At 33.6% G+C, this 62,997-nt stretch overlaps 2 protein-coding genes across 5 annotated transcripts; both read left to right on the top strand.

Annotated features, from left to right (window-relative positions):
* The first annotated feature begins 328 nt into the window (after positions 1-328).
* On the top strand, positions 329-43,436 carry LOC127873006 (galectin-1-like). Of its 4 annotated transcripts, none has more exons than XM_052416542.1 (4): positions 329-581; positions 13,567-13,649; positions 14,121-14,340; positions 14,793-15,175. In XM_052416542.1, the coding sequence occupies exons 1-4, from the start codon at positions 558-560 to the stop codon at positions 14,904-14,906; spliced, it is 441 nt and encodes a 146-aa protein (XP_052272502.1). In that variant the 5' UTR covers positions 329-557; the 3' UTR covers positions 14,907-15,175. The 4 variants fall into 4 exon arrangements, with proteins under 4 accessions (XP_052272502.1, XP_052272503.1, XP_052272500.1 ...); XM_052416540.1 differs by lacking the exons at positions 13,567-13,649; positions 14,121-14,340; positions 14,793-15,175 and adding exons at positions 2,948-3,030; positions 3,314-3,533; positions 3,983-4,326 and having other exon boundaries at positions 379-581; XM_052416541.1 differs by lacking the exon at positions 329-581 and adding an exon at positions 9,122-9,293.
* Positions 18,215-25,259, top strand: LOC127873007 (galectin-1-like). Its single transcript, XM_052416545.1, has 4 exons — positions 18,215-18,439; positions 23,830-23,912; positions 24,221-24,440; positions 24,877-25,259. The coding sequence occupies exons 1-4, from the start codon at positions 18,416-18,418 to the stop codon at positions 24,988-24,990; spliced, it is 441 nt and encodes a 146-aa protein (XP_052272505.1). The 5' UTR covers positions 18,215-18,415; the 3' UTR covers positions 24,991-25,259.
* Positions 43,437-62,997: the final 19,561 nt, after the last annotated feature.

Raw genomic sequence — 62,997 nt, forward strand, 5'->3', positions numbered from 1 at the left:
ACAGTTATCATTTGCCTTGACTTTCTGTGCAACACTTGCGAGTGCAATGACTATATCGATATTTAAGACTTATTGTCCCATTGATGACGTCATTTAACTTTGTAGTGCGGGCTGTGGTTATTAAAAAAAAATAACCGTTTTTTTGTGATTGATGACTTTAAACTAGAATAAAATATATGCGTTCTTGGTATAAAATTGTTTGTTTTGTTGAACCTGATTAATGTTGATAAAAATTGTTGACTTTATTGCAAATCCCACATAACTCGAAACATTGACTGATATAAGAACTTCCTGTTGACCATGATATAAAAAAATATACCAGGCAACGTTATATCAGGCAGATATCAATGCGGTGGTATGATAAAAAGTTGATATCATATTGCTTCCGTATGCACGTACATCCTGTGTAAGGCGTGCGTACGTAATTTTTATTTAAACCTTATACACGAGCCTGTATGAAACCCGGAACACGATCAACTATAAATAAAGCAGAATCATCAACACTGGTGTCAGTGTATCATAAATCAGACAACGTGTCATTCTATTGAGCTCGGAAAATGGTCCGCCGCATTAAACAGCCTGTAAGTAGACAGTTTCGATTTTTTTTTTAAATTCTTTGCTTAAAAATTGTTTAAGAAATGTTTAATACGAAGTAGAAGTATTATATAGGTTCGGTGCTTTTTATTGATTGATTAACCTGTTCGTAGAAAATAACTGTTGTGTTTAACCCATGTATGCCTTATGGACTCTCCCATCCTTCTAAAGTGGATCAATTTATTTCCAAAATTAGGGATGTTTAGTATGTCTATTTCTATATTTAGAATATTTCTTACAGAAAATCTTTTAAGCAAACATCGCAGACCCTGATCTGGGTCTACGCTGTTTGACAAGGCCTTTTTTCTAGACGCTAGGCATAAATGGGTTAAACATATGAACTCACAGGGAAACTTTTTTGACCTTTTTTATATAGAATTCCACAGATTCGTTGGTCAGGGTCAGCCAAAAAGATCATACTATAATCATATGTTTTGAAGACCAGTGGCAAACAAAAAAGGTCATATGAGATTGTATAATATCAGATAGGTTTGGGTTTCATGTTTAATCAAACCCCGCCCGCCTTATCGCGATCTAGTTCTGATGCTATACAAAAAATGATTAACATTTAAACAGTGCCAATTCCGACATATCTTTTCATGAATCGGTTCCTTCAATTATTTAAAAAAAAATAATTTCTGACACGATTCCTTCATACACTTTTCAACATATTTCACACGGTAACATATTCAGGACATGACAACATACTGTTCGTTGCAATTGTTGCAGACCCCTCAACATAACTTTACTTGAGATGCGTGTTTTACGGATAACTAAGGATTCTTGAGTCTCATTTCAACGAATAGTACATGTATTCACCAGATAATCTGTTTTAAGAAAATCTTCTGCGAGCGACTCTCCCCCCAAATGTTAAGGGGCACTTGGAGATATGTATGTTTTACTTTTTTTATAGCGGACAAAAGTCGTATAACTTGCGTTAAATGTATTTTCGCAGTTATTACCGTTTTGAATTTCTTTTTTTGTTTTTACTTATATATAAAGCAACCTATAAACTAAATGATGCTAACATATATCTGTCCGACACAGTTATCTTTCGCAATGATTGTGCAACTTCTATTGGCATTGTGTTTTGTGCTTAAAGGATGCAAATAGAAATTGCATCGTGCGTAATTTCGCCCTATGTCTTTCTGTATGTCATTCCGATTGCCATTCTGTCCGTTTGTTTGATGGAGCAAAATCATGCAAGTATTGACGAGATTAACGTGAAGCTTCATGTCACCATAGAGGGCTTAAAGGGGAAATCCAGAGAACACGGACCGTGACACTTTTGAGAATTTTTTTTATTTTATTGCGCGGAGACCCCCATAGGATTAAAAGTGTTTAAGTAAACATGTACCTGGGCATTGAGATTACGTGTACAGTATAAGACCCACGCATATCTTGTAAGTATTAAGTGTGTGTAGGGACTACCATAGGTTTAAACGTATTTAAATAAAACATTGTACAGTTTACACGGATATCGAGATTAAGTGTAACGTATACCGTATAAGAACCGCAAATATCTTGTAGATGTAATAAGAGTATGCCTGTAAGACCGTCACTGATTTGTTTATAGTCCGTTTCGTGCGTGGGGCATAACTCCGTTAGTATTGAAGGTTGAATAACTATAATTCCTTGTACAATTATCGTACAGGTTATTTCCCTTAGTTTTTTTTCTCATGAACACAGAATCGTATCGAAAGTATTGAATATGTATTCTTTTTTGGATATAACTCTCTTTGTATTAAAGAAAACCTTGCAAAAATTCATGTTATGAGAATGAACATTAAGAAAGAGTGCAAAGTACAAATATCTTGACTCTATTTTTCAGTATTTCAAAGTTGTTTTTTAAATGTTTATTTAATGGTTTACACTAGATAAATAACACTTGCCTGTTTTTATAACATGTATTTTGAATGTCAAGTTCGATCTTTTTGCTCAAAACAATACTGTGAGGATGTTGGCTCTTAGAGTGACCGCATTTAAAAAAAGTTTCGACAGCGTAATACATGCTTAACAAAGGAGATTAATGATTTCCTTACCTTTTGTGGCAGACACAAACAACACTATGTTTAACACAAATGCTTAAGTTATAATTTATATAATATCTGGTACATTTTATATATTTTTTTAAAGAAGCTCTTTGTTTAAAGAAAAGTAATTTTTTCCGCTCCAGTTTCTTTAAAACGAAAGAAACAGAGGGTCCTGGATGCATCTATTATTTAAAGGACATATCGACTTCTAATATGCTTTTATAATTTCCCCAATACTTTAAAAGCGACACCACATGGATCAATTGGAATACGATCCTGATTGCTTCCTTTCTTATGGTTTATTTTATTTCGATTTACAGCCAGTTCCGTTCGTGCACTTCATGGACACTGAGTCGATCCAGGTGATTACAATCAAGGGGAGAGCACCACACGGTGCATCCAGGTAGGGCTGGTTTGAAATTCAAACATATATGTGTACATGTCCGATCCGACGCTCAAAGCCCACGCCATGAAAAGACTTGAAATTGTTCTGGACCTGAAAACACAGGAAACACCTGAAAATCTTTTCATCGCCAAGTGTATGTGTAGTTAAATTTTCTCAACGAAAGAGTCGGATAAATTATAATATAATATATACGTTATATAACTATTTTTATGAAAAGAACTTATCACCAAGTTCACCACTTGTTACTTTTATTTAACGTTTTATACATTAACTGTTGCAGATTCTCCGTATACCTTCAACGCGGGGCGGACGCAGAACCGCACGAGATTGCGTTCGTGTTCGATGCGCGGTTTAACTTCGGCAATGACCACAACAAAATAGTGACCAACTCTAAGAAAGGGGGTGCCTGGGGGAAGGAGGAACACAGACATCTTGCATTCCCATTTTATCACGACCAAGATTTCAAAATCAAAATCACGGTGGATGATGACTCCTTTAAAGTAAGAAAACCTCGGTTTGTGATTTTATCTTGGAGCGAAAAACTCTACATTTGTAAAATACAAAAGATTTTTAAAGAACATGCGCTATAATGTTCAAAACATGTTGTGTTTTCAATACTGAATTATTTATAAGTGATGGCCAACTGTAAAGATAAAATGTCGATTTTTCCAAACTCTCCATCTTATACGTCATATATTAATGTTTACCTGTAAAAGTTCCGTTCTTTCGTAGACAGACTTTCTGTTCTTTTGTTTTGAAAACGCACACACATATACTTGTCTAATCTCTCATATCATTGAAATTAATATCATTTTTAATATATTTCAAAAAAATTCCGAAATAATGATCTTGAAAACAACAACATCAGCGTGGCATAACAAACAACAAACGCTAACCCTATTTTATTAATTACCGGTCAGTAAGTCACTTTATATTCATTTCGTTACAGATGAAGGTCAACGGTCAAACGTTCCTGGAGTATGAACAGAAGCTGTCCATGAAATCAATCAACTGCATTCGGATACAAAATGACATCCTCATTCACGAAGTCAAGCTTATGTAGATTATACCTTGATTTCGTGGTCCAAATGGCGACCTATTAAGAAGGTCTTTGCATGTGTTTTTTCACACAGTCAAGTAGATGTATCGCAAAGATATCAGTGGAGCAACACAGAAGGGTCGTCATAAAATTCAGTTTATTTAATTATCCTTATAAATATACTTATCTGTTGAATTGCGTCGATAATCACCATCCTGTAAATCTAAGACAGTATGTACATGTGTAACCAATTTGTTAGTATATCCATAAATAAACATAAATTTGAATACTTGCGTTTGTTTTTAATGGAAGTAATTTTAAATGCTATTTATTCTGTATAAAGAAATCCAACATTGTTAACAGCGTTTTCAACACGATATTACAATTAAACGTTGCAAACTTCAAATTTAATGCTGTTAATTGTATTAAATAGTTCAACACACTAGAACAAATTTAACAGTAACTTCAAAATGTAAGACCTCATTCATAAAATAATTTCACAGAATAAAAAAATTAGTATGTTGATTTTTTTTTTACATATATCGGCGTAATGAACGAGGAAATAAATAACCTCTTTTGGTGTCATACATCAAATGTTGTTTGTACTTCAATTAAAATCACAATGGCCAAGTGCCTGCTTATACAGATATGTTTACTCGTATTTGTTCAAGGGCCAAACATTGTCTATTTGTCATATGAACAAATCTTTGTAAATGAGTAGGGATTTCCCAAGAGTGTATATGTTCTTTTTATCCGTAAAATTCTCGACTGCTCTAAAAAGAAATATGATGAAATTCAAATTCCTTAGATTTCTATAACTACTTCTTCTGATCTTTAATTCGTGTAAATGATTCATCAACGTTTCATCAGCTAAATTGGTTTCGGTAACACTCGATTAAGCAAGTACACTTTCATGATATATTAAGGACAGTTGATTTGTAAATGTGTTTATTGTTCAAATGTATTTTAACCATTTGTTTTTCCCGTTTCGTTGTAATAAAAATACTTATATCTACAAATGTGCCAAGTTTGTTGCTTTTATCAAAAAGTGAGCAATTCCACCGAATACAAGCACCATATGATCCCACTTAAGAAAACATAGCCTATGGGCTTATTTCCACTGGCGAGTAAATTAGCGCTAATCCCTTTGTGTATCAGGGGAAATAAAACACATCTGCGCATTCGTATTGCGAGGAAGTGTACTGTGGGCCCTTTCATGTGAGAATAATTTGCAGTAGGCCCATTATTAAAAAATCATAACTCGACAGCCAGCTGGGGGGCTGGGCCCCTGGGCCCAGTGCCTGGGTACGGGCCTGCTGTATATACTAGAGCTATAACGATTCGGTTCGATGCATCGAAAAACCGGTTCAACGTCTCCGATTCGATTTCGATACCAATACGGCCAATTTCGATTCGATTCACTGCAATCCCGATTGATCCGCATTTTAAACCTTACTTTCCAAATCTGTCGTCTAAACTTTCTTGTCATTATAACGGTCGATCAGATCTCCGCCCTCAATAACTTTTATTCATAAAATACCGGATTATTACGCTGGTGGAAAATGTATCGGCATGTTTTGTTTATTTACAGCGCGCGCTTTCAGTGTATAAGCTCCGCCCATAATTATTGCAGAATAACCCATAGACGATTTTCTTCTTTGCTTATATTAAATTTGGCACGTGCCGTGTTAGAATTGCATACACATGTATATATATATATTATTTTGTATAAACGTATACGTTTTTCGGATTTTTCTTTTTTCATTTATGTGGTACAACGACAGTCGGTTAACCGGTTTACCGCCCGAATATCGAAACAGGTTAACCGGTTACGGATTTGCTAAGGTTTGTCATCCCTTTTGTAATACGTCTAGTGAATGGTCAGTAGCCAATATGGCATCCAATGAATGAATGAATACAATGCTGAGCATTTCATCAGCCAGTAAAATGGCTTCTTAAACCACGCTGAAAGACGCATCGTTAAAATTAAAATCAAAAGTATGGGGACATTTTGGGCTTCGCGAAGGTTCTGATGCAAAGGCAACTTGCAAGACGTGTTTCGTTGACGTAAGTTGAAATCAGTCAGTTGGTTTGTTTACTTAACTGTGTGCATTCTGTTAAGAAGTCAACTGGAAGTTGTTTATATACTTACATGTTTGTTTTTGTTTAGTTTTCTGTTAAACACATGTGATACAGGGTGCATTTTATGTTATTTAAGAATAACTCAACACAACAGGAAGTTTTGTTCAATATATTTGATACTTATAAAACAATGTGCGTTTTTAAATTTTATTTGAAAAATTAAACACTTTAATTGTACAACATAATAACTTAATCAGTTAATAACAAATACCAAACATATTAATTCATGCACTCGACAAACCAAACATGAAATAGTTTGCAAAATAAGCTGCAAATAATTTAATTTGAATCGAAAATAATCGAATCGGTACCATTTGGTATCGAAATCGAATCGAATCAATTGATGAGTGAATCGTTACAGCTCTAGTATATACCAGGTGCGAAACATCGAGCACCAGACGCCGCCTCACGCAACCCAACTGGAGAAGCAAAGCCATCGTACTAATTGATAACGTTTCTGCAGTCTGTTTGGACAATGAATCTTACCTCTACTCTTCAGCCGTCACCTCGGTTGAAAACTTAAAATGTTTAACGTGGGGCAAAGTGCGCATTGCTACATCAAGTGACGAGAACATGCGCCAATTTTAGAGATCATCGAGGCGGATGTCCCAAATACTCGTTCTGATCCCCCACCTTCCCTACAGAGCTTCTATGTGATTAGAGACCAATTATCTACGGTTGACGGTGTCGTTATTTAAAAAATATCGACTGGTAATTCCCCATGCTCTGAGACAGACTATATTAGCATTGCTTCATTCTGCACACCAATGTGTCACATCGATGACATCTAGGGCGGAGCAATCAGTATTCTGGTCAGGAATCACAGCCGACCTAAGTGATATGAGGAAGAAGTGTACACACTGCAATAGAATGGCACCAACTATTGGTAACACACTGGTCTACCATTCCAGAGGTCCCCGGTTCAATTCCTGGCCGGTGCACTGGACATTTCAGAAATGCTTCAAGTTTTTCCAACCCAACTAGAGATGTACTGGTATGAAACCCAGGTAATTCTCGCGTGGATCGATGCTATACACTGAGCACGTAAAAGAACCAAGGGATCTATTCGCAAAGAGCTAGACCAAAGGTATCGCACCCGGATTCCTTGCATCTCAATACTTTCTCTTCTGCTTGCTGTCTCGTCAGCAAAAAAACAACAACAAAGGACACCATTGAAAATAAGTGCTTGGCACTTTCAAGGGTTATCCTTGACCGCAAGGTCAAAAGAAATACATTCATCTGAATTCTCATCAAAATTCTCCACCGACACTATTGGTGGACGCTGAATACCCTTTTCAATGCATATGTGCTGACTTCTTTCATCATATTTCATAATAACTATCTTGTGATTATCGACAGACATTCAAATCGTAGAAATATCTACAAATGGATACACAGGTCTTATTGACAGTTTGAGAAAAACGTGTGTCACTTTCGGGATACCAGATGAACTGGCGTCAGATGGTGGCCCGGAATTTACCTCTTTGTGAACTCGGGATTTCTTAAAAACTTGGGGAGTACACCATAGACTGTCATCTGTGGCAAACCCTCACAGTAATTGTAGAGCGGAGGTTGGTGTTAAAACAGTCAAACGGATGCTCACTGAAAACACTGGACCAAATGGCGAGCTCAACACTGATGCTTATCAACGCGCTATCCTACAGTACCGGAACACCACCGACCGTGATACAAAACTTTCACTAGCTATGTGTGTTTCCGGTCGTGCCGTAAAGGACGTTATACCCATTCTCACAGGCCGCTACTTACCTCATGAAACATGCAAGGCACTTTTCACCTGCGAGAAGCTGCTCTTAACACAGACATATGAAGGTCGAGGAACGCCTATCTGAACATTCCCGGCGCTTGGCGCCACTTAAAATTGGCGACCTTGTTAGGATTCAAAATCAGACTGGCCGTTACCTATTAAAATGGGACAAACAAGACAGTTCATCGAAGTTCGTTAATTGACCAATATGCATTACGAGTAAACGGCTCCCTACGCAACAGGAAGTTCTTGCACAGTTATACACCTGTGTATTCACCCCAGCTCGACAGATGATTTCTACTGATATGCAGGGCGTATACATACCCGCCCATCAGTCAAATACTTCTATGTCGCTTCGTCAGCAAAACCCTGCCCCTTTACACGTATCTATGGACATTGGTCATACTGAACCCCTAGCTGAAAATGCCAGGCTTCCATATGACATGGCTATTGATCCTCAGGACACCCCGTGTGACAATACATCTCCCTGCGACCGCTCCTATTCCAGTGGCTCCAAAATCACCCACAGTAGCGCCGCCTCAATCAGTGCCTCAACAACGTGTACCATCAACAGCGGAACCATCTACAGCTGTGAATCCAACTCACACACCTCCCCGACGTTCGTCAAGATCGCGTTAACCTTCAATTTGGTTTAAGGATTATGTGCAGTTAATAACGGGGCATAATAATCCCCATAGTATGGGTCAATAACGGGGCATAATAATCCCCATAGTATGGGTCAGTTTGACCTACCATGAGTGGTCACATGTCTTGTTTTTCATAATCTATAAACATATGTATTCAACTAAAATTTACGTTTTAAGTGTACAAATATATCTCAGTTTGCAGGTAGCAAAACACTTTGTCATATGTTCAATTGAAATCAGTGATTTTGATTCTATTAATTTTAAACTCACAACTTAACCAACACTAAAGGACTATACCAATGACTCAAGAGGGGAAAGAGGAATATGACTATATTACTATCTGTATAATGTATTGCTCATTATAATCTCATTCTGTTTTCATTTCATTCTTATCATGTTTCAGTCAAATTGCCAATTAAGTACAATACATGTATATTACTTAGCGATACTAAGCGATAGCTAAGACGAACGCAAGGAAAGCTATGACGTGCACATCCGATAGCTCTTTGTGCGTATTCGAAAGCTATAAAGTGGATATTATATTTCTGCCATTATGATATGAACTGTAAATAAAGCAGATTCATCAACACTGGTTTCAGTGTATCATAAAAAGGACATCGTGTTACTATATTGAACTCGGAAAATGGTCCGCCACATCAAACAGCCTGTAAGTAGACAGTCTCGATTTTTTTTAATTCTTTGCTAAAACATTGCTAACGAAATGTTTAATACGAAGTAGAAGTATTATATAGGATAGGGGCTGTTTATTGATTTATTAACCTGTTCGTAGAAAATAACTGTTGTGTGTAAAATATGAATCCCACAGGGAAACGTTATTAACCTTTTTGATATTTACTTCCACAGATTCGTTGGTCAGGGTCAGACAAAACGATCATATTATAATCACATGTTTTTAACCCTTTGCATGCTGGGAAATTTGTCGTCTGCTAAAATGTCGTCTGCAGAATTTCTAAAATTAGCATTTTCTTCGATTTTTTTCAAAGAATACTATCAGAATAGCAAACAGTTTGGATCCTGATGAGACGCCACGTTCTGTGGCGTCTCATCTGGATCCAAACTGTTTGCAAAGGCCTATAAAATTCAGCTCCAGCGCTTTAAGGGTTAAGACCAGTGGCAAACAAAAAAGGTCATATGAGATTGTATAATGTCACATAGGTTTAGGTTTAATGTATTCATGTTTAATCAAACCCCGCCCGCCTTATCGCGATCAAGTGCCGATATACAAAAATGGTTTACATTTAAACAGTGCAATTCAGACATATCTTGCTTGTCATGAATTGGTTCCTTCAACTTTTTTAAGAATTACATTTTTCTGACACGATTCCGTCATACACTTTTCAACATATCTCACACCGTAACATATTCGGTTGTGTTTGTTACGTTAAGGTTCATGTAGAGGCTTCATTTTGAAAAATGTGGGACCCCTAGCATTGAACTCAAATTTGACTAAAGGAAGAGTGCCACATGGAAAATGTATACATATATGCTTTAAAGGATGTTTTTCCTTCAAACTGCTACCAGTTTTGTACATCAACGTATCATAACATCCACAAAATCAATCAAAATACAAAGCGATTTTAACACTAAAATATACATTATTTTCAAAAATCTGAATCATGTTTATTCCACGTATTTCGGCGGAAAATTATATAACTAGTGAATAATATCGACATTGACGAGGGCAAGTTACGCTTAAATAGTAAAAAAAGTTTACATATCTAGAAATATCAAAACTCGAACACATGTCATTTCATCACCATGGGGGCAGCCATTTTTCAATTAATAAAATAAAAAGAAACATGCTAAAAACTCACTCATCGCCTAATTGACATTCCAGACGGTTGATGATGACAAATGCATTGGATTGTAATCTTTCCGTTGATGTTTGCAAACTGCACGATCAGACCTCATAAACACTCAAAAGAATAACTATGTAAGAAGCATTTCACCAATGTTTAAAATCGTTGTCGAATCACACGACATATATTATTGCGCATAAAATAGTACGCTTACAGACTGATAGAAAGATCGATACGTAACTCTGTTCAATTCATCACGGTATACTATTCTATCGATAATATATAATAAAACATCGCTTTAACAATCTTAAAGTAGAAATAATTCTTTAAATGGAGTTTTTAATAACGAAAGTGAAAACAACGGAAGTTGAATGGATATTCTGTGAGATGCACTTCGGCTCCAGAAAAACAATACAAATAAACTAAAAAAGACGTGTGGGGGACAATTTTCAGCTGGAAAATGTTTGTTATAAGGTAAGTGATGATATCTCTACGTGGTCATTTCTATTATTTAGTGCGATCTCTTGCTGATTAATGTTAATAGTTGTTTTACTAGTTGCCACCCAACTGTCAAACTAAGTATGTGTTTTCTAAGGTATGTGTATACACATACCCGGTTTTCTCACCACTGCACGTGGTTTCGACCGATTTGTTTTGCACGTTTTTCTACGGATCACATCGATGGCCACGCTTTCAAAATGGGTAGAAGGAATCGAAATATAAAATCAATCGTTTTGCCAATTTCTTTATATTCCTTTACAATTTTATATGTCGTCTGCAATCTATTTCGATTTGAGATGGTTTAAAATTTGCAATTTGGTTGAGAGGTAAATAACAAAATTGTTAAGCCTTTGAAATAGAATTGTGACTCTTATTATCCACCATACCTGGAATTTTAAAAAGTAGTTACGTTTAAGTTATTTTTAGAACTTTGTTTAGGATATTTATCCAAAAAATGCAGTTGAATAAAAACTCATTTGTTGTTTTATGACAATACTTTTCTGTGTAATGTTGCTAACTTGACCTTGTATATGTATATAGCTTTGTATTTATTCAACTTAAGGTAGTGCATATCCTTCCTAACTTTAGATTGAGATTTTGTAAATTAGTTTAAAAATGTATTGGTTTTAAACCAATATATGAATAAAGCACACAAATATTGACTGTCAAAAATGTGTTTATGTTATTCTATCTGTCTTTAGCTTTAAAATGATATATAGTTTGACCATATTGTACCACATTCAACGAAGAAAAACCAAAGCGAAGTTTTAATGAATTTTATCCCCCCCATGAACCTTAAATATTTAACCCATTCATGCCTAGTGTCCTGAAAAAAGGACATTGCAAACAGCGTAGACCCAGATGAGACGCCGCATAATGCGGCGTCTCATCTGGGTCTGCGCTGTTTGCTTAAAGGATTTTCTTTATGAAATATTCTAAATATAAAAATAAATATACTTGACACCCCTAATTTTGGAAATAAATTGATCCAATTTAGAAGGATGGGAGAGTCCACTTGGCATAAATGGGTTAAAATAGTTTGAGGACTGTTTTACATTAAGATCGATAACAAAATTATTAAACAATTAAAATGTTAAGGGGCACTTGGAGATACGTATGTTTTACTTTTTATATAGCGGACAAAATGCGTATCACTTGCGTTAAATGTATTAACGCAGCTATTCCCGTTTTGAATTTCGTTTTTGTTTTATGTATATATAAAGCAACCTTTAAACTATATGATGTTAATGTTTGCGGGGATCTTTCGCAATGATTGTGCAACTACTATTGGCATTGTGATTTGTTCCTCCGGGATGCAAATAGAAATTGCATCGTCCGTAATTTCGCCCTCCGTCTGTCCGTATGTCATTCCGATCGCCATTCTGTCCTCTTGATTTATGGAGCAAATCCATACACGAATTGAAGAGACTCGCGTGAAGCATCTTTTCACCATAGAGGGCAGAAAGGGGAAATCCATAGAGGGCCTAAAGGGGGAAATCCAGAGAACACGGACAGTTGCTCTTTAATAGGATTTACAGAGTATTGCCCTTTAATTGATTAAATTTCATATTATTGCACAGAGTCTCCCTTAGGATTTAAAGTGTTTAAGTATGTACTTGGACATTGAGATTAAGTGTTCTGTATTGGACCCACAAATATCGTGTAAGTGTTAATATAAAGTTTATGATGGGACTGCCAGAGGGTTAAAAGTATTTAAATACAACATTGTACAGTTTACACGGATAATGAGATTAAGTGTAACGTATAATGTATAAGAACCGTAAAAGTCTTGTAGATGTAATAAGAGTATGTCAGTCAGACCGTCACTTATTTTTTAGCGTCCATTTCGTGCGCGGAGCATAACTCTGTTATTATGGGAGGTTGAATAACTTTAATTCCTTGTACAATTATCGTACATATTATTTCCCTTAGTTTATTGTTTATGAACAAAGAATCATATCGAAAGTAATGAATATTTATTCTTTTAAGATATAATTCTCTTTGTATTTGTATGAGGATGAACATTAAGAAACAGTTCAAAGTACAAATATCTTAACTCTATTTTTCAGTAATGCACAGTTGTTGTTTAAATGTTTATCTACTAGTTTACAATACATAAATTACACTTGCCTGTTTGTGTATGCATGTCTTTCAATGCGGAGTTCGATCTTTTTGCTAATAACAACACTGTGAGGATGTTGGCTCTTAGAGTGACATCATTTGTTTTAAGTTTTGACAGTGTAATACATGCTAAACAAAGGAGAATAATGATTTCCATACCTGTTGTGGCAGATACAAACAACACTATGTTTAACTGAAACTTACATGATTAATGCTTAAGTTATAATTTATATAATATCTGGTACGTTTATATATATTTGAACGCAGCACTTTGTTTTAAGTAACGTTAATTTTCCGCTCCAATAAAAATACGTTTTTTTTTCAAATTTCAAACGAAATAAACATGGATCATGGCTGCATCTTATTTAAAGGACATATCGACGTCTTTTATGCTTTCATAGTTTCTCAAATACTTTAAAAGCGACGCCCCACATGATTCAATTGGCATACGGTCCATATAGCTTCCTTTCTTATGGTTTATTTTATTTCGATTTATAGTCAGTTCCGTTCGTGCACTTCATAGACACTGAGTCGATTCAGGTGATCACAATCAAGGGGAGAGCACCTAGCGGTGCATCCAGGTAGGGCATGTTTAACCCATTTATGCCTAGTGGACTCTTCCCATCCTTCTAAACTGGATCAATTTAATTCCAAAATTAGGGATGTCTTGTATATTTATTTCTATATTTAGAATATTTCTTACAGAAATGCCTTAAAGCAAACAGCGCAGACCCTGATGAGACGCCGCATCATGCGGTGTCATCTGGGTCTACGCTGTTTGCCAAGGCCTTTTTCGAGACGCTAGGCATAAATGGGCTAAAATTCAAATTATAAATGCGAAAATGTCCGAAAACGGTAAGAGTCCGACGCTCCATGCATATGCAATGAAAAGACTTGAAATTGTTCTAGACCTGAAAACACAACGTTTTACCGCCAATTTTATTTGTTGTTAAATGATCTTAAAAAGTGTCGGATAACTTATAATAAACTATAAACGTCATTTAAAATTATTGGTTACTATTATTTAACGTTTCATACATTAACTGTTGCAGATTCTCCGTATACCTTCAGCACGGGGCGGAAGCAGAACCGCACGAGATTGCGTTCGTGTTCGATGCGCGGTTTAACTTCAGCGGGGACCACAACAAAGTAGTGACCAACTCTAAGAAAGGGGGCGCCTGGGGTACGGAGGAACACAGAAATCTTCCATTCCCATTTCATCCAGACCAGGATTTCAAAATCAAAATCACGGTGGATGATGACTCCTTTAAAGTAAGAAAACCTCGGTTTGTGGTTTTATCTTGAAGAACAAAAACTCTACATTTGTAAAATACAGAAGAATTACCAAGAACATAAGCTATAATGTTCAAAACGTGTTAGTTTTGTTTTTCAATAATTAATAATTTATAAGTGATTTTAAACTGTAAAGATATAATGTCGAGTTTTCCAAACTCCCCATATTATACGTCATAAAATAGTGTTTAAGCGTTCAATTATTTCGTAAACAAATTTTCTGTTCTTTTGTTTTGAAAACGCACACATACTTGTCTAACTTATCATATTATTGACGTCTGCGAAATTAATATCAATTTTAATAAATTTCAACACAATTCCGAAATAATGTCTTTAAAACATCCATCAGCGTGGCATAACAAACAACACACGTTAACCCCTATTTAAGTAATTTCCGGTCAGTAAGTAACTCTAGATTCTTTCCGTCACAGATGAAGGTCAACGGTCAAAAGTTCCTGGAGTATGAACAGAAGCTCTCCATGAAATCAATCAACTGCATTCGGATACAGAATGACATCATCATTCACGAAGTCGAGCTTGGGTAGATTATACCTAAATTTCGTGGTTCCAAATGGCGGCATATTAAGAAGGTCTTTGCAAGTGTTTTTTTTGCACACAGTCCAGTAGATGCGTGACAAAAATATGAGTGAAGCAAGACAAAATGGTCGTCATAAAATTCAGCTTATTTCATTAAAACGATGAATATACTTATCTGTTGAATTACGTCAATAAACAACGTCTTGTAAATCTAAGGTATTATGTTGAACGTGTGCAGCCAACTTGTTATTCTATGATTAAAGAATTAAAAATTGTAGTACTTGCGTTTGTTTTAACTGCAAGCAAGTTTAAATGCTGGCTGTACTGTATAAAGAAATCCAACAGTGTAAACAGCGTTTTCCACACAATATTACAATTCAAATTTCCCAACTTTAAACTTCATCCTCAGTATGTTAATAAATAGTTCAACACACTAGATTAAAAGAACAGTGATTGAAACATATGCGACCTAATTAATAAAATAATTTAACAGAATAGACAAGAAAAGCCGACAATGTGCCGTTGTAAGTTTATTAGCAACCAGCTTAAGTGCTTTTTCATACATGTATGCATAATCTTGATTGTCCATACTTCAATATAAAAATCTACATTTGTATGTGACCTGCAGTAAAATATTACCATAACATTAGCATGTTGAAAACATAAATACATACACAGGCGTAATGAACGAGGAAATTAATAATATTTTGGTATCATACATTAAATGTTGTTTGCACTTCAATTAAAATCACAATCACCAAGTGCCCGCTGATACACAGGTACGTGAAACAATGTTGGTCCTTATATGTATAAACTAGGAGAATATGTATTATGTTTTATCTTTCATTATATATATATAAGGGCCAACACAATTTTTAAGTACCTGTGCGTTGATACCGATATGTTTACTCGTATTTGTTTAAGGGCCAAACATTGTCTATTTGTCATATGAACACATCTTTGTAAATGAGAAGGGATTTCCCAATAGTGTACATGTTCTTTTTATCTGAAAATTTGTCGAGTGTACTAATAAAAATAAATATGATAAAATTGAAATTCCTTAGATTTTTTGAACTACTTCTTCTGACCTTTAATTCGTGTAAATGATTCATCAACCTTTCATCAGCTATATTTGTTTCGGTAACACTCGATTAAGAAAGTACACTTTCATAATATATTTAGGGCAGTTGATTTGTGAATGTGCTAATTTTTCAAAAGTATTTAAACAATTGTTTTTTCCCGTTGCGTTGTAATACTTCAAAACATTGTTTAAATTGTATGCTTTTGCCATCCATGCAATTACAGTGCGCCAAAAATGTCCATCATGATAACATTGTTTTTCTTATTTCAGCCATGTGAGATTTACAATGCTTTGGTAGTTATATAGACACACAATTTGCACATCCAAAATCGTGATTAATTTGCCGGTAAGTCTTGAGCTTGGGTTGGGATACGAGATCATGTTGCCATTGGTCGTCATACATACGTGAAAATGTCTCTTTAGCATGACACACAACGTTGTTCAGCGACAGGTTGCATATGAATTTAGACGTACATGTATACAGATCGAGTAAATTGTATTGTTCAAAAACACGTTTCACGTCCGAACATTACCCTTGGCTGTGTGCGTTATCCCACAAAACTACGTTCTTTGTAATTATATCTTCTGGCATTTGGACGAGACGGTCCCATAGGCGGGGCATGTTCAGGTGATGCCGCATGGTGGGCGCTTGCCATCCAGTATCGTCATAGATAGCCAAGTTCGAGGACGCCTAGAAACGACCGGATTGTTCTGTTTTGTATCATATCATATTTTACGTACTTTTTTTATAACCCCAGACCACAGAGCTGTAGTTCATCACCGGGATTACACTAGTGTCGTACAGTTTTTTGAAAAATTATAAATTAAGTCAATTTAATGCCTTAGCTTGTTTAACAAGCCACCAAGTGCGCGACCAGCCGATTTTGCTAATATATTTGCTGTCTCCGTGAAGTCAAGCGTATCTGTTAATACACAACACAAGTATTTATAACACGGTGTAACACTAATGCTATTCGTTTTTGTTGGATTAATTTTCATGCGCCAGTTTTTGCATCAGTCATTCACTTTTCTCAGCATGTTGTGTAAATTTTCTTCATTTTCCCTCAGGATAGTAATGACTAATGTCGTCCGCATGAAGAAGGATGCATACATTTTCACCGTAAATCATGAAAATATGTACATGTTTTCTGCTTTCTTATAGTATTCTGATTCGCTTATGCGGATGATTCTTTCGCATTTGTGAAATTTGATCTTCATCCAAACTGTCGTCTGCAAAAAATCGAAGTCGTAAAGTGCGGTCGATGCTTTCTTCCAATCGTGATACATCGACTATCTCCGGACACTCCGTAAGAGCAATCGTGCTACATCGGCTATCTCCGGACTCATAAAGCAATAAAACATCTGCAGAGTGTCCGTAAGAGAGCATTAAATCGTCTAATCCAGAGTGGCGTTCTTCATGTAAAGTGTTTACGATGCATATTAATCAATACGAGGCAAACGAGAACAATACAGCATGGGATATATAGCATTACTGAATATAAAGCTAAACTGTACATGTCAAATAACAATAAAGTACACTGTATTACTTCGTTACGGCGTAGCGTCGTGAGTGTAGGCGGATTTGAATGTCAAATTTAAAGGGATCTTTTCACGGTTTGGTAAATTGACAAAATTGGAAAAAGTTGTTTCAGATTTGAAAATTTTCATTTTAGTTATGATATTTGTGAGGAAACAGTATTACTGAACATTTACCATAGTCCAATATAGCCATTAAATGTATCTTTTGACGATTTAAAAACCTAAAAATTATAAAGCGTTGCAGCGCGAAACGATTGAATAATTTAGAGAGTTCTGTTGTTTTCGTTTAAATTTACGAAGCTACGAAGATTGCTTATATAAGGTATAAAATACTTAAATAGTGTATACCCGGCGGAATAGCCGAGATGGCTAGTGCGTGTTTACTTCTGACTTATTCCAGGACTCCGGGGGTCACTGGTTCAAGCCCTAGTACCGGCTACTTTTTTTCCTTTTTTAATTTTATTCTTGATTTTTTACTGGAGCTTTTAAGATCAAATGTTTACATTTATCAATATAAAGCATTTAATGACAAACTTCAAATTATGCCAAAATCTGTGAAAAGGCCCCTTTAAATAAACAGGATATTATATTGCTGCACTCATGATAAATATGTACATCATGTTTAAATTTATATTTTGATCATACGCATGTTTAATTTCATTTCCCTTGCATTCATGCGTAAATAAATTAACCGCACATAAACCTGGGCGCGCAAAATCTGACGGATAATGTATTTGCTTTTCATAGAGAAACCCGTGTAGGCGTTCAGTCAATCAGCCAATTACATGAGCCAGGGTGAAACCCGAAACACGCCGAAGTATAAATAAAGTCCGATTCACCAATACTGGTTCAGATTATAGGAAGGTACACAAGGTGTCACTCCATCGAGATCGAAAAATGGTTCACACGATCAAAAAGCCTGTAAGTACAACGCTTCGATTTCTTGTGTGTTATTTCGTTGCGTAAATATAGTTCAAACATGTTTAAAACGACGTGCACGTATTACATAGGCGATGTGCGTTTTGTTGCTTGATAAACCTCGCTGTGGAAAATTATATGTTTTTTATGCCAAATAGACTAAATAGTTGCATGTAATTTTAGGCCAGGGTCAAACTAAAAGGTTATTTGACCGTGTATACTGTCAGAAAAGTGTAGGTTTTGTTTATATATTTTATCGAAAACCGGCGCGATCCCGTGCCAACGCCATATACAAACTTTCTTATCAAAAAGTGCAAATTCTAAGATATTGTTTGATGATTCTTTATGGCTTACACTATGTAAAGAATTACATTTGTCTCATGTGATTCCGCCATAAACTTTAAAACTGATTTCACAAGGTAACATATTTGGGTTATTGCAACACACCGTGCATTGCAAGTGTTGCAAAACCCTCAAACAGAAATTAACTATACACTTATTTGGTGTTCAACGGCTAGCTTAAATCTCCGTGTCTCATGTTAATGTATAGAATATGAATTTACCAGATAAACCACTATACATCGACACAAAACATCTTGCCTATTGAAACATTTGAGCGGAGTTTTAATTTTTAGGAAATTATATTTGTTTACTGTGCGAGTTTCATGTTTCACTAAATCTGCCGATACAGGATAAACGGGTCTAAATGGGACAACGTTTGTTAAGTGACAATAGTTGTTTCAAACCTTCTTTTAATAGGTTACAATGCAGTAAATCATACCCGGTGCTACTATTTTGGTATTAAAAATACAATATATCATCGGCATCAACATTTAGTATGCAAACGTGACTTAAATTTAGATCTCATCGTCGTAACTATAATTTATGATGTAGTTACTTAAATGAACTAGGAATTTTGTATAATAACTAAATTTGGTAAAATAACAGGATTTGCGGGATCATCTTATTTTAATTGTAAGAAATGATCTGCATAACACATATAATTAATCACAGAGAATCATGTATTAGGTTCACAGATACAAACACTTATTATTAAACATTGTAACAACATATAACATCGATGTTTAGATGGTTAATGGAAAAACACAGAATAAACGTACAAGTATTTCATATCAAACTATAAAATATATATTTTACGAGTAGAAACACAAAAGAAAAGGTTTACTGAAGCATATTATATAATGTCAATATATTAACCCATTTATGCCTTGTGGACTCTCCCATCTTTCTAAGTTGGATCAATTTATTTCCAAAATTAGGAATGTCTAGTATATTTATTTCTATATTTAGAACAATTCTTACATAAATTCCTTTAAGCAAACAGCGTAGACCCAGATGAGACGCCACATCATGCGGCGTCTCATCTGGGTTTACGCTGTTTGCAATGTCCTTTTTTCAGGACGCTAGGCATGAATGGGTTAATTTATCATGTGCACCTTTCAGTAAATAAGTATTAGCTTAAACAAACTGATGACAGTATATTAAGTAAGTATTTCATAATCTAAATACAAATACAAATTATTAAAAATGGAGTTGAACTATCAAACTTTGTATTATTATGAAAAAATAGGTAAGGAAAAGGAAAAGAATATTTTCTATGAAACTCATTTAAATATTTAGTGAAGCAATCGTACAATCTATGTTTATTTCTTGATATGTTTGCTTCGGCTACAGCTTTTCTATCGCTTTTTATTTCAATACGATGAATAGTTAGCATTGAATTACTGTAAGACATGCATACAGAGACTAGATACATAAACCATGATCCTAAGTATCTTAGGCATTTTCAACTGCATATTTTAAGTTGAGAACAACGTCGGTAAATATAAAGCTAAACTAATTATTTAGACATAAAGCAATTCTTTATTAAAATATGAATTAATTAACGTCTGTTAAAGGTACACAGTCAATAAATACAATTATATACCAATTATTTAGACTTGTGTGAAGAAGAAAGTATCAAATTTGTTTTCCTTAAATACGAGACATGTCTAATCCAATGTGCTTTCTATAGGCACAAAGGCAAACATGTTATTCTTATAAATAAGCTCACTCAAATTATCCGCTATTGGTGAGTAATAAATAACACATTTAAACATACTTTTCGAGGTCATCATTATAATTAAGCCAAAGGAAACAGGTTTTACGTTTTTTTTAATTTTAAGGAAAGTATTTGATAGTTAACAAAGTGGCAAAGTGTTGAAAAACTCGTCCTTATTAAAGTTTTCATTTTCATGGCCCTACTGACAATGGTGTTGAACGTTTCAATTGTTATTTATCATACAGCAATTGTAGTTGAGTCAATATGTAATTTGTCAATATAGCCAATAACATTATTTGCTCTAAACATTTACACGTGTCCTTTGCTCACTTGAATCCGTTATTGATCAATCGAACGTATTGGGACACACATGACATGTCACTAAGTCAAAGGTCAAGGTCACTGTGATCTCTTATATAAAACTTTAGCATACGCTCTGAAAATTAAAGTGCTTTCACCTACAACTTTCTTCCACCTTAAACTTTGAAACTTCTTATGTACATTCACCTTGATGACACCCACATGCCACATCCACTTTTGGTTCACTAGGTCAAAGGTCAAGGTCACTGTGACCTCTAATATTATACTTTAACATACGCTTTAAAATCAAAGTGCTTCCACCTACAGCTTTAAAACTTCATATGTACATGCACCTTTATGATTTCCACACGCCCACACATATTTTTTTTTCAATATGTCTAAGGTCAAGGTCACTTTCACCTCTAATCTTATAATTTAAAATTCGCTCGTAAATTATCAAAGTGCTTCCACCTACAACTTTTATACTTACTATGTACATGCTCCTTGCTGAGTTCTACACGCCACACCCATTTTGGGGTCACTAGGTCTAAGGTCAAGGTCTTTTTTTCATGTTTAGCTCGGCTGTTTTCGGAAAAAACCCGAGGTATTGTCATAGCCAGCTCGTCGTGTCTGTCGTCGTGTCCGCCGTCCGCGTCGTGCTTAAACCTTAACATTTTGTCAAGGTTTTGAACATTGGCTCTAAAATCAAAGTGCTTCATCCTACAACTTTGAAACTTCATATGTATCTGCACCTTGATGAGTTCTACATGCCACATCCATTTTTGGGTCACTAGGTCAAAGGTCAAGGTCACTGTGGCCTCTAAAAAAATAATTCTGACAAGCTTTCATCTATTCAAAACTGCACCAGCAGCCGAGCGTGGCACCCGTTATGCGGTGCTCTTGTATGTCTGGGCCATGACCTTCTTGCGTGGTCGAGTTGTCGTAATACATTACCCGGCCTTGGCAACGCTGTTTGTTTGGTTTGGTTGATATGTCAACACACCAAGTGTGTGTTTACATTTACTTTATAGCCCCAGTTTTTCATCTCGTCGTCTCAACGTTTGTTTACGGTTGGTGTTCATGTAGGGCAATAATGTAATGTTAGAAAGTTACAATGCCAAATCTGTTTAGTGTTTTTGACAACTGCATTTGAAGCATCTGAACAAACACACACATGTTATGATAGAAAGATGAAATAGAAGAATTATTCACTCGCTGTAATTATTTATCTTCATGAAACAAATAATATTTTCTAAGAAGAAATTAACTTCTTTAAAATGATACATTGCTTAAGAAAGAATCATTCTTTCTTTGTAAACAAGTAGAACTTATAGAAAAGAATACAACAAAAGTTCTTTTTAAAAGTCGGATACGGGCAAGATTGACCATGCGGCGCAATAAAACAAAACAATTTTCTTTAGATCACAACGAATTTAGATACGGCAAATCCGAAGAACATCTTATGAAGTTGTATTGGCTCTATTGAAGAAATAATTATTCCTTATGGAAGAAATAATTGTTCCATATAAAGACTTTTGTTATTTGATAATAGGCTATACGTTCACCAAAACAACATACATACAATAAATTGCCATACAGATGTATTTTTTTCCTACTTTCAAAATACTTCAGACAGTGGAAAAACAATTTAAAAGGCGTAGTAGGCTGTTTTATGTGGAATGTTTGACATAGCATGAAGACTGTTTTACTATTGAGGTCAATAACAAAATAAACACAATCAAACATGTTTGAAAACACTTGCAGATAGTTCAGACGTTCGGTTTATGTACGCATGTATGTACTCGATATCGATGACCGACATAACTTTTTTTTAAATCTTTAGAAATAATTTCCGTTTGAAGGTATTTAAAGAAAATATTGTTCATTGGTAGATTTTCAAAGCGAGAAAGTTAAGAGTATAAGAGTAACAACTCTTTTTTCCAATTTTAATGGAGATATTGCCCTTTGCTTATTTTGTGTAGCCCTTTTGCTGTATGGAGCAAAAACGTACAACCATCCAAGCATTAAACAGATTTACATAAAATTGCATTGATTTTCTTAACTTAGATTGCTTAAAGGGGAGGTGAAAAGAACACGGATCATATTAACAGAGTATTGTCCCTTGATTAAATTCAATATTCTTTTTCAGAGACTATCTGAGGATTAAGAGTTTGTAATTTAACCTCCGTGCACAGATAAGGGGATTAAGTGTAAAGTTTAAGAGCCACACATATGTGTAGTCCGTTTCTTTTGTTGAGCAAATCTGCGGTAGTAATTAATGTTGATTAACTATACTGTATTGTGCTGGATAATACTGGTTATTGCCCTAAGTTCATTTTGCATAAACAAAGCATTAATTAAAAAAAATAATTAAAATATAACTCTCTTACTATAGACGGGAATCGTGCACAAGTTGATATTATGATAAGGAACATTGACAAACAGTGCAAAATGTAAAATATCTTTAGTTTTTTCTCATTATTTCAGAGTTATTTTTTTTGTTCATTTTAAGCTTTTCAATAAAAAAACACACAACTGTTTTCATATATTTCCTATCTCAAGTTCGATCTTTTTGGGAAAAACAATACTTTGGAGGCACTCGGCTCTTACAGTGACAGCATTTCAGAAATGTTTTATCAGCGTAATACATATTTAATGACGGAGATTTATGAATTCCCTACCCGTGTTGGTGGACATAAACATACATATGTATAACCGAAACTTACGCAATCAATGCTATAATGATAATTTATACTATTACATTGAGCAACAACCTATGTTAAGCATATATTTGGAAAAAGCTCTTTGTTGTAAGCAAAGAAAGACCTACGGTCCGGAAAAGATCTTTTCTTGCATATGTTCTACAAAAGAAATTAAGGGCCGTTAATTCATCTATTATTTAATGGACTTATCGATGTTTAATAAACTTTCTTTTTTTTCACATACACTTCAAAAGCGACAGGACACACATCAAATTCCTTACAAGCCTGGCGGCTTCCTTGCTTACGATCTAATTTATTTCGATTTGCAGTCAGTTCCGTTCGTGCACCACATGGACACTGAGTCAATCCAGGAGATCACAATCAAGGGTAAAGCACCCAACGGCGCATCCAGGTACGGCATTTTTAAATTCAAATTATAAATGTGAACATGTCCGAAAACGGAACAAATCCAGCGTTCAAACACCATGATCAGAAAAGACTTGAAATTGTTGTAGACATGAAAATACAACATTTGATCGCCAAATGTATAACTTGTTTACTGTTGTTTAACGAAGTGATGGATACCTTAGAATATAATACATGATCGGTTAAACTATTGTGTATGAAGCGAACTCAGTTTTACCATTTAAAAACACCAAATACATCTGTCGACTTTCACTGGTTAATATCAATCATCGTTGTATACATAAATTGTTGCAGATTCTCCGTGTACCTCCAACACGGATCGGAAGATGAACCGCACGAGATTGCGTTCGTGTTCGATGCACGGTTTAACTTTGGCAATGACCACAACAAGATCGTGACTAACTGCAAGAAGGGAGGCGCCTGGGGTACGGAGGAACACAGACATCTTGCATTCCCTTTTCATCCAGAACAGGATTTCAAGATCAAAATCACGGTGGATGATCACTCCTTTAAAGTAAGACAACCTCGGTTTATGATTTTAGCTTGAAGCGTTAAACTCTATATGTATTAAGCAGAAAGGAATGCCCAGAACGAAAGCCATAGATTCAAAACGTGTTCTCGAATGATTAATACTATGTTATATAAAGTAAACTTTATGTATATATTGTCGATTTTTGAAAATTGTAAATCTTATAGTCATATAATAAGACTTAAAGGTATGATGTTTTCATAGACGGAGTTTATGTTTCTTTTTTAAACGCACACACAAATTATTGTGTAAACTAACAATGGTTTATTAACGTCAGCGAAATGCGTATCATCTTAAATATCTTAAACACAATCCCGAAACGATTATCTAGTCAAAATCCGTCAGCGTCGCGTAATTATACAACAAACGTGCTCTTCTATTATATAAAAAGTAAGTAACTTTTGAATGCTTTCCATCACAGATGAAGGTCAACGGTGAAAAGTTTCTGGAATATGAACAGAAGCTGTCCATGAAAGCAATCAACTGCATCAGGATACAGAATAACATCGTTATTGAAGAAATCAAACTTAAATAGACTGTACCTACGTGATTCAATATGACGGCCTAGTTGGTAACATACGAAGGTCTTAGCAGGTGTTTTTTTTATACAGTCCTGCAGATGCATGGTAAAGATATTCGTGTAGCAACACTGAAGGGTTGTCATAAAGTGCAGCGTATTTCATTAACACGATGAATGTATTTATCTGTTAAATTACATTATTAAAAAAGGCCTGAATATCTAATGTACTATGTCAAATGTGTGTAACCAACTAATTACTGTATGAATAATTACACATAAACTGTGTTGCTTTTGTTTATTTAAATGCTATTAAGTTTAAATGCTGGTGGTGCTATAGAGAGAAAACCCACAGCATAAATATAGCTGGCCACATTACTAAACGTTATCATATTTAACATTTCGAGCGTATTTACCAAATGAATAAACAGCATAACATACATTTCTGTAAGCAATTTAATTTGTTGAAAACAAAACAAGCCGACGACTTGCATATAATCATGCAGACTGTGTTCTTCGTATCACACATGCATGATCTGGATTTTCTACTCTTCATTTCAAAAATCTATAATTTTATTTAACAAGCATTGGTTATGAAACAATAACACTTACACAAATACTGCATTGGTGTTTTATTTGAAGAACTTTCTTACTACCATGAAAACCTTACAAGGAACAATACCTGTATACCCAACTATTAACCCATTTATGCCTATTGGACTCTGTCATTCTTCTAAATTGGATCAATTTATTTTCAAAATTAGGGATGTCTAGTATATTTATTTCTATATTTAGAATATTTCTTACAGAAATTCATTTAAGCAAACAGCGCAGACTCTGATGAGACGCCGCATTATGCGGCGTCTCATCAGGGTCTACGCTGTTTGCCAAGGCCTTTTTTCTAGACGCTAGGCATAAATGGGTTAACAATGACGAAATAACATGATTAATGTTATGATAGTTTTTCAATGACACTTCGAATGTATTTATTTCAGCAAATATATTTAAATAATTTAAATAATTTAAAACGATACAAGGCTGTAAAATAAAACGAACTTTAAAGCAGTAATATTGATACATTTTCTCTTCCTGCACGGGGCAACCGAAGATTAAACCTCAATCTTACTTTTTTCCGCACATTGAAATATTTGTTTTCATTCTTTATTGTTTATCCGACAACATTTACATTGATATAGACTTTTATGTCAATATTTTGTTTTCGCAATCATAAGCAAACATATAAATTTGAATGAATAAGGAACCTATCTTTTGGTACCACTAATCCAATGCCGTTTGCTCTTGAAAATGAAAAGCATAGGGATCAAGTGTAAGCCGATGCCGATGTGTTTGCTCGTATTTGTTGCATGTCCAAACGTTGTCTATTTGTCGTATAAACACATCTGAACCGATGAGTGGGGATTTCCTTAAAGTGTTCATGTACTTTGTACATGAACAAGTTTTCGACTGTACATAAGATTAATTAAACAAATCGTAGATTTTCTGAACTATTTCTGAAGGCTTAACCTTTTATTCTAAGTTCATTATTATTCATCGACGCTTTTGTCTTGTTTTATATATATATATATATATATATATATATATATATACTCGCTGTAGAACGTGCATTTTTGGTGAGTAAATATGTTAATTGTTCAGAGTAAATTAAAAAAAACACACACTATTTTACATAGTTTAAAACATTGTTTAAGTTTTATGTGTTTGTGCTTTATGCAATTATAGTTTGAAACAAACAAACAATGTGCATTATATTTATAAAATTAGAAAACTGTGCTTACGCTTATGTTGAATCAGAATAAGATAGTAAGATAGTATAAAACACCTTTAATACCATTGCCAAATAAACTAATACTTGCAAATACATACCTGATTCGATTAAAGGATTTGTGGTTATAGGCGTACGGTCAAAATATCCTTACATACCATACCCGTAGACAGGGGGGGGGGGGGGGGGGGTGCGTTGGGTGCGTTCGCACCCAATATTTTTTGACGACTAAATAAAATTGTACTATAAGTTGCAGCCAACTTTATTCGACGCAATATCGGTTATTTCTCTTTTCACCGGAATGCAGTGAGTCTTTGTATTTAAGCGTTACCATAATGTTGAATTCAATAGGCTACCAACAGGTCACCATATGATTAACCCTTTGCATGCAAGGTAATTTGTCTTCTGCTAAAATTTCGTCTGCTGAATTTCTAAAATTAGCATTTTCTTCGATTTTTTTTCAAAGAATACTATCAGAATAGCAAACAGTTTGGATCCTGATAAGACGCCGTGTTCTGTGGCGTCTCATCAGGATCCAAACTGTTTGCAAAGTCCTTCAAAATTCGGTTCCCGCACTGAAAGGGTTAATTTCTCGATGAAGTCATGTCCAAGATAGCTCCACATACAGAACTTTCCACAATGTTTTAATTATGTCAAACTTGACACTTGAAAATATGTCCTACTCTTAAACAGTTGTTAAAATTAATTTAAAACGTTATAGCATCTGATCAGATGGACGTTAACGTTTAATGTTCATTAACCGTGACGGATCTTGAGCATAATAGTCAAATGAGTCAATATTTTTGTTAAGGACTTTGAAGTCATAGGGCCAGCAGTTTGTGGTTATAGGGTCTTGTCACGTAATTGCGTATTGTTCGCGGAGAACACACAGTAACAACTAAAGTTCATTTCTGTTTTCATCGAGATTTATTTCTGTTAAATAATTTCTAACACAACGCTTCTAATGTTCATGAAGTACAATTTTACAGCGCGGCGGCCTATTGGCCGCTACGTCAAGAAAGCGTGACTTCTCTACTCGATTGTCAAACTTAGGGCCCCTCTTCATACAACGCAGATGCCAATTTATACAATAATGGACAAATAAATTGGGTGACGGCTGTCTGGATGATTGACTTTAACATGAGTTGAATTACCTGATACGGGATGGCTTTATGTGTGACTTATATATCTTGTGCATATATATGCCAATAATTAAGCGAGACCACGTTTGTTTAACTGCATAGTTAAAGTTCACCTGTCATTTAACATGAAAATATCCACAAATTAACAGTGCTGCATGTGCTTACCATAGACATAACTAATTAGTGAACCCAGCCATGGGCAATAACTTGGTGCATTTTTCTCGTCTAATTTGACGATGACATATGATGCCCATTTATGCATTTCTTCATGAAGACAGATATTATGTATTCAGTTACACCGAACAAGGAATATACATGAAATACACCAATTATGCGACACACCTCATTTTCATTAAAGAAAGATTTTATATTTTATGATTTAAAATCTTTAGAAAGATCAAATCCTGAATGACAAGTGTCTTACAATATCATGTATCAATGTTAAATAACGTTGATCGATTGTCCACGTAACACTACAGGCGTTGTTTTACTAGTGACCTCCTGTGCTGTCCATTCGAAGTAGGTATTGCCCGGGTTGAATATGTACCTGTTGCTGTCAAGTAGATGTCTTGGTTTGTTGTTTTCTGTCTATGTTGATTCATGGGTGATGTTATCTACCATTGTTGTCGTGAAGAAGCTCTATCTATCGCCAAGCTGTGTAGGCAAATCGCACGTGGTCGGTTGCACTCATCTGCGTATCAAGGTTCACATCGAGGCTGGATATGTCATCGTGGTTTCTGTTGTTTTTGTCGCTGAACCAGCCGTCATCACGTCGTTGTTTCTGTTGTTGAATCCATCGTAATAGTGTCTCTGGATAGGGTGTTGATGCGTACCGCGTTGCTTATCAATTGTGACGTCTGTTAAAACCTTTGTGATCGCATTGTTGTTTCTGTTGTTGTTGATTGTACTTTTTTTCTTGGTTCCAGCGTCTTCATTTCTCTTGGGACATTAAGATCTTCTATTGGCCATAATGCTCACGAGGTATTAACTATAGCAGTGTTCTCCTTGATGTCTTAGGCCTCGGAAGTATCATTCCAAATGCGTTATCTACGCACGTCAAACAGTTGAACGGCTGCATCTACTCTATAGTGTTTAACGTCACAAGTATTGTGTCCAGTGTTGCGTCACTTGTTGTCCTTCGAAATATTCTGGCGTTGGTATTCTTTTAGCGATAGAACCAGGTATTCATCTTGAGAGTAAACGCCGCGATGTTCCATTCTAATTATGTTGTTTGTTTCTTCTATTCGTTGTGGAAGGCGTTGTCTCGCGAAGTCGCTCTTCTTCGGCGTTGTCTTAAAATCTCGATCTTTTATATGCGTTGTGGTGATACAAGTATCAGTTGTTCAAAATGATGGCAAACATTTATAAATATCCCCTTAGTTATTGTTAAATATCGTCATGACAACTTACTGTGAAATCTTATTCAAAAAATAAATTCTTTGCAACGAAAAAATATTAGTCAACTCCTCAAAACATACTTCGGATAAGTACATGACAGTTTGACATCTGACAACCTATGATTACTATTTCGCCGATTGGTATTTTTTTATTTTACGCACGTGCAGCCAGTAAATTTTTGACAGGCGTGCGCCATTTTATTGCCCTAGAGTATTGGGTAATGACAGACGTACCTGTTCATATCATGATTTCATACACCTCATCTTTACCACTAAAGTTTTGCCGTTGGGCATACATTTATTGACAGGCTTGACCTGTGCACTTGTAAAATTGTGCAAATATGACAAGGCAGACTTTTATATATATGCATTCATAATATAAGAACACGTATCGGTATACTTCAAAATTCAGGTCTTTACTCCTAATCGAACCACTCAAATAATTTTTATGCGACATCGCATCTTCTGTCCATAGCGTAATTTGCTTCGATGGCACAGGGATAAATTCTCTAACACATGAGGACGCTAAGGTTATCACAACCTCGGGCTCGGTATGTCCGAACGCTGATCAGTCAGCCGTGCTCATAAAATATAATTGTAACCCTTAAACAATTATATTAGAAATTTAATGCGTACATATCGTTATATTTTCACTGCGCTATACGCGTCAGATCGCATTAAATTCTTACTTAAAATTACTCAAGACCTTCAATATTACCGATATCCTACATATATTTGCATCAACACAATGACGTATATACATATTTACATAATATTTTTTTGTGTGTGTCTGCCCTATTCATATTCGCAATCAACATTATTTTTCTTATTTCCTATTTTCTTTCTTTTACAATTCGGAAAACTATTTTTAAATTTTCCAATAATTTTATTTATTCGTCCTCTTTAATTTTCTTTATCATTCTAATAAACAAAACCCGCCTTATTTTCTTTATTAAAATAATAAACAAAACTGTCTTAAATAATCTAAATTCCTAAATTCTTAATTCTGCCAATGTAAAATACTAGGTAAATTCTTTGAATACTGTATCATCTCCGAGTTTTTTCTATTATATTAATAAATAAAACCACCGCCAAAGTTTCTTTATTAAAATAATAAACAAAACTATATAAGATATTATTATTTCCTTGTACGTTTTTATTAAATGGAACTTTACAAAAAATACCAACAATTTAAAATGGATTTGTGCGCAAAAAAACGCACGTTCGTATACAATCTTTATTATAAACATACACAATTTATATAAAATTCTTTAAATATTCTCAATGCTTTGTTCGCCTCTAATTTCATTATTTCTATAACTCAGAAAATTCTGTAAATTTAAATTACTTTCTTTTTCATTTATTTTATTCTTAATTTCCCGATATTTTAGAAAAACTACAGATCAATGAAAAACTGTATGATTTTGATACTTGCATAATTTCTTCGTACATGATTAATTATTTCTTTAAACACTTAACTTCGTAAAATTCTTTAAAACAATTCTGAAAAAGTTCGTTGTCATGACGCTTTTGTTTTACGTTTTATTTCTTACTTTATGAAATTTGACATAAACCCCTGTTTGCCATAATTTATGAAAACACTGACCGTTTTCTCCATCTGCGTTTTTTCTCCGTTGGCCCGTGAAAGAAATGGCACTTCAGGTTGATCCTGGCACTGCGCACCATAAAATGTACTGTGTCACGTAATTGCGTATTGTTCGTGGAGAACACACAGTCACAACTAAAGTTCATTTCTGTTTTCATCGAGATTTATTTCTGTTAAATAATTTCTAACACAAAGCTTCTAATGTTCATGAAGTACAATTTTACAGCGCGGCGGCCTATTGGCCGCTACGTCAAGAAAGCGTTGTTACAACCTGAAGTGTAATAACGACCTGAATTGTAATAAACTTTATTACATTATTACAATTGCGTGACAACCTGAATTGTAATAACGCCCGAAAGTGTAATAAACTTTTTTCTTGCTTTAAAATTGCATCTGATCACATTTCCAAACACAGATTATTGCAAAATATAATGCATACATGGATATAATATATATATTAATAGGGTTATACGAATTATGAATAACAAAAAGGTGTTCTCATACAACCTCAATTGTAATAAAGTTATTACATTATTACAATCGCGTGTCGACCTGAATTGTAATAACGCCCGAAAGTGTAATACACTTATTTCTTGGTTTAAAATTGCATCTTATCGCATTTTTAAGCACATATGTTTGCAAAATATAGTGTATATATGTATATAAAAATGTATCTTAATTAGGTAATACGACCTATGAATGACAAAAAATGTGTTCTCATACAAAAACAATTGTAATAAAGTTATTACATTATTACAACTGCTTGTCGACCTGAATTGTAATAACGCCCGAAAGTGTAATAAACTTATCTTTTGGTTTAAAATCGCATCTTATCGCATTTTCAAACACAGAATATAGCAAAATATAATGCATATATGTTTATAAAATATTTATTAATAGGGCAAAACGACCTATGAATGACAAAAAAGGTGTTCTCATACAACCTCAATTGTAATAAAGTTATTACATTATTACAATCGCGTGTCGACCTGAATTGTAATAACAACCGAAAGTGTACTAAACTTTTTTCTTGGTTTAAAATTGCATCTGATCGCATTTCCAAACACAGATTATTTCCAAATATAATTCATACGTGGATATAATATACATATTAATAGGGCAATACGACCTATGAAAGACAAAAAGGTGTTCTCATACAACCTCAATTGCAATAAAGTTATAACATTATTACAATCTCGTGTCGACCTGAATTGTTATAACAGCCCGAAAGTGTAATAAACTTATTTCTTGGTTTAAAATTGCATCTTATCGCATTTTTAAGCACATATGTTTGCAAAATACAGTGTATATATGTATATAAAAATGTATCTTAATTAGGTAATACGACCTATGAATGACAAAAAATGTGTTCTCATACAAAACCAATTGTAATAAAGTTATTACATTATTACAACTGCTTGTCGACCTGAATTGTAATAACGCCCGAAAGTGTAATAAACTTATCTTTTGGTTTAAAATCGCATCTTATCGCATTTTCAAACACAGATTATTGCAAAATATAATGCATATATGTATATAAAATATTCATTAATAGGGCAATACGACCTATGAATGACAAAAAAGGTGTTCTCATACAACCTCAATTGTAATAAAGTTATTACATTATTACAATTGCGTGACAACCTGAATTGTAATAACGCCCGAATGTGTAATAAACTTTTTTTTTGGTTTAAAATTGCATCTGTTCGCATTTCCAAACACAGATTATTTCAAAATATAATGCATACGTGGATATAATATATATATTAATAGGACAATACGACCTATGAATGACAAAACGGTGTTCTCATACAACCTCAATTGTAATAAAGTTATAACATTATTACAATCGCGTGTCGACCTGAATTGTTATAACAGCCCGAAAGTGTAATAAACTTATTTCTTGGGTTAAAAGTGCATCTTATCGCATTTTCAAGCACCTATGTTTGCAAAATATAGTGTATACATGTATATGAAAATGTATCTTTATAAGTTTATACGACCTATGAATGACAAAAAATGTGTTCTCATGCAAACTCAATTGTAATAAAGTTATAACTTTATTACAATTGCTTGTCGACCTGAATTGTAAAAACGCCCGGAAGTTTAATAAACTTATTTCTTGGTTTAAAATTGCATCTGGTCGCATTTTCAAACACAGATTATTGTCAAATATCATGCACACATGTATATAAAATATATATTAATAGGGCAATACGACCTATGAAAGACAAAAAAGGTGTTCTCATACAACCTCAATTGTAATAAAGTTATTACATTATTACAATTGCGTGACAACCTGAATTGTAATAACAACCGAAAGTGTAATAAACTTTTTTCTTGGTTTAAAATTGCATCTGATCGCATTTCCAAACACAGATTATTTCCAAATATAATGCATACGTGGATATAATATACATATTAATAGGGCAATACGACCTATGAATGACAAAAAGGTGTTCTCATACAACCTCAATTGCAATAAAGTTATAACATTATTACAATCTCGTGTCGACCTGAATTGTTATAACAGCCCGAAAGTGTAATAAACTTATTTCTTGGTTTAAAAGTGCATCTGATTTTATTTCCAAACACAGATTGTTGCAAAATATAATGCATACATGGATATAAAATATATATTAATAGGGCAATACGAACTATGAATGACAAAAAGGTGTTCTCATACAACCTCAATTGTTATAAAGTTATTACATTATTACAATCACGTGACAACCTGAATTGTAATAGAGCCCGAAAGTGAAATAAACTTTTTTCTTGGTTTAAAACTGCATCTGATCGCATTTCCAAACACAGATTGTTGCAAAATATAATGCATACATGGATATAAAATATATATTAATAGGACAATACGACCTATGAATGACAAAAAGGGGTTCTCATACAACCTCAATTGTAATAAAGTTATAACATTATTACAATCGCTTGACAACCTGAATTGTAATAACGCCCGAAAGCGAAATAAAAAAAAATCTTGGTTTAAAATTGCATCTTGTCGCATTTTAAAACACAGATTATTTCCAAATATAATGCAAACATGGATATAACATATATATTATTAGGGCAATACGAACTATGAATGACAAAAAGGTGTTCTCATACAAACTCAATTGTAATAAAGTTATTACATTATTACAATCGCGCGTCGACCTGAATTGTAATAACGCCCGAAAGTGTAATACACTTATTTCTTGGTTTAAAAAGTGCATCTTATCGCATTTTCAAGCACATATTTTTGCAAAATATATTGTATACATGTATATGAAAATGTATCTTTATAAGGTAATACTACCTATGAATGACAAAAAATGTGTTCTCGTGCAAACTCAATTGTAATAACGTTATAACATTATTACAATTGATTGTCGACCTGAATTGTAATAACGCCCGAAAGTTTAATAAACTTATTTCTTGGTTTAAAATTGCATATTATCGCATTTTCAAACACAGATTATTGTCAAATATAATGCATACATGTATATAAAATATATATTAATAGGGCAATACGACCTATGCATGATAAAAAAGGTGTTCTCATACAACCTTAATTGTAATAAAGTTATTACATTATTACAACTGCTTGTCGACCTGAATTGTAATAACGCCCGAAAGTGTAATAAACTTATTTCTTAATTTAAAATTGCATCTGATCGCATTTTCAAACACAAATTATTGCAAAATATAGTGTATACATGTATATAAAACATGTTTATTTATAAGGTTATACTACCTATAATGACAAAAAAGGTGTTCACATACAAACTCAATTGTAATAAAGTTATTACATTATAACAATTACTTGTGGACCTGAATTGTTATAACGACCGAAAGTGTAATAAACTTATTTCTTGGTGTAAAATTGCATCTTATCGCATTTTCAAACACATATTATTGCGAAATATAGTGTATACATGTATGTAAAAGTGTATCTTAATAAGGTAATACTACCTATGAATGACAACAAAGGTGTTCTCATACAAACTCAATTGTAATAAAGTTATTACATTATTACAATCGCGTGTCGCCCTGAATTGTAATAACGCCCGAAAGTGTAATAAACTTATTTCTTGGTTTAAAGTGATATAAGATGCATTTTTCACTGTTGAATTGAGCTGAAAAGAATTACTGGTCAAAAGAGTTATTTTAAATGTTGTAACTCACCCGATACGACTCGAGTTGTTCTGTTCAACAGGCCTTAGGTTAACAGAACAGAACAGAACAGAACATATTTTATTCACGTAAACTTTACAGTTTTTTGTGTTATATATATATGCATACATATAATAATTAATACAACAAGATTATACAGTGAAGTATGGGTCATTATTTAACAAATCTATTTAACAGGATGAACTTATATACAACAATATTCATGCTTATTTGGTACAATGATTAATTTCATATGGTAATAAATATGTATTGTTGGAACGAAAATAGCTTATAATCAAATAACTAGCTGTTATTGTAATGTATTCTTTCAATAAATAGTCTTGAGTCTTGTATACAATGACCAGTGTTATAAATCCGTCAATGCTACGTTGCGAATTTTAAAAGCTTCAGATATATATTTACTTAACATAAACAATTCTGATTTGTTGTTTGTATTAAACAGTTGTATCAACTTAAACATACTAGGTCTATTTCTATAATAATGTTTTAAATAAATTGGTCTTAAATGAGCATATGCTGTACATTTAAACATCAAATGAAATTCGTCCTCGATCTCATTGGTAGAGCAGATTTGACAAATACGTAAATGTCTATCTAATTTTTCGTATCTACCAGTGTGTATTCTCAAGTTATGGGAACGTAAATACAACTCTGAGATCTCTCGACACAATGAGATCTAGATAAGATTCAAATCCATGTGACATTTTAAGTGTTTTATACAAAGTTAAAACTCCACTATCTGTAACATTTTCTTGCCATTGTTGCAAATATTCATCAATTAGCCTTTGCCGAAATGTACAAATAAACTGGTTAGTATTTATAGGTATGTCACTACACCAAACATAGTAAAAACCGTAACGTGTAAGAAGGTTCTTAACTTTACTAAACCAATTCGTTCTATTTATACTAACATCGCACAAAGCATCTTTAACAACTGACTTGGTAATAATGTTATCACTTTCTTTTAACTTTAACCAGTATTTTATAAAACGTACATATCGGTTTATATACAATGGGTATCTACCCAGTTCACCGTATACAGCTACATTAGCTGTAGATTGTCTAACACCAAGCGTAGCTTTGCAAAATTTTAAATGCAGCCTTTCTAACTGTGATGATTTGGTAAACCCCCATACTTCACACCCATACGTAATAATAGGAGAAACAAAAGCATCAAATAACTGCAGTGCTACTCTTGGTTTACATTCGTATTTTTTCAGATTTGACAATAAATTATTCAATGCTTTTAAGCCTTTACCATATAACGTCTGAGAATTAAGATTAAAATTACCCGTGTAGTTTAATGTAACACCTAAATAGTTAAAGTCATTAACAACATCCAAGTATTCATCAGCATATATCCATTTTTCATTATGTTTTAAACCACCTCGTTTGCGAAATACTACAACTTTTGTCTTCGCAGTGTTCACTTCTAATCCCCATGTTTCACAGTAGTTATGCAAATGATCTATTGACAATTGTAAATCTTCTGGGGTTTCACCAATAACAACCATATCATCTGCGAATAACAAAAGAATCAAACACATATCCTGTATAACTATACTTTTGCTATTTCTATTTTGCAAATACATTTCTATATCTTCTACGAAAAGAGAAAACAAGATCGGGGAGATTATCTCCCCTTGCCTCAAGCCAACTGCTATATTAAAGTAATCAGAATAGTTTTCGCAATGTCTAACACATGACTTAACAGATTGATACATGCTGCGTATTATACGCAACACTTTACCATCCACGTTAGCTTTATACAATTTTGACCATAGGGCATTGAGATAAATCGAATCAAAACAACGCTTCATGTCCACGAAACAGCAATACAAACGTTTATTCGAATTAACATAATTTTCAATAATTGAGTGCAGTACAAATACTGCGTCTACTGTCGATCTACCCTTTCTGAATCCAAATTGTGCATCTGAAATGGTGTTATTTTCTTCGCACCATTTAGATATACGTTGGTTTAGTACACATGTAAACAACTTAGCAAAATTACTTAATAGTGTTATACCTCTATAATTTTTTATATCAGACTTGTCGCCCTTTTTATGTAACGGAACAATAATACCCTTGGTCCATGCAATTGGGAAATTTCCCGTGTTCAAAATAAAATTGAATATTACTGTAATATGACCAGCTAAAATATCACAAGCTTCTATGAAATATTCATTTAATAATTTATCTGTACCTGGCGATTTCCTTGTTTTAATTAATTTAATAGCTTTACAAACTTCGTCATATGTGATTGAATTATCTAGCTCTCCAAATGTATTCGAAAAATCATTAAAATCGTAATTACTATTAAAATCCTCAGCTTCAACATTTGAAGCCTGGTTTATATCAGCAAACATTTGTTCAAAATGGTTCTTGAAATCTTCAAGATGTATATTACTATCGTTATTATTTGTTTTTTGTGACCGAAAATATTTCCAAAAATCTTTTGGTCTACTATGTTTCAAATTTTCAAATTCCTTACAACGTTTGAATTTAAAAGCTCTAAGTTTTTTTTAAAACAATGGTTTTATACAGACATTTTAATCTACATAGTTCAACTCTATCTATATCACTATGCGAATTATTATACACATATAGGGCATTTTTATACAAAAGCTTAGCCTCTCTACAGTCATGGTCGAACCATTTATCTGAGTCAGATATGACACATTTTTGAAACTGTTGGTACTTTACAGTGTGCTTAACGAATAATGGATCTGCCACCTCACGTACAATTTCCGTAAACCTATTTACCATATAATCAGCCTTATTATCGCAGTGTTCATCAGCATTATCAACTACATTGTCAAAATCTGCCATTTTACTTATCAGTCCCTCGCGAAACGTATTTTTTTCTTCATCACTCCACTTTAAACGTTCAATTGTATAAGGATCTTCTTTAACAACATGCCTATTACAAACAATATCAAATGACAATGGGGCATGATCACTGAAGTTCATGAAGTCATTAACAGAGAAATTTTGAACAACCTTAAAACTAGTCTCACTAAGAATTAAGTAGTCGATCACGCTAGATCCATTCCTATTAAAACATGTATATTTACCTAGTCCAAAGTCTGATCCTAATCGGCCATTTGCAATCCTTAAACCGGTACCTTTACACATATCTAACAACTTATTCCCGTAAGAGTTATTACCGCTGTCCATCGAATATCTTTGTAATGGGGTGTCAATTATATAGTCTTCAGAATCAATATCAGGTATATATAAATCACAAATGATACCGTCTGATTTACAAGCAGTTCTAGCATTAAAATCTCCAGCTATCATGACTATGCCTAATGATTGATAATGGTTAATATCCTCTTCAAGAATCGTAAATAAGTCTGCATCAAACAAATTAGCAATAGGTGAATTGTCACTCCACATATAAACTGCAGAAACATATATGTCGTTGTCATTATTAAAGAAGTGCTTATCCAACTTAAACCATATAATTGTGTCATGTGTATTTTTTACAATCGATATTCCGTCCTTGATGCTATCACGCACATAAATTACAATTCCACCACTGTTTCGTTTAGCATTCCTGTGTCTATATTTTCTATACAAATTATGACAGTGATATCCTGAAAGATCGATTTTGCTATTTTTACCAGTCCAAGCTTCAGTTAAAACTATTACATCATACTTTGTTATAAATGAAATAAAATGTTAACGGAATTACGTTGTACGGACAGGCAATGGTATTACCATCATACCATTTGGAATGGGGTAAGAGGCTAACGCCATAACATTTCGATAGATTACCTTGCTGAAAGTTCTATAACTAAACAGAAGAAAAACGGAATAGGCTACGGTATCGCGATCTTCTCGATTATTTATTAAAATAATAATGCAAGAAAATGCATATTTAGGTCTTGAACTCAATAAAGAATTTAAATATTGGTTATAAATATTTATTTTATTTAAGGAATTCGGAACATTTTGAGATTGAATATAATAAATACTGAATTGAATCTTGTTGCCGCGTGGTTTATTTGTCATTCATGACAAATGTACGATAGATTAATAATTTTGAAAACACTAGGGATTCGTTTGTTTTCATTTATTCATTTATTCATTTATCTATTTATCTATTTATTAATTTATGTATCCATTCATCCGTCCGTCCGTTTGTTCGCTCGTTCGTTCGTGCGTTCGTTTGTGAGTTTGTGCGTTTGTTCATTGATTTGTTTGTTCGTTCTTCGGTTTGTTCTTTTCGTTCGCTCGTTCGTTCTTTCGCTCATTCGTTCTTTTGTTAGTTTGTTCGTTCGTTCGTTCGTTTGTTCGTTTGTTTGTTTGTTCGTTCGTTCATTCATTTATTTATTCATTTATTCAGTCCGTCCGTCCGTTCGTTTTTTTGTTCGTTCGTGCGTTTTTGTGCGTTCGTGCATTTGTTCATTGGTTCGTTCGTTCGTTCGCACGTTCTTTCTTTCTTTCTTTCTTTCATTCATTAATTCATTTATTCATTTATTCATTTATTCATTTATTCATTTATTCATTTATTCATTTATTCATTTATTCATTTATTCATTTATTCATTTATTCATTTATACATTTACTCATTTATTCATTTATTCATTGATTTTTTTATTCATTTTTTGCATTTATTAATTAATTTATTTATTCACTAACCCATTCACTCATTCATTCATTCACTCATTCATTTTTATTTATTTAATGATTTATGTTTTTAATTATTTATTATTTGTTTGTTCGTTTGCCCGTCCGTTTTTTGTCCTTTGGTTTGTTCGTTGGTTCATTCGTTGGTTGGTTCGTTACTTCGTTCGTTCCTTCGTTCGTTATTTAATAATTTTATTTGGTTCTAAGGCCTTTAGACTATCATCATCATCATCATGATCATCGTCCTCATGATCTTCATCATCATCATCATCATAATCATCATCATCATCTTCATCATCATCATCATCACCATCATCATCTTCATCATCATCATCATCAGCAGCAGCAGCATCATCATCATTATGATCGTCATCATCATCAGCAGCATCATCATCATCATCATTTTTATTTTTTTATTTTAATTTCTTATTTTATGTTTGATATATTTTTTATGATTATTTGTACTTTATATTATATAATATGCATATTATGTTAATGCTGCCACGATAAAACAATGATTAAATAAATGATGGACGAAGGTTAAAAATTGATCGTTTCGTAGCAGCAGGAGGGGGGTCTTGGGTACTTTATGACATCTCGTGTTAACAGGGTTTTTGATGTGGGTGTGTCATGCTACAATTTCCTGTTAATCGGACCCGAAATATGATTAGGCCGCTTTTAATAGTGGTGATAACCGTTATTTCTATTGTTACGCAATACGAAAATTCGAAAACAAATGTCACGGCTTATTTTTCTGACCCTTTCTATGTTGCAATTTATATAAAAAAAGTATATAAATTAACTCAGGTGTGGCTGTCTTTATTTTTAAGATATGAAATTACATTAATTGTTAAAAAAGTTGTTAACATACCTTAACTACGATAATGGAAGCGATAAATAATTTTTTGTAAAGACGCAGTTGTCTTTCCACACATTTTAATCATACATTTATGACTTCTTGCGTTTTCTTAATGAAAAATATAACCACAATACTTTACGACAGAAAATTTAAGTCAGACTAAGTTATGAGGGGAACCGGCCGATCTCTGATCTGTGTGTGATAACCTGACGCTCAAAAGGATAAGAAAGGGATCACCGCAGCGGGTTGCTAATACACAGTGCAGACTTCCGCTGTTTTATTGGGGGTATTGTTTATACAGCATATGCAAAATAGCATGGATTCCAATTTTGAAATAAACATCTGAAAATAGCGCCGTTGACTTTTAAATTGAAGAGTATAGACGACATCAAAGTCGAAGAATTGATTTTCTGGAAGAAACAAAGAACACCGCGAGTTAAATGAGGACGACAAATACAATTAAATAAATAATAAAACAATTAATTCGCATAGCATGGAGGCAGTATATGTCTTACTTAAAGGTGAACAGATAAGTTCAGACTAAAAACCGTATACAGGAATATAATATAATTGCGTCTCTGTCGCATTAGATATTTCGCTAGCGAATATTTATTTCACATGCAGTATGTGCTGTAAATTAGAAACCGAATTTGCGCGTAAATTACTTAGTTCTTTCATAACGTGCCTTGAAATATGTTCTCGTCTTTGACAGTTAAAACTTGTATTTAACTGTGAAAAGCACCAATATTACTTCACAAATGATATTTCCCTGAAGACTTCTACATAAGAACAAGTTTTGAATGTACACACAAGAACATAGACATACATTATGGCAAATAATTGTATCAATTTAATACTTTTAAGCATCTTAATGAATGACCGGGATGGCTTTATCGCGCTTCTATTAAATATATACTTTTTAGTTATTGACGGTATTTCAATTTGGAACGTTTTTTATACTAACATTTTCTTGTGTAGTATTTTTTTACACACATATATTTATAAAGAAAAGAATTGCATTTAATCAATTAATAAAGGTTTAAAGTTCAAAACAAAATTAATTACTAAATTAATAAATAAAGGAATGAACGAACCAATGAACAAACGCATGAACGCACAAGCGCACAAACGAACGAACTAACAAACGTACGGTGGACTGAATGAATAAATAAATAAATGAAGGAATGAGTGAGTGAGTGAGTGAGTAAGTGAGTGAGTCAGTGTTTGAGTGAGTTAGTGAGTGAGTGAATGAATGAATTAACTATTACAAACAAACAAACAAACAAACAAACAAACAAACAACAAACAAACAAACAAACAAACAAACAAACAAACAAACAAACAAACAAACAAACAAACAAACAAACAAACAAACAAACAAACAAACAAACAAACAAACAAACAAACAAACAAACAAACAAACAAACAAACAAACAAACAAACAAACAACAACAAACAAACAAACAAACAAACAAACAAACAAACAAACAAACAAACAAACAAACAAACAAACAAACAAACAAACAAACAAACAAACAAACAAACAAACAAACAACAAACAAACAAACAAACAAACAAACAAACAAACAACAAACAAACAAACAAACAAACAAACAAACAAACAAACAAACAAACAAACAAACAAACAAACAAACAAACAAACAAACAAACAAACAAACAAACAAACAAACAAACAAACAAACAAACAAACAAACAAACAAACAAACAAACAAACAAACATATTTCATAATTGTTGTTTAACTGTTTATTTAATGGTTTACAATTGAAATATAACACTTGCCGGTTTTTATACATGTATTTTCAAAATCAAGTTCGATCTCTTTACTCAAAGCAATACTGTGAGGATGTTGGTTCTTAGAGTGACAGGATTTAAAAACAAAGTTTTGACAGCGTAATACATGCTAAACGAAGGAGATAAATGATTTCCATATCTGTTGTGGCAGATACAAACAACACTATCTTTAACCTAAACTTTCATAATTAATGCTTAAGTTATAACTGATATAATATCTGGGGCGTTTTATGTTTTTTTGAAAGCAGCTCTTTGTTTTAATTAAAGTAAATTTTCCGTTCCAGTAAAAATATAGTTTCCAGCAAATTTGAAACGGACAAAACAGAGGGTCCTGGATGCATCTATTATTTAAAGGACATATCGACGTCTAATATGCTTTTATAATTTCTCAAATACTTTAAAAGCGACGCCACATGGATCAATTGGCCTGATCGCTTTCTTTCTTACGGTCTATATTGTTTCGATTTACAGGAAGTTCCGTTCGTGCACTTCATGGACACTGAGTCGATCCAGGAGATCACAATCAAGGGGAGAGCACCACGCGGCGCATCCAGGTAGTGCACGTTAAAAATTTAAATACAAATGTGTACGTGTGTTAAAACGAGAAAAAATCCGACGCTCAAAGCCCATGCAATGAAAAGAAATTGTTTTAAAGGAAGTCACCGATAACTTATAATATAATATGTACATCATTTAACTATTATTTATGTAACGAACTCATCAACCCACTGGTTACTATTATTTAATGTTTTCTACATTAACCGTTGCAGATTCTCCGTATACCTTCAACGCGGGGCGGAAGCAGAACCGCACGAGATTGCGTTCGTGTTCGATGCGCGGTTTAACTTCGGCGCGGACCACAACAAAATAGTGACCAACTCTAAGAAAGGGGGTGCCTGGGGGAAGGAGGAACACAAACATGTTCAATTCCAATTTCTTCACAACCAGGATTTCAAAATTGAAATCACGGTGGATGATGGCTCTTTTAAAGTAAGACAACCTCGGTTTGTCGTTTTATCTTGAAGCGAAAAACTCTACATTTGTAAAATACAAATGAATTTCCATGAACATAAGCTATAATAGTCAAAACATGATTTGTTTTTCATTACTAAATACTTTGTAAGTGATGGTCAACTGCAAATATATAATGTTGAATTTTCAAAACTCTCGATCTAATACGTCATATAATAGTCTTTAAACGTTCCATTCTTTTGTAGACAGATTTGTGATATGTTCATTTGTTTTGAAAACGCACACACATATACTTGTCTAATCTATATTATAGTATTTGCGTCAGTGAAATTAATATCATTTTTAATAAATTTTAACAAAATTCCGAAAAAGATGTCTTGAAAACATCCATCAGCATGGCATAACAAACAACAAACGTTTACCCTAACGTTTAAACCATTTAATTAATTACCGGTCAGTAAGTAACTTTAGATTCTCTCCGTCACAGATGAAGGTCAACGGTAAATTTCTCCTGGAGTATGAACAAACGCTGCAAATGAAAACAATCAACTGCATTCGGATTCAGAATGACATCATCATTCATTGAGTCGAGCTTGGGTAGATCATACCATAATTTCGTGGTTCAAAATGGCGACCTATTAAGAAGATCTTTGCGTGTTTACAATTAAACGTTCCCATCTTTAAACTTGATCCTCAAAATTTTAATAAATAGTTTAACAAAAAAAGAACAGTGATTGAAACATGTAAGACCTATTAATAAAATAATTAAACAGAATAGGCAAGAAAAACCGACTATGTGTCGTTTATAAGCAACCAGCTTTAGTGCTTCTTATCATACATGCGTAATCTTGATTGTCCATACTTCAATTTGAAAATCTATATTTGTATGTGACCTGCAGTAGAAAATTACCATAACATCAGTATGTTGAAAACATAAATACATACACCGGCGTTATGAAAGATAAAATTAATAATCTTGTGGTATCATACATCAAATGTTGTTTGTACTTCAATTTAAATGACCAAGTGCCCGCTGAAACACAGGTACTAGAAATAATTTTTGTCCTATATAAAATATATGGATATATATATGTGACGTCGTCAGCAGAAATCCGTGCAAACGCGGTCGACGTTATTTTGAGCTACGCGTGATTGAAGCGTGGCGTTCTAAAAATGGAAATACAATTATAATTATATTATGAAAATAACTATTGAAACTTGAGATGTATGCACGTTTTCGAAGAATGAAATGCCCTCGAGCTCTGATCGACAATGTACACTTATAATTTTTTAATTGGTTGGAAGTAACCGTTGCTTTGTTGAGCGACCTCTACTAAAAGGTTACGCATACGGAATTAATTTCCTTCTATATTACATATAAAAATAGTTGAAGTTCGATTTCATCTTTTACCATGATCAAGCGATAAGTCACTATATCATAATACATCATTGGAAAGATGAATGCATAATCTTTTGAAAAAATGCATGTCATTAAATTCTATACGTCGTAACTCAAAATATTTACCTTTTTGGCACACCGGTTTTGATACCTGTGGAAAGTAGAACACAAAAATGGCTTTTTTTTCTTATTGCTTACATATATACCTTCAATTTTACACCAAAACACACCATTTTCAATGTATTTTATAAATCCTAGGCAGCATGCGATGAACAATGTTTGCTTAATATCAAGTTGACTGCAACTAACCCTAACCCTGCAAACAGGATGTGGCCTATAAGAGAAACCCAACCCCTTCAAATTTGATAAAGTCACTTTTCCAATAGGTATAATCTGTTTTGAGAAAGATCACAAAGTTCCCATACAATGACACACATATTTTTTCATAAAAGTTGCCGTTGAAAGCGTCATGTAGATTAAACTAAAATGTGACTCCTAGAGATTAAACAAGTTTTCACTAAAGCCTTATCAGAAAAACTGCCACACCCACTAGTAGCCATGTTTTTCAACGGACCGGAACCATTTTCGAACTCGGACGACATATGATCATAATACATGTTCTGAGTAAATTTCATCATGATGGGATCAAAAATGTGACTTCTAGAGTTCTAACAATGTTTCACTATAGCTGTATAAGGCAAACTGCCCGCCCCTTGGTTTCCGTGTTTTTAGCCCAGAACCATTTTCAAACCCAACAGAGATACTATAAGAACAAATGTTTATACAAAATTTCACTAACATTGGAAAAAAATTGGCTTCTAGAGTGTAAACAAGCTTTTTCTTTAATTTGACCCAGTGACCTATTTTTTGACCTCACATGACCCATCGTTGAATTCGGCCGAGACATCATTGAGACAAATCTTTTGACCAAGTTTCATGAATATTGGAAATAAAGGTTGCCTCTAGAGTGTTAACAGGATAAATTGACGATGGATAAGGCACAAGGAACGACGGACTAAAGACAAATTAAATGCTCACCATGAGCATATTGTGCTTTCATGAGCTAAAAACAAGTGGCTGTGTTTATACAAAACAAATATTATATATATTAGTAACAATCATCAAGCCAATAATTTAACGGAGTATTAATTATTTTTAAAATAACTGTTTGTTTCCATATATAGTTGTTTTTTGTATGACTTTAGACAAATTTATAAGTGCACCATTATAATAGCTTATCAAGTAGATGTCAGTCTGTCTGTAAGTCAGTCGTTTGTCCCTCCCTCTTTCCAATCACCCATCCATCCGAAACCCACCCAAATATATCCATCCATCCAACCGTCCTATACCACCCCCATCCACCCACCCATCCCTTTCCTAACGACACATTTTATCCCGTTTTCATGATGTTAATGATTTATCATAAATTCAAATGAATCTCAAAGCCCCAATCAACAAATGACTAAGGCACTACATGAACAGACATGATGCCCAAACTGTGATTATATTCTTTCTTTATCATTATATTTTGAAGTTACAGACAATGATTTAATGAACTAGTGGTTAAAATGACTAGATATTAGCATTACAATATGTTTACTGACTGGTGAAAATGTGTGAAAAATTAATAGCAAAATTACATGAAATTCATGTATACCCATTGGTTATTTTGATTAGCAAACATCAATTACTTTTAACTATGTTTTATAACTGACCATGTAAAATATATTGTAATTATTTATGGCATCATGTTGACAAAGAATGTTCATATTAGAGCACATAAAAAAGGGTAATCACGAACACAGGAATCAGGTAACTTAAATACACCCAGGCTAATATGAGTCCTTCAAACGAGGCTTTATCACATTTAAAAACTCGGGCTTCACACAATCAACAGTCAAACAGGTTGAGTTTTCACCTTCCCATGACTTATCATCGTTATGTCGTAAAATGTGCATCATGGAAAGAAAAACATGATCTTTGCCCACGATAACGACATAATGATCTTTGGACAATAGACCATGTTTGATCTGCGTCAAAACTAGTCTCAAGATAAGTCTACCTGCAAAACAAGATAACGAGTATCAGCGTAAGATTACTAAAGCGACTGCGTGTCAATCAAATTATTTGCTGAATTGATGTTTCATGCCCAAGATGGAAACAAAGAGTTATTGAACACGGATATAAAATTAATAAGCAAACACAACATGGACACTTGAACAAGATAGCTAAGTTGATAATATATCATGGACTCGTATTTGGAAACACCTGCAAGATAAATTTTATCATGAATCCCCATGAAGCAAACAATCTCATGAAATTGTAGTACATCGATGTGCAATGGTATAACTATGCTGTATTTTTCTTAAGATTTCGTCTTTTGCAGAGAACATGCAGAGGAAGGGGTTATGCATTCGTTTTTAAGATTGAAGTATTTGTTCCGAGATATATGTTATACAGTGCTATAAAGAAAATTAAAAACTAAAGTGACTCATGTCGCCCACCGAAGAAAAAAACAATGTGCGTTGCTATTGTTTCGTATAAAAAAGTTTTGCCTTTTGCTTTCTGATCAATTAATGTTGTTTTTCGCGCAGATTTCACACAAACCAATATAATCCATCAGGATATTACCGGCTATAGTTGTACATGCAGCGCAAAATATGATTCGCTGCCGGGCGATAACAAACGTCTACGATGAACAATAGGGTGGTTCCGTAACTGGCGGACTTGTTAAAACTGGCTTTGTCAATTTTCATTTACAGCCTATTATGTTTAATCCACGATTCGCCTCATGCCCCCATTTAAAGAAACTAAAATGATTTATATCGATCTTTGAAATGGCATAGGAATTAAAGATTTCAAATGTCAAGCAGTCTGGAGCCGAATTCAAGCACTTTCTAAGCATGTTTTCATGCTATGGTCAAAATAAGCATTTTTATGCACTCCAGATCTTGTTCAGTATTTTTCAAGGAAAATCTTTATTTTCAAGCACTTTTTAAGTTTGAAAATTGTTGGATCCTGTTTGTCAAAAAGTCTTAGATTATTTGTTTTGATTACCAAATTATATGTTATTGTTTACCATATAAACTGTTCATTGGTGAACTTTTCATGTCTTGAAACATGTTTTATAAAGTTTGTCAAAACATATAGCAATATAAATAAACCACTGATCATGTTTGTTCATTTATTATGACAGGCGGTAATATATACATTTTGTTGATGTAGCTCATCATACACATGATTGTGAAACCCATTAATATGTAAAATAAGGTTGCTATGGAAACATTATTTTGGCATTTAATTCTTTGTTGATCTAATAAATTCGATTTATATGTTATTATGTTTATTTTAACTGATGTATAGAAGTTACCTTTTAATGCCTTAAAAATAATACATGTTCATCTTTGTTTGTTCTGAATTAAAAGTACATGTTGTTATTATTTGTGTTTATTTATGGAGGTTTTACTATGTGGGTTTCGTAAACAAATTGTAGTTAAATGTTTTGTCAATTAATGTTGTTCTGTTTCATGTTTGATATGTATGCGAAAGAATTTACTAATAAAATTAGGTGTTTTTGCTGTTCAAAACAGTAAAAATCGATATTTTATCTATTTGTTGCCTTGGTAACCATGGTTACCATCAGCAAAATGCCTGTACATTAACTTGTTTACCAGCATATATGTATTGCGCTTTTAAATTTTATGTATGATGTTTACGTTGGGCAAAGTATTTAATGGATTGAAATAAATAAACTGTAAAATATGTGGATCTTTTCTTAAAAAAGGACATGTTGCACTATAACTCAACCTATTTTCTTAGATTCTTTTTGTTACTATGTATTAAATAAATTATGTTGAAATAAAGATCATTGACTGTAAGCAGTTTTATCATATATTTGACAAAAACGTAAATATTAAGTTTTTTTTCCTGATATTTAGACAATTTTAATGAAAATAATGTATTTTATGTAAATTCGTTACCATAGCAACCACTGTATTTAAAAGTTTGTTTTTGTTTGAACATAAATGTGAAAAACATGGCCAGTTTTACCAATGCATCGAATCTATGTGTGAATACATGTATACTGTATTTACAAAAGAGTTTGTTGCCAATGTCAATTGATAGAGAAAACCATTATTTAGTTATAAGATCGTATAAAAGGTGCAGGTGTTCAAAACACAATATCTCAAAAACTATTATAGATATAAACCTAAAACTTTGGATTTGACTTATGCTTGCATTCATCTTTTAAAAAATGACAAAAAAAGAAAATGTGATTTTTCCTCGTTTGTACTGATTTTCGTAGCCTATGACAAACACATATATATATATATATATATATATATATATATATATATATATATAGGACAAAAATTGTTTCTAGTACCTGTGTATCAGCGGGCACTTGGTCGTTGTGATTTAAATTGAAGTAAAAACAACATTGTACAACAATATAAAATAATATTTATTGTGTTTTTTTATTATTATATATATATATATATATAAGGACCAACAAAATGTTCAAGTACATGTGCGCTGATACTGATATGTTTACTCGTATTTGTTCAAGGGCCAAACATTTTAATTTTTGTGTGACTTTATACACTTTTATTAACAAGGTTTACAATAAACAAGAACATATTTATACACATTACATACACAAACATAATTTTTTTTGCAAGATCAATTTCAGTTGGTTTACATTATGCTTATTAAAATTAGTACATTAACAGAGAAGAGTGATTATGTATTTAAGGTAAAAGATCACGTTGACATAGCAAAGCAATATAAATAATCGTATTAAAGTGGCTTCACATTATAACGCATATTGTCTTGGAATAATGCAAAAAAAATAATACAAACAAGCAACAGAAAGTATGTGAAAAGTACAAGAAAAAAAACTATGGTAAAGCAATAATGATGCATATAGAAGTAAGAATTATGTCAAAATGTAAGGTTACATCAAACCATTACATCATTGCGTAAGCCCTATGTGGTAGCATAGGGAACAGCGATGTATACAATGTTACAATTTAAAAGATTTAGACAAAAACATCCTTTAACCGAAATACGGCAGCATTCAAAGCAAAAGCGAAAAAGAATAGTGTCTTTCAAGGGACAAACATTGTCTATTTGTCATATGAACAAATCTTTGTAAATGAGAAGGAATTTCCCAATCGTGTATATGTTCCTTTTATCTACAAATTGTTCGTCTGTACTAATTTAATAAATATAATACAATTCAAATTTTTTAGATTTTTTAACTACCCCTTTTGACTTGTAATTCGTGTAAATGATTCGTTAACGTTTCATCAGCTAAATTTGTTTCGGTAACACTCGATTAAGCAAGTACACGTTCATGATATGTTAAGGGCAGTTGATTTGTAAATGTGCTAATTGTTCAAAAGTTATTGTTTTTGTACCGTTTCGTCGTAATACTTCAAAACATTGTTTAAATTAAATAAGTTTGCCATCCATGCAATTTCAGTGCGCCAAAAATGCCCATTATGATAACATTGTTTTTCTTATTTGAGCCATGTGAGATCTCCAATGCTTTGGTAGTTATATAGACACATATATTGCACATCCAAGTTCGTGATTAATTTGCCGGTAAGTCATGAGCTTGGGTTGGGGTACGAGATCTTGTTGCCATTGGTCATCATACATACGTGAAAATGTATCTTTAGCATGGCACACAACATTGTTCAGCGACAGGTTGCTCATGAATTGAGACGTACATGTATACAGATCGAGTACATAGTATTGTTCAAAAACACGTTTCACGTCCAAACTTCACCCTTACCTATGTGTGTTACTATTCCATCTGTCCGCATCCGTATCCGCATCCGTATCCGCATCCGTATCCGCAAAAGCATAATACGGACGCTATATTCCATTTATCCGCATATGTCGAACGTATCTTTCTTTTTTGGAAAAACGTTTGAACTGAAAACATGTATGCAGAAGAAGAGTTTTCCCGTTTTTGTTAATTGGTGCTGCTGTTGCTCACGCGAAGACGTGTAAACGTAAACGAAAGCACAGGTGGTGGACACGTGCAATGGTAAGAAATCGCCAAACATTTGGAACTTACAACCATTAAGTAAAAGAACTTGAACTTGCTGATGAGGAGTTTAAAGTTACTTTAGACTAAACAAACAACAATTTGGATACGTTCTCTCTCTAGTTGAAGAGTTTATTTCAAAGAAATCGGTTACAAGACAGACCATTGGAGCCAAACATCGCCTAGTGTTTTGCTCGCAGTAACTATAAATATTTTGATTGAGTCAATAATTTGAATTTTATATACGTTTATTTAACTTTAATGTACTTAATAAACAACCATAAGCATAAAACAATATCAAATGATGCATTTAATGTATTCAGAAATAAAATATTCTCGAAAAGACCTGTGTTTCACTGTACTTGAGACATAAAACGAACAAGGAAAATATGTCACTTTAATTTGTCACGAAATTGTGGATAATCGCTCATTTTACTGTAAGGTTTCCATAGCAGCGCTCGAAATGTTAAGTCCTGTTTGTTGTCCCCCGGTCCCATTGTCCTGTGCCTGTGCCACAGGGTAGGCCACATAACTAGCTGTTGACATATGCTGGAAATCATGCTCTTGGTTAACAGATGACAATAACGATTGTTGTAATATATGCTCAGGCACGGGCTGACTGTTATTGTTTAGACCCGTAAGATATGTAGGCGTTGACAAAATAGCGTTCGACTCCGTGTTATACAAGTCCATAGAAATCTGTTACTGGAGCCATGATTGCCTTTCTTTGGAAAACTGTGTGGCACGAAGTGCACAATTTTCACTATATGGATAAAACTGAAAATTATAATTGAGATAATTGTTATGAAGGACAATCATGAATTTAAGTAGATATAGGGTAAAAATCATCATTCTGTCAGTAAAAGAATACAAATGATAAATACCTGAAACATCTTCTTCTAGCGCAGTTGCTATACTTTTCCAAACATTTGAGGTAAAATCTGAGTCACGATATGAAGAGCTGCGTTGATTGTATAGTTCCGGGTATTTTTTCACCAATTCGATAAGTTTTTCGGTTGATTTTTGAGATGACAGCTTTCCCCTCATCGTGCTAAATGCCGTACGTATCTCGTCCGCATCCGCATTATAATGCTAACTTTTGCGGATGCGGATATGCGGATGCGGATACGGATGCGGATGAATGGAATAAGCGCAGTGCATTTCAACTGGTTCTATTTTTTGCGGATGCGGATATGGGGATGCGGATGCGGAAACGGACGGATGGAATAGCAGGCTTAACAAAAATACGTTCTTTGTAATTCTATCTTCTGGCATTCGGACTAGACGGTCCCAGAGGCGGGGCAGAGGCGGGGCAGAGGCGGGGCAGAGGCGGGGCATGTTCAGGAGATGCCGCATGGTGGGCGTTTGCCATCCAGAATCATCATTGATAATCAAGTTCGAGAACGCCTAGAAACGACCGGATTGCCATGTTTTGTATCATATCACATTGTACGTACTTTTTATAACCACAGACCACAGAACTGTTGTCCATCACCGGCATTACACTAGCGTCGTAGATTTTTTTTAATGTTAAATGTAAGTCAATTTAATGCCTTAGCCTTGTTTAACAAGCCACCAAGTGCGCGACCAGCCGATTATGCTTACAATCATTTGCTGTCTCCATGATGTCAAGCGTATCGGTTAATACACAACACAATTATTTATAACACGGTGTATTACTAATGATATTCGTTTATGTTGGATCTACTTTCATGCGCCAGTTTTTGCATCAGTCATTTTCACCCAGAATAGTAAAGTCGTCCGCGTAAATAAGGATGCATACATTTTCACCGTAAATCATGATTGTCAAGGTCTTGCACTTCGCTATAACAGCTAAATTGTTGATGAATAGTCCGAATAAGATAGGCGAAATTTTATTTCCCTCTTCTGCGGAGCATTTTATGTCAAAGTAGTCCGTCACATGTCCATTAGCATCAACCCTTGCACGAGAAGTGCCACACAGATGTCGCAGCATGTTATAGAACTGTACTTGAACGCCGACGGATAATAGTGCATGGAGGAGCGTGGATGACTTTTCATTCTTAAACACTTCATTCGGGAATAGGTGTTCACCACACGCATATTTCTGAGTGTGTAAAATAGTACAACCGCATCTGGTTACACATCCATTAGTATCTCGAAGAGTCACATGTTTAACGTATATCAGATAGTGTAAAAACGTACACATATATGTAAGTGTGTAAAGTGTTACACTTATATCTGAGAGCGTTGCATATATTTATCTCAGAGTGTAAAGCGCGTGTGATGCGTTACACAAACGTATATTTATTCAACACTAACCCATTACAGTTATTCTAGTTATTTCAAACAAACGAATGTAATCAGCCAAACGACATAGCAGAACGTTCATGTCTCAAAGGACTGCATACAAGAGGTAATCAATTCAAGTACATTCAATTCAAGAAAGTCTGACCCAAAATAGCATTAATTGGGCGTAACATAAGTTTGCCTGAAAATAAAAGAACATGCAAGTCATTTGTGCATGCTTTAATATTTGCAAGGCTGGTAATCATTTGCAATTATAAACTTACTTTAACATTTTATAATGCACACGTAAAACATCAAATATTCACATAACAGCACTACTTCTTAGTTCGTATTATAAAAGTAGTGAAACTTAATTATAAATAATGTTTATATTTTTAGGGCCATTTTATTATTAAAAACAAATAATTGCATACATTATATGGTCACACGCCAGCAAATAAAACTTGCACTAATAATCATGATTGAAAGAAAATACATGTTTTCTGCTTTCTTATACTATTCTGATGTGCTTATGCGAATGATTCATTCGCATTTGTAAGATTTGATCTTCACCCAAACTGTTGTCTGCAAAAAATCGAAATCGTAACGCTCGGTCAATGCTTTCTTCCAATCGTGATACATCGACTATCACCGGACAATCCGTAAGAGCAATCGTGCTACATCGGCTATCTCCGGACTCATAAAGCAATAAAACATCTGCTGATCCAGAGTGTCCGCAAGAGAGCATTAAATCGTCTAATCCAGAGTGGCGTTCTTCATGTAAAGTGTTTACGATGCATATAAATCAATACGAGGCAAACGAGAACAATGTAGCATTGGATATATAGCATTATTGAATATAAAGCTAAACTGTACATGTCAAATGACAATAAAGTACACTGTTTTACTTCGTTACGGCGTAGCGTCGTGTGTATAGGCGGATTTGAGTATCAAATTTAAATAAACTGGATATTATATTGCTTGCTGCACTCATGATAAACATGTACATAATATTTAAATTTATAATTTGATCATGAACACGCATGTTTGATATAATTTACCTTGCATACATGCGTACATAAATTAACCGCTTATAAACCTGGGCGCGCAAAATCTGACGGCTAATGTATTTGCTTTTCATAGAGAAACCCGTGTAGGCGTGCATTACATGAGCCAGAGAGAAATCCGAAATACGCCGAAGTATAAATAAAGTCCGATACACCAATACTGGTTTAAGTTTATCTGAAAGCGCACAAGGTGTCCCTCCATCGAGCTCAAAAAATGGTTCGCACAATCAAAACACCTGTAAGTACACTGTTTCGATTTCTTGTTTGTTATTTCGTTGCTTAAATATAGTTCACATATGTTTAACACGACGTACACGTAATACATAGGCGATGTGCGTTTTGATGCTTGATAAACATCGCTGCGAAAAATTACAGAGCAATGTCATTGACATTGATATATATATATATATATATATATATATATATATATATATATATATATATATATATATATATATATATACACGGTCTTCATTAGCGGCCATTTTTTATTTTCATAAACATCTGAAAATAAAAAATGGCCGCTGATGAAGACCGTGAGGTCGAAAGCTTCGGCAAAAAATAATACAGCGTTTTTGTGTGTATATATATATATATATATATATATATATATATATATATATATATATACTGACATATAATGATATATATAATGACATGTATTTTAGATGAAGGTCTGCCAAATAGATCATAATTATAGTTGCATTTATTTTTAGGCCAGGATCAAATAAAAAGGTAATTTGACCGTGTATACTGTCAGAAAAGTGTAGGTTTTGTTTTTATATTTAATTAAAAAAAACACCGCGATTCCATGCCGACGCCATATACAAACTGTCTTATAAAAAAAGTGCAAATTCTAAGATATTGTTTCGTGATCTTGTTGCTTACACTATGTAAATAATTGCATTTTTCTCATATGATTCCGACATAATCTTTAAAACTTATTTTACAAGGTAACATATTTGGGTTATGGCAGCACACCGTGCATTGCAAGTGTTGCAAAACCCTCAAACATAACTTAAATTTTCAGTTTTTGGTGTTTAACGGATAACTAAAAAATCCGTGTCTCATGTTAATGTATAGAGCATGAATTAACCAGGTAACCATTATACATCGACACAAGTTATCTTGCCTATTGAAACATTTTAATAAAGTTTTAATTTTCAGGACATTATATTTCTTTCTGTGCGAGTTTCATGTTTCACTAAATCAGCCGATACAGGATAACCGGGTCTTAATGGGACAACATTTGGTAATGGGGCCTTTTTACAGATTTTTGCAACTACATGTATTGAAGTTTGTCATTAAATGCTTTATATTGATAAATGTAAAAAACATTGGATCTAAATAGCTCCAGTCAAATAACAAGAATAAACTTAAAGAAAGAAAACAAAATTAACGATCAACGGGGCTCGACCCACTTACTCCTGTGGCCCTGGAGTAAACGTCTACCGCGTAGACCACTGGGCATTCGTGCTTATACAGTGATGGATGTATTTTTTTTTTGTATAATCAATCCTTGTAGTTTCACAAAATATAACGACGACAACAGAACTCTCCAAATTATTCAATCGTTTTGCGTTGCAACGTTTTATACTTTTCAGGTTTTTAAATCGTCAAAAGATGCATATAATGGATAATTTAGAGCATGGTAATTGTTCAGTATTTTTGTTTCCTCACAAATATCATAACTAAAACGAAAATTTGCGAATCTGAGACACCTTTTTATAATTGTGTCAATTTTCCAAAACGTGAAAAGGCCCCTTTACAATATTTAACTTTAAAAGCGGTAAACTTTTACTTCAAGACTCCAGGGCTCAGTGGTTCGAGCCCTGTTGAAGGTTGCCTTTTTCTGTTCTAAATTTTATTCTAGTTTTTTTACTGGACACAAACTTCAATACATGCCAAAATCTGCGAAAAGGCCCCTTTCAGTAACTATAGTTGTTTCAAGCCTTCTCTTAATAGGTCACAATGCAGTAAATCATACCCAGTGCACTATTTGGAAATCAAATATACAATATCTCATCGGCATCGACATTAAGTATGCAAACGTTACTTTAATTAAGATCTCATCGTCTAACTATAATTTATGATATAGTTACTTAAATAAATTGGGAAATTTGTATAATACCATTTTTTAAGAACAGGATTTTCGGGATCATCTTATTTAAATTGTGAGAAATTTTATGCATAATACATATAAATAAATCACAGAGAATAATTTATTAGGTTCACTGAAACAAACAATTATTATTAAGCATTGTAACAACATATTACATCGATGTCAAGATGGTCAATGGCAAAACACAGAATGAACTTACAAGCATTTCATATCAGACAATAAAATATATGCTACGAGTAGAAACACGAAATAAAACAATAACTGAAGCATATTATATATTATCAATATATTAATTTATCATGCGCACCTTTTAGTAAATAAGTATTAGTTTAAACAAACTGATGACAGTATATAAAGTAAGCATTTCATAATCTGAATACAATACAAATTATAAAAAGATAGAGTTGCACGATCCAACTTTGTCTTATAATAAAATAATAGGTAAGGAAAAGGAAAAGAAAACTTATATTTTCTATGAAACTCATTTAAATATTTAGTGAAGCAATCATACAATCTATGTTTAGGTCTTGATATGTTTGCCTCGGCTACAGCTTTTCCATCGCTACCTTTTTTTTCAATACGGTGAATAGTACGCATTGAATTAAGGTAATACATGCATATAGAGACTAGATACTTTAACCATAATCTTAACCCATTTATGCCTAGCGTCCTGAAAAAATGACATTGCAAACAGCGTAGACCCAGATGAGACGCCGCATGATGCGGCGTCTCATCTGGGTCTACGCTGTTTGCTAAAAGGATTTTCAGTAATAAATATTCTAAATATAGAAATAAGTATACTAGACACCCCTAATTTTCGAAATAAATTGATCCAACTTAGAAGGATGGGAGATTCCATTGGGCATTAATGGGTTAAGTATCATAGACCTTTCCAATTGCATATTTTCCATTGAGAACAACGTCGGTAAATATAAAGCTAAACTAATTATTTACACATAAAGTAATTCTTGATTAGAATGTTACTTAATTAACGTCAGTGAAAGGTTCCCAGTCAATAAGTAATATTATCTACAAAGTAGTATTAGTGTGAAGAAGAAATTATCAATTTTGTTTTCCTTAAATACGAGAAATGTTTTATCAATTTGTTTTTTATAGGCACTTATCCATTGTGCTTTCTATAGGCACTAAGGCAAAACATTTTATTCTTATGCATTTCTCACTCAAATTATCAGCTATTGGTGAGTAATAAATAACACATTTAAACATAATTTTCGAGTTCATCATCATAATTGAGCCAAGCGAAACATATTTAACGTTGTTTTTTTGGATTTTAAATAAAGTATCTGATAGTAAGCCTTAAACTATTTAAAAGTGTTGTAAAACTCTTCCTTTTTGATTTTTCGTTTCATGGCCCTACTGACAATGGTACGGTGGCATAAAGGGGACATAGTTTTATTTAACAGTCTCTATAACGTGCGCACGTCTTAGCTATGACGTGGGCACGTCATAGCTATGACGTGCGCACGCGATAGATATGACGTGCGCACGTCATAGTTATGACGTGCGCACGTTAAGGCTATGGCGTGCGCACGCGATAGCTTTGACGTGCGCCGTCATAACTATGACGTTCGCACGTCATAAAAATAGTCCAAATAATATAACATAGAAATAGTTAAATAATATAAATAACGTCAATAGATGATACAACGTGCTTCATTTCTTCAAGATTCTACACATCCATACAGCCATGGTCCCAACAAGATATTGTTCCCAAACAGTCGATAATTACAGATAATTCTTACTCACTTTAAGATTAAACCGTCGGTGGATACCGTAGTCCTGACAAGTGAACAAAGATGAGAAGCTATTTATCATATGTGATATGGAGTGTCCTCAGTTAATCTGCACTCATCGGAGCAAATAATCAGCTACATTTATTCGAGTGCACAGATACCGACGCGTATATCTTGTAATTTAAAAGTGCTCATTTTAAAAACTAGTCCAGGGCGGTTTGAATTTCTTGTAAAACTTTGTTAACAATATATATATATATATATATATATATATATATATATATATATATATATATATATATATATATATATATATATATATATATGTTTATTTATCCGTGTTTTCGCTTTTGTATTTTAAATGTTTAAAAATTAATCACCAAACGTCTCTGTCCAAGAAGCAGAATGCATGCTTAAATATACTTAGTACTTATGAAAAAAAGCGTCTCAATAAACTATACTATACTTATATCTCTATTAAAGAAATTGTGTCTGTTCAAAAGCGCTTGGTGTGAGTGATATGTATACTTATTTTGTCTTTGTACTTACTCGATTACGCTAGAGGCTTCTAGCGTAATCGCTTGTATAGATCTATCTATGCAATTAATTTAGCAAATTGTTCGGTATTCTACCGTTTGCAATGCGTTTATTTGTGTCAGTAACGTGTTCATCAGAATCAGTTTTCAAGTGTCTTTGAAATTGGATTTAAGGTAGATCCAAAAGTGTGCTTCTACTGGTTGAGGCTGATCGGCAAATGGTGTTTTTATTTCACCCGACTTATATTAGAAGAGTCCAAATACTTGAAAATAATTTCTGTGTCAGACACACAAGTATGTGATAAAAAGTGTAAGACAATTTGTCCGCATGTGAGAAGTTTGTTTTAAAAGCTATCCTTAAACAGGGATACCATCTGTGGGATATCTTACCTTTGCACATACAATTACACAAATCAAGTGATTTCTACTGATAGCATGTTCTGATTTCTTCGTACACGTCATAGAAATCGTTAAATAAAATATTTCCTTTGTCCCCTTTATGCCGCCGTACAATGGTGTTGACAGTTTCAATTGTTATTGATCATAAAGCAATTAAAGTTGAGTCAATATGTAATACGTCAATATAGCCAATAACATTGTTTGCTCTAAACATTTACTCACTTAAATCCGTTATTGATCTACTCGAAAGGACGAGGACATTCATGACCTGTCCGTAGGAAAGGCTTACCTAAGTTCGTTATTTACTACATACAATAAAATAAAAACATAAAATCATGTCCGCGCACTGAACGGTTTGCTCGTGTAAATATTTGACAATATCTGATGAATACTTTTTGTCTGTGCCATAACTTATTTGCGAGGTCGAGTAGTCGCAAAAACATTACCCGGCATTGGCAACGCTGTGTTTGGTTTGGTTGATATGTCAACACACCAAGTATGTGTTCACATTTAATGTATAGCCCCTTTTTCATCTCGACGTCTCGACTTTTGTTAACGATTGGTGAACATGCATGGCAATAATTAATGTTAGAAAGGTAAACTGCCAAATCTGTTAAGTGTTTTGACAACTGCAAACAAATGAAGCATCTGAACAAACGAAAACAATATTTTATTGATCTCCATCAACCAAATAATATTCTCCACGAAGAAATTAATTTTCTTTAAAATGATGAGTCGGATACGGGGCAAGATTGACCATGCGGCGCTATCAAAAAACAATTTACTATGGAACAACACGAATTTAGATGCGGCAAATCCGACAAACATCTTATGAAGTTGTAATGACTTTATTGAAGAAATAATATTTCCTTATGCTAGAAATAATTGTTCCATATTCAGATTTTTGTTATTTGATAATACGCTAGGCGTTCATTAAAACAACATACATACAATACATTGCCACACAGCTGTATTTTGTTCAATTATTGAAATACTTGAGACAGTGGGTAAACAATTTAAAAAGGCATGTTTGTTTTAGAAAGGCGGAGCACGCTGTTTATGAGGAATGTTTGACATAGCATGAAGACTGTTTTACTATTGAGGTCAATAACAAAATAAACACAATCAAACATGTTTGAAACACTTGCAGATAGTTCAGACGTTCGTTTTATGGACGCATGTATGCACTCGATATGGAAGACCGACATATTTTTTTGTATATCTTTAGAAAACATTTTCGTTAATTTTTATTTTTGTTAAAAATGCTTGTTATGCCTACGGTAGGGGTGGCATATAGCATTCGCACTGTATGTCTGTCTGTCTGTCCGTCCGTTCGAAAACTTTAACATTGCCCATAATTTTTGCAATATTGAAGCAACTTGATATTAAGCATTCATGTGTATCTCATGGAGTTGCACATTTTGAGTGTTAAAAGGTCAAGGTCATCATTCAAGGTCAAAGGTAAAAAAAAGCGGCGCAGTAAGGGGTGCATTATGTTTCTGACAACACATCTCTTGTTCGTCATCGTTGTGTCGAGAACTAGAGACGCGTGTATAATTGAAGTTTGCATAAATGTATGTGTGATTTTATGAATAAACACTAATTATTATACGGAAATTAATTTTAAATATAAACAGATACGTATGATTAACTTTCTTACATAGCGGAGACAACTCTTAAAACTTGCGTTGACTGTTTGCCGGAGTAATTACCACTGTAGAGTTTGTTTTTGTTTAAACATATTTAATGTTTATATATAACACACCATATACACTGTATGATGCTAACGTCTATCCGTCCGAAAAGATCTCATATGCGAGGGATCATAAGCAATGATTGTGCAATTTTTAGCATAGGTGCGTTTACGCACCTATGCTTATGGTATATACCACATTTCGAAAATCCACATCTATCGGTTGCCCTTTATGAAGCCCTTACCTGATCAAAAATCAGACGAAATATCTATTTGATTAAGTATATGGTCATTCTTACAATTTTTTTTTGGAAACGTTTTTCTAACGTTTTCTTCCAAGAATATTGCTGGACACCGTTTTTAGTGAATTTTTCTAAGACCGTTTTATGTCAAAAAAATCTTCTTATAAACCTAAAACAAATTTCGTTCGTAAAACAATTCTATATGCCTATAAATCTCAACCTCTCCTACGCAGTGGCCTCCCTTATACTAGAAGTTACTGACCGGGTGAAGCAAGGGAAGTAACTGCTGTGAGGAGTTCTATAAAAATCTGCATTCAGAAATCTGTATTCAGAACTCAATCTGTTGTGCAACGTCTGCATCTAACGCTTACCACAATTTTTACGACAAATTCTTTGACGCAGACGAATAGGGTAGCGTCTATTTTCATTTGTGAAAAGAATAGAGAAAAGAATCGATACAGATCTGTCCGTGCTTAAATTTTGAAAGGCTTGGGTAATTATTTTTCATAAGCGTTTCAAACACTGATGTAAATGGAAAGATTATCTATTTAAATAGTCGGTAATTGTTTGAAATTATTGATTTGAGAAATTCGCGGATGGCGATATCGAACTACATTATACCACGTGACGCCATTCTTCCCTGTATCTTGCACCTATGCTTTTAACGCCATCGGCGCTCTCGTTTTTCATCTGGGTTTGCATTTGGCAATCCCATCGTCCGTCTTTTAGCCCTCCGTCTTTCGTCATATCATGCCGTCCGTCAGTCTGCCTCGCTTGTGCGGAGTTATATATATGTAGTATATGTATGTTATATATATATATAATATATATATATATATATATATATATATATATATATATATATATATTATCTATATATATCTATATATATTATATATATGTATATTTATATATATATATATATCTATATATATATATATATATATATATATATATATAGGCGCTGTTAAACTGATGTAATAAACTTTATGTAATGCTAGTGACATTGAGTGGAGATGCATAGTTAAAAGACTGTAATTCAAACTTTTTTGTTAAATATTGATATTTTGTTAATTTTCTGGTGCGGTACATAACGCCTTATGCATTGAATGCATTTAAAGAAAATATTTTTTATTGATAGAGGACTTAGCGAGAAAATTTAGTATAAGAGCTTAAAACTCTTTTTTTTAAATTTTGTTGGAGATATTGCTCTTTGCTATGTTTGTAGTCCTTTGCTGTATGGAGCACAACATACACCAATACAAGCATTGAGCAGATTCGCATCAAAATCCATTGATCTTCACACTTTAGATGGCTGAAGCGGAAGTGAAGAGAACACGGATCATATTGACAGAGTATTGCCTCTTGATTATATTCCAATATTTATTTCGTAACTACCTTAGGATTAAAAGAATGTAATTAAAAGTCCGTACACTATGTACATATACTGGAATAAGTGTAAAGTGTATGAGTCACACATATTTGTAGTCCGTTTCTTCTGTTGAGCATATCTCCGGTAGTAATTTAGGTTGAATAACTATACTGCATTGTGCTGGATAATACGAGTTATTGCCCAGTAAGTTTCATTTTGCATAAACAATGCATTCATAAAAAATAGAGTGACAACACTTAATGTTTTTCGGCGTAATACGTGCTTAATGAAGGAGATTAATTCATTCCTAATCTCTTTTGGTGGACATAAACATGAAAATGTTAAACCCAAACTTACGCAATTACTGCTTCATTGACAATTTATATCATTACATAAGGCAAAATCCTACGTTAAGGATATATTTGGAAAAGCTCTTTGTTGTTAGCAAAGTAAGACCTACAGTCCGTAAAAAGTTGTTTCTTGCATATTTGCAACAAAAAGAAATAAAAGGCCATTGATTAATCTATACTTTAATTGACTTATCGATGTCTAGTATACTTCTTTCTTTTTTTCACATACACTTCAAAAGCGACAGGACACACAACCAATTCCTGACAAGCCTTGCGGCTTCCTTGCTTACGGTCTAATTTATTTCGATTTACAGTCAGTTCCGTTCGTGCACCACATGGACACTGAGTCAATTCAGGAGATCCA

Source organism: Dreissena polymorpha, chromosome 3, assembly GCF_020536995.1.
Source record: "Dreissena polymorpha isolate Duluth1 chromosome 3, UMN_Dpol_1.0, whole genome shotgun sequence".
Classification (NCBI taxonomy): Eukaryota; Metazoa; Mollusca; class Bivalvia; order Myida; family Dreissenidae; genus Dreissena; species Dreissena polymorpha.

Coding starts and splice junctions, on each gene's coding strand:
- LOC127873007 (XM_052416545.1), top strand. CDS start 18,416: ATGGTTCACACGATCAAAAAGCCT. Junction 18,440..23,829: donor TTCACACGATCAAAAAGCCT/GTAAGTACAACG, acceptor TTCGATTTGCAG/TCAGTTCCGTTCGTGCACCA. Junction 23,913..24,220: donor GCACCCAACGGCGCATCCAG/GTACGGCATTTT, acceptor AAATTGTTGCAG/ATTCTCCGTGTACCTCCAAC.
- LOC127873006 (XM_052416542.1), top strand. CDS start 558: ATGGTCCGCCGCATTAAACAGCCT. Junction 582..13,566: donor TCCGCCGCATTAAACAGCCT/GTAAGTAGACAG, acceptor TTCGATTTATAG/TCAGTTCCGTTCGTGCACTT. Junction 13,650..14,120: donor GCACCTAGCGGTGCATCCAG/GTAGGGCATGTT, acceptor TAACTGTTGCAG/ATTCTCCGTATACCTTCAGC.